We start from the raw sequence: 71,501 nt of genomic DNA on the forward strand, positions 1-71,501 counted from the left end.
TGATCAAAACTGGAATGGAGGCAAAACACCCACAAAAACGGAAACATGTTATCTGCCACCAACAGGACAGACCCACCCCGCCCCAACTCGGTATGCTATGAGGCGGCTGTATGTACAAAAATAATAAAATAAAGAATGAATGAAACTCTGTACAGCTGATACAGAATGGTCCAGAATGTGTAGTAAGGAGCACAACCAGAAGTGGGCGTGGCTGCGTCTCACCTAACGCCCCACAAGGCGCCCTTCAGAAAAACTGGGTGTAGCCTGGTAGGAAGAGAGATTTTAAGATGTTGATCCTCAGCCTGCGACAAACCTTGAGTCAACATTTTGTGGTGTTAACACTAATCCGTTGGGAAGTTATGTGACCTTTTGTGATATGCTGCGCTCGCTACTTAGGCACTTCCTCCTTGTCCCGCTAAATTTGGTGGAAATCCAGGCATCTGTTTGGAGTCCCATCCTGTGAGAAGCCTGGGGTCACGTTAGGCGTTTATGACAATGTAAGCTCAGGTCTTAACATTGTAACCGTTTCTACTGTACACCTCTGAACTAAGTTATAAGTTAATTTAATGGTCAAACATTATTTCTGACTAAGTACTTTCACTGCCAGAAAGGTGACAGACTGATTAAGGTGTTTGTCAGGCTGACATACTGCTGACGTGTTCCAGATTGAGGGCATATATACAAACAGCGCATGTGTCCCAGTTTTGAAAACTAACTCTAACGCAAATAGCATCTTGTGACACAAAGACACCAGACCATATGACACACCAGCGTATAATAACACATAAACACACACTCACACCCAAACTTTTTTCACAACCCGGGGCAATATTCTGCAGAAATCTGTAGGCATGCACACATACATACACACACACAAACACTTAGGTATACACACACACACTTATCATAATGTGATATGGCTGATAAGTTGACCTTGAGTCCATGTTAAAGAAAAGTTGACCAAATTCTGCCTGTTGGTTCTTTGAAAAGCCCTGTTAAGGTCAGGGTTTGAATAAAGCCATGGTAAAGGTTAGCAACAGGCCTTTATTTGTGAGAGGTAGGGGTCAGGGAATGAATGTAAGTCAACTAATTGTTATCAGAAGCATAATAACACACACATGTGCTCACATGCGTGCAAACAGCATATGTGCATATCATACTTTCTTTTTTTGCAACCTTATTATTTGTGCCCTGCTGCTGCCTAATCATCCGCCAAAGCAGCAGCTGGAGCAGTAGCTGTACAGCATTAAGTCTGTTTGTGTGTGTGTGTGTGTGTGTGTGTGTGTGTGTGTGTGTGTGTGTGTGTGCACCATCACACTTGCGGTAGTTAAAAGGAGATTTTCCGTGTTGAGAACAAAGCACCTCAGTGGCTGAGAGAACGGCTGCAAACACTGTTGACGCATTAAGTGCTCAGTGGGACTGTTTGTGTGTGTGTGTGTGTGTGTGTGTGTGTGTGTGTGTGTGTGTGTTAAACACTCCTGGGGGAATTGCAGCCTAATGAAAGGCAGACAGACTGAGGTCCCAGGCAGACTGTGAGGTAGCGTGACAACTTGCTAATGGCTTTTTGTTGCTCATAATGCTGATTTCTTTACTTCATCCTGGACAAACATGAACAAATGCATGACACGGACAAAAAAATAAGAAGCAGCTCCTGTTTTGTAAACCCCGCTATGAAAATGTATGCGGTAAAATGTACAATCCTCAGTCTGCGATCAGATAGCTGAAAGCACTTTAGAGGGGTTGGATGGTCGGATGGTTAGCAACGATGCATGTGACACCAGCGGTGCCAAGTTTAAACCTCACATCAGCGAAATTGCTTTTCCACATCCAAAAGCGTTCCAAGAACAAAGTTGATGTTCAAACAACCAAATGCTGCGAGCATGACAGAATTCATCATCCTAACACTGACAAATTGTGAGCATGGAATTATAAAGTTCAGCCCGGGCAGAGAGCAGGTCTCAGATACTGAGCATCAAAGATTTGACATCCAAGCCGCCCAAACTGTTAGGCAGAGAAATCCAACTTTGTACATCCTCATGGAGCTCTGAATACAAAATATCAAAGTCCCCAGACGATTGGAAATCAGATTTTTTTTAAAGATGGCCCAAACATGATAATTCTGCATTTGGTTCTGTGTTGTTGACTGTTTACAACAGGGCGACCACAGTTTAATGGGAAACTAAATGAATATGATATTTCAAGGTAAAAAAATTCATTATCAAGTCACATAAAACTAGATGGCTCGATGGATGAGCCTGATGAAGGGATGAGTGAATCATCTTCATGTTTATTTTGAGTGTGCGATCACTTTTTCCACAGTTTTGTGATTTATTTATTTATTTATTCTTTAGCTTCAGTGCTACATGACATTCAGTAAATGAGACACAACAAATTAAATACATTTTGGTATTGTATTTTTTTTTATTATTATTTTAGAGAGCCAAGAAAGACACCATTATGTAAAATCTTACAGTATCAAGCAGAGACTTTAACACGAATTTAAAAATAATAAAAATAATAATAACATCCTGGATGAGATGATTTTTTTACAAGTGGGAACTGCTTGTGTTTTACTATTACTAAAGCTTCCACCAAATAATGTGCTTTTTGTAAGATATCATTGGACATGAATGCTTGTGTGTGTATGTGTGTGTGTATATGTGTGTGTGTGTGTGTGTGTGTGTGTGGGTGTGGGTGGGCCCATTAGCCCACAACCTCTCATAGCTTATGGGTTGGTGGTTTAGGAAAAAATTTCTCCAACCACAGCCACACACACACACACACACACACACACACACACACACACGCACACACGCACACACAAACACACACACGCACACACAAACACACTCATGTCAGGGTGTTTGGTTTATATGAGCAGTGTTTGTTATGATGTGTGTCGCATGATCAGGGTGTTTTGTGTGTGTGCATCTGTGCGTCTGTACATGTGGTTTCACAGGCGTGGCTATGTGTGTTGTGGTCAGTCAGTGTGTGTGTGTGTGTGTGTGTGTGTGTGTAGCGCTGTATAAGCCCGTCTTTATTGAGGTTTTATGATGAAACATGAAGACTGACTCTAATTCAAACCATATGACGGCACGTGTGTTTGATCTCCTCAAGCTTTCTGACTAACAGAGGGGCTCACGGTGTGTGTGGTCACACGTTCACGTTCCACATGTGATGGTCACACACATACACACACACACACACACACACACACACACACACATATACACACTAAACACCTATTCACCCTTGGATACTTATCTGCAGCTGACCCTGCATTTTGACTTTTCTGGATCTAATACAGTTTGTGCTGAAATGTATAGAGGAGGTGTGTGTGTGTGTGTGTGTGTGTGTGTGTGTGTGTGTGTGTACTTAAACCACTTTAGACCAATTTTTTGTTCACCAACTAGGACTACCTGCTGAAAACAAGCCAGATGAACTAGTGTCAGTCTTCCAAACAGAATGATATACAGCATTTTCTCCAACAGTCCGCCTGGTGGTCTGTCTCATTACAGCTAAAACACTATCGTCAAGTCAGAGTCCAACTCAAATTATAGTGATTCATTGGTAATTTATCAAAGTTTCACTGAAGTTAGGGCTAGGGCCACCTAATTATTGCTCCCTAGGCGTGTTGAAAATTAGCAGTTGACCCACTTGCACTGATCAGAGCTGAAGCCGATCGTCTCCCGGCCCTGATTCCGGGTTCAGAACAGGAATGAAATCCTGGGTTAACCCATTAGAGTCCCACCATGGCAGTGGGATTTCAGTTAAGAGTGAAAGGAGTAATAGATTTACATCTTGAGGATTGAGGATTTTGATGACATGACCCTTATATATGTAAATTAAAAAATATGTATCGGCACATATTTGCAGTGTGAACATGTGAAAAAGGAATTTAACTGTCACATATGGTGGCAGGTGAAAACATGGGGGAAAAAATGTTCACACTTTTTTGTAAGGGACTTATCATCAGAAACCCTCCACTTCTGGGACATATAGAGGTAAGTGCAAGGGTCAATAAAGAGTTAAAATCCTAAACAATGTGCAGTATTGACCATCTGAAGTGGGTCACCTAAAATTACTATAAAATAAAACTTTGTGTGTCACTGAATGTACCAGCTATCTTGATCCTTTAATTTAAAACCCAAACATCATCCTTGTGTGTCCTTGCACTTTTAATCTAAATAAAGACTGTGCATTTCAAGATGAGTGTGTGTGTATGTTTAACATGCATGTACATCCATCCATCCACACCTGGGGAAGGGGCCGAAACACAAGACTGGAGAACACAGAGGATTGGCTGAGGGAAACAGGGATAATGAGTTTAGCACAGGGCAGGTGTGGGCAAACGAGGCTGACACAGAGAGGGCACAGGAAACAAGGACACCAAAAACACAAGGAAACACTGGGAGAAACAGAAAGCACAGTCCAAACAAAGTCCAAAAACACAAAAGTCCATGGTAAAACAGCAGATCTGCCCCGAGGTGTCCTCCCAGTTGATCGTACCCAAAGCACCTCCCCAGGGAGGCGCCCAGGAGGTGACCCAACTAGATGTCCAAACCACCTCAGCTGGCCCCTTTCAATGCTCAGGAGCAGCGGCTCTATTCCAAGCTCCTCGTGGATGTTTGAGCTCCTCACCCTTTCTCTAAAGATTGATTTATTCACCATTTTGCGCTCACAAACCTACAGCATGAACAGCACAGCACGGTATCTGCAAATGGCACACCATCCATGGCTCTTGGTTGAAACAGCTTGATCAAACGGAGTGCGTCATGTACCTTCCATTTATGTCTCAAGGAAGTGACGTACGGGAAAATCACCGCCCCATCCTCGGTGGTCACGTCAACCAAGCATCATCTGCTTATCCAACACAGCCTCCACAGTGCCATGCCATGTTGTTACAAAAATTACAAGGTGCACGGCACGGCTACGGAGCCCTAGTTTGACCACCATTCAATGGCATTCAAGCCATAATTGTGTCATTCTGCCATCTGTGCCATGGACACCATAGTGCGCATACATTAGCCTTGAGGGTGTGTCCAGCCACCCTGCAGAGCAAACTTATTTCAGCCACTTTTATCCACAATCTCATTCTTCCAGTCCCTACCCAGAGCTCATGACCTTAGGTGAAGGCTGGAACAGAGATTGAACAGTAAATTGTGAGCTTGGCTTCTGGCTCAGCCCTCTTTCTTCACCACAACGGTCCAGTTCAACAACCACATGCCTGCTGCCGCCGCCCCGATCCACCTGTTCATCTCCCGCTCCATTTTGCCCTCACTGTGAACAAGACCTTGAGAGACTTGAATTTTTACTCTTGAGGCTGTAACTTGCTCCCAATTTGGAGGGGGCAAAATACTTTTTTTCCAGCAGAGAGCGATGGCCTTGGACTTGGAGGTGCTAAACGTCATCCTGACCACACTACACACGCAGCTTGACGAGGCCAAGTGAACCACATCATCACATCTTATACGCATGTGTACCTTGTAAATAGTTGCCTGCTCATCCTGCTCTCTCTATAGTTCTTCTTATCTGTGTGTGTGTGTGTGTGTGTGTGTGTGTGTGTGTGTGTTTATCTGTACGTGTGCGTCACACTAGGTGTTTCCTAACTAAGTTAAGAAAACAAGTACACCCATTCCTAATGCTGGCTCGTCCTCACACTCCTATAATTCAAACTCCCCTCCCTTTGAGAGCTTCATCCCTCTCTGTTTCTTTCTTCGTTTTCATGTATTCTTCTGCACGGTGGGTTTTCTTTTACTCATTTTTCTTCTTTCCATCATTCACACCCTTTCCTTCCTGTTCTTCATCTCTCTTCCTTCCTCTTCTCTCTTTCCTCTCGTCCTTCCCTTCCTGCCACTTTGTTGTCCTTTCCCTCTTGTCTTCTCCCTCTTCCTCCTTTGCCTCTCTGTCTCTCTCGATTTCCACCTCGCCTCTTGAGGTATCTTTTCCTCCTGTCTCTCTGCTCCTCCTCCTCCTCCTCGTCTTCCTCCCTCTCTTTTGTTTTCTCTCTGCTTCTCGCCAGTGTTTCTCCTGTGCTGATAGTCCCGTCTCAAGGGAGACCACACAGAAGAACAGAATAAAGCTGTAAACCCCTGATGGCTCCGTCTCTGTTTCCTATCACTGCCTTACAAGATTCATACATACACGCACGCACACCCACGCACGGACAGCACACCAACAAACAATGTCTCAAAGGCACACGCGGCACGGTACTGTGTGTGTGTGTGTGTGTGTGTGTGTGAGCGAGAGAGAGAGAATGCATTTGTCTATTTGTATTTATTGTGCACTGACTCTAAGCAACACAGTAATGATGCTTGTCATGTTCCATTGGGAGCAATAAACATTCAGTCTTACACACACACACACACACAAACATCTTCAGAGAAAATCATTCACATTTACACACAGTCAAATGGTGCATATATACACATATGGAAATAAACACTTTACAAGACAAAAGGGATGCATGGGAGAGGGACAAACACAAACACACACACACACACACACACACACACACACACGCATACACATTCATATGCAAACATACAAACAGTCCCGGGAGATCAGACGTGTGTGTTTCCTCCAGCTCTGACAAACTGTTACAGTCCTGAAATTAGTTTGACGGTGTTTCAAACCACATGCAGGCAAACCAGATCAGAGAAGACTTCGCTCCAAGAGTTGGATTTCTACTCCTGGAGTGGACACCGTCTCTTGTGACCTTTAATAAACCCCTAACAAAATGCTAAAAAGTTTCAAATGAAGCAAAATTCTATCATATCTCATATTAATGGAGTTTCAGCAAACATGGCAGTGGATGGGATTAACACATTATGTGTTGATGGACATGAAAGAAAGAGCAATGTAAAATTAGAGCCATTATTACTGCTTTTCCCAGTATATTCCCATCCTCTGGTTTGCCCAGTTGTATGTGATATTCTATAGTCACTTGCTATCAAAAAAATTTTGCATAATGTATTTTCCAATCAAGCACTTGCAGTAATTTGTGTTTGAGTTTGAGTTTATTAAGATCCCCATTAGCTTTTGCAAAGCATCAGCTATTCTTCTTGGGGTCTTTTCGTTTTCATAAGTGACAATACAAACCAACTGTAAAACACACATACTTAACACATAGAAAACAAGAACACATACACAAGACACATACTTAATACATACACATACACACCAAACATAAAAGTTACCCGCTCTTACATTGAATCAGCACAAAATAAAACAAAATATTTACTGTGTATCAAGTCACACAAAGATGCCAGGACCCAATTTACAAATCTACACTACTGATCAAAATTATAATCTAAATAATAATCTCTTCGTTTCACTTTAAAACTAACCATGTTTCTTTGTAGTGTGACATAACTAGGAAGGGCATTTCACTCCTTCATAGCTCTGCATAATACCGTACGTTGAGAGGGTGTCCTGGGTAAAATAAAATAACCTCCAGCAGCATGTCGAGTTGAGTAATTATGTATCTCTGAACTAAAAGATAATTTCCTGTAAAAGATATGTGGCATTTTTGTTGTTACAATGTTTCGAAGAAATACCATCAACAAATATGACATTCTATTCTTAACATCCAGCCAGCTGAGACTGGCATGCATTTGATAAAATACATTTGTACGTTTGGATAGAAACACAGCAACATTATTTTTTCTTTATTTTGTCTTTAATGTGGCTCCAGATGGAACTATTCTGTTCTTTTATTCGGGGCAGGGCTGTCGCTCTCAGAATTAGGTGGTTTCACCTGCAATTGAACCATCTTTACAAGTCCCATTTCCAGATATCTGAGTTGCCATAGTTAATTAGCTTACCTATTAGTTTTACTATTTGGGGCATAAAAACTTTAACGCTCGACATCTCAAAACTACCCTGAACACAGATGGAGGATTGTAATTCCAAGCTATGTGTGTTCATGCATGCAGTGTGTGTGTGTGTGTGTGTGTGCGTGTGTGTGTGTGTGTGTGTGTCTAGCCCTGGGCTGATTAGGGGAGGCATGTGGTGGCCATTTAGAAGAATTAGATCTGTCAGAGACATCAAGCACGACTAATTATTCTGTTAGCACACTTAGCACACTACTCTGCAGGGATAGAGAGAGCGAGGGGGGCGATAGAGAGAGAGAGAGAGAGAGAGAGAGAGAACTGCAGAGGGAAAGATGGAGGGAGAGGACAACTAGACAAACAAAAGATAAAGAGGTGAGAGATGGAAGGCAGATTTAAACATGGACAAAGATGAAGCAAGCCTGGCAAAAAGAGAAGAGAGAAGGGAAATCAGAATTAATATTAATGTCCAGAGAGAGTATACATTGTGTGTGAAGGATGGATTGAAAACAACGGAGAGAAGGAGCAGATATGGAGGTATGTTAGTGAGCAGCCCTCTTAGGAATGTGCAGCACACACAGCCACAGTTACAAGAGACAAATAGAGAGAAAGAAAAGGTGGGAAACAGAACAGAGAGGGGGAAGAAAAGAAGACAAGAGGGAGAGAGAGATGCATACATGGAGGGATGCGGGAGAGAGAGAGAGAGAGAAATGGGGGGTGGGGGGGGGTGACCTACCTCATGCCTTCACGGATGACTGCATTTGTATCCAAACATCCCAACATGCACTGCTCTGCCACTCCAGGCGAAATCACCCTGCAGCACCCAATCAGCCGTGGCCTTTTACCACCTCGCCGTGGGGCTGAGTGTGTCAGCGAGTGTATTTGTGTTTGTGTATCTGCAAGTGTGTGTGTGTATGTGTGTGTCTGTACGCATGTGAGTACAAGCGTGAATGTGCACACACTCTTTGCACATCTGTTTGTGTGTGTGTGTGTGTGTGTGTCTGTGTGTGTTTATGCATACAGACCTCCTCACTGCGCTGCCTCTCTGATTTATCCTCAAACAGACAGCTCACCCATCTCCTCTCGCTCTCTCTCCCTTTTCTCCATCCACCCCTCCACTCCTCTCTCTATCACCGGCTCCCTCTCTCCACCAATCCATTCATCTTCCACTTCCACCATCTTCAGCGTCTAACTCTCTCTCTCTCTCTCTCCCTCCCTCGTCCCCTAAATACACCTCTCAATTCATTTCACTCCTCTCTCCCTCCCTCATTCCCTATTTACTTCCCACAGGGCAGACAATTTCTTGCATCCTACTGAAGTGGAAAGATTTCAGATTTAATACACGGTCTCTCATGTGATGTGCTCTGGCTTCAGAGGGAGAGGTGAGGGAGGAAATGAGAGAGGAGGAGGGAAGGAAAAGAGGGAGAGAGGGGAGAAGAGGAAGGTGTGAAGATGAAGTTGGAAAGTTTTGGTGAGGGAAAGAGAGGGGAAAGTGGGAATAAAGAGGAGGATGGATGGATGGATGGATGGATGGATGGACAAGGGAGCAGTGAGAATAGATTGATGGAGGGCAGGAATGAGGTACAGCATGGAAGAGGAGAAAAACGTGGGAGAGGGGATGAAGGGGAAAATATTAGGAAAGAAAAGGTGGAAAGAATTGGGAATGTTGAGCAAATAGAAAAGGTGAAAGAGGTGAGGGAGAAGAGGAGGAGGGGGAGGGCAGGTGGAGCAATGAAGAGACTGTACAGTAGGAAACAATGGATAAGAAACATGCATAACAATACACAGCATTAAAAATTTATCATTTGGAAAGAGACAATAAACAATAAGAGCGATGTAAAAAATTCAAACAAAAATGTGGCACAGGCCCAGCTGACCTGATAGTGAGGGGATGGTGATTCCAAAGTGAGTAATCTTGGCGCAGGGTATTGGGTTATAAGTTCAGAAATATCAGAGGGAGCCATGCCATGGAGGGCTTTCAGTATGATCAGGAGGATCTTTGTTGGAATTTTGAAGCGCACAAGGAAACCTGTGTAAGTTGGCCAGAATCGGGGTAATATGCTCTCTTTGTTGAGTGTTTGTCAAAAGCCTGGCTGCTGCGTTCTGCACCATCTGAAGGCGAGCAACAGCAGACTCACTTAAACAAGAAAATATTGCGTTACAGTAATCCAGGCAGGAAGAGATAAAAGCATGGATGATTTGCTCTACGATGTACTTGGGCAAAACTGAACTGATTTGGGCAATATTTCTGAGTTGTAAGGAACAAGACTGAACCGATCTCTTAATGTGATGGTCAAAATTCTGATTTTGTCAAACACAACACCAAGATGTCTAGCAGGGGCTGTCAGTTCATCCTGTTTTCCCAGCAGAGCAAAAGAGAGTGACAGAGACAGAGAGAGAGAGAGAGAGAGAGAGAGAGAGAGAGAGTCACATCACATCATGTATGCTCCGCTCTTGTCTGTTTATATTTATGTTTGTGAGTGTGTCGATTGATGTGTAATGCTCACTCACACGTTCTCATGTCACTTGAGCACTTAGACACACACACACATACACACACGGCAGTCATATGTCCTGCCTCTGTGGTACGGTTGTCATGGTGACGTATGATAGTCTGGTCAACCTTAGCATCACCAGTGTGAGGAGCGTGAATAAAATCAGTTACAGTGTCTTGCTTTTTGTGGGTGTGTGTTGTCTTGTGTGTGACTTTCCAGGCATGCAAAAGGTACGCACTGATTGGTTAAGTTAGCTGCTCAACACGAAAGTTGCATGACGACTGATAACGCTGTAAACCACTTGGAAAGTCATGACGTTTTCTGGAAACAGCTGATTTTCACTTGTTAGTCTCTGTCCCCCATGTGAGATGGAATATAAAATCCACATTTAAAGCATAAATCCTTTTTTTCCATGTGATATTCAGATGATGCTTCAGCCCGGATGGCAATGGCTATGGTTTCTGCAACATTTGCAACAACAACAACAGCAACAAAAAACATCAGCCGGTCTATGTCTAATGGCGAAAGGATAGCAGTCACAAGGGCAGCAGCCACATTTCACAGCTCATGATCAATTCATGTTTAATCACCTTCAACAGCAACTTTGATGTTCAGATTTTGCCCAGAATATGAAACATGTCATGGTTATCTCTGTGACTCCCATTCATTTATGATTACAGAGCACTAAACTGGGTTAAATTTAATATTTGTAACTATTACCAGGAAGTCACAATATTCATTCCAGTTTTATATGGTTGTAAACCTGCCGTTGTGTCAAGGGATTATATAAATACCGCGTGAAAATGAAACACATGTAAAAGTTTGGAGTACTATAATCTTTCCAAACACCATTCAACATTTCCGACAGTTTCAGCTTGTAGGATTGCTGCAAAGTTGGTCGAATGTGCCTTTAATTACATGTCCTGCTGGAAGTGGAAGTGTCTGTCTGGAAGTGGAAGTGTCTGTAATGTCTGTATGTATTTGTTGTTGTGTAATGTTTTTATGTAAATAATTTTAGCACCCTGCCCAGGGACCACAGATGAAAATTAGCAATATAGCTAACTCTGGTACATGATCTGTTCTGTACATTGCCCCTGTCAAATAAGGCAATAAACTAAACTAAACTAAACTTAACTGTCTCAGGAAAGTGTGGCAACACCAAAAAGTTATATTTTTTCCCAAATAAATTCACTTTGGATCACAGCATTTTTATATCATCTTTTATATTACCCTGAGTCATGAAACGTCCTTGATATTTAAAGGACACTTACAAATCAGTCGAAACACAAAGCTACTACATGAGATTTTCAGAAAATAATTATTGGTAATCGACTGACGATTTTTTTCCAGCTCATATCCGATTTGCATGACAGGGGTCATCTGACTTCCAGTCCATGTTATTAAAAGAACACAAGTAATTTGCTAATGATAGCACATTAATTTAAAGTTTCTATTTTGGTTGCATATGAAAACCTGAGCACACCAAAACTTAAATAGTGAACTCTAAATTAAGGAAACATTTCAGTGAAGCTCTCCCTGCACTGCCACTCACAGGCGTGCAGCAGAGAGCACAGTTTTTAGGCTGGTGAGTACTGCCCCCTGCTGGTCAGGATGGAAACTCTCAAACTAGCGCTTTCATGCATTAGTTATTAAATCACAATAATTGGTTGTGATGTTTTGTTTGACTTGTGAGGAATTCTGCACCCTCCCACCCCCCAACAATATCTTTTATTTTCAAGGAGTTACTGAAATGAGGGAACAATAAATAAATAAATAAATAAATAAAAACTGTTACACATCTTTATAATTAATAATACACTTATTAGAATAACTTTGCTGCTCTACAGTACTTTCATGGTTAGGGTTTAAGGGTAAAATTCAGTATACATAGGCAGACCTAATCAGGTATCATGTACAGTTATACCTACTTAGGTGTACAGTTAGGTATACAGTGTAATCACACAGTAAAACACTGGAAGAAGGGTATTTACACTGAAATTAAATGCTAATACACTGGAATAAAACCATAGTTAAGTTCAGAGTAACCTTAAAAAAAAAAAAAAAAAAAAAAAAAAAAAAGTATCCTTGAATCTTTAAATTGCCCTTCCAAATATTTTAACCATTTTTCTTTGCTAATAAGGTTTAGTTGGGAATTTTTTTTCTTTCTGGCTAGGGCAGGCTGGGTAAGTCAGCTTGTCTTGTAATGTCTTGTGCTTTGTGATTTTTTTAATTGCATACTATTGCAGAAACAACCCATGAACTAAAAACTGAGAAAAGAGAATATAGGGATTATGAGTGGCAAATGAACTCATGGCTTTGGTGGAAGTGCAAAAAATAAGGAAGATCTCTTTTTTATCAGTTTTTGATCGCTGCAGGTTTTTGTGCCCTGTGAAAAGCATATTCTGTATCTTGATAAAACAATATACAGAATATCCCTATAATTCCTTCACAGGACTATTATTCATTCATTTCCAAAACTACTTTTAGTAGTAGTAGTAAGTTAGAACCAAACGAAATACAACTGCCCCACTCCGAAATTAAATTAATCTCTCCATGTTCAGATTAACATATTGATTCATACTTCAAATTGCCAAACTGTTGTTGATCGGCTGCTGTGTCCTCATGACAAACATCGCTCCATCTTTGTTTACATATGACCACAGCCTTGAAAACAACAATGACGTGCTCCTGTAGGAAAGCCCTAGTGGGCCTGTTGAGTAATGTGACACTGCTGTCCTACTTTGCGCATGCACACCGCGCCATTGAAGGAAATAGTGCGGTGTGTATGTGTGTATGTGTGTGTGAGAGTGTGAACTGGGTCGGGAGGGAGCAGAAACCCTGACACGAAATCTGTGATTTGAGTCTCAGGCGAAGTCCGGTCACACCTGCGCTCCTGTTTCGAGGATGTAAGGAAACATTTGCTGGACATTAATTTTTTCCATCTTGTTTTTCTGAGCGATTGTGCAACTGTACGCGGATAATCCAGGAGGCGTACATGATCTGCACAGCCCCGACATCGGCCCCGTCGGCACGGTAACTTGGGGAGAGACATGGTGCTCCTGCTAGCTAAGCACTAGCTAACTCAGAGGGTAGCTTGACTGCTAGGTAGTTAAATTTAGTTCTCAGTTTTTAACGATACAACAGTCATCACTGTGACTGTTTTGGGCGCATAAATACGCTTATTCCAGCCGCTTACCGTGCAAATTACCAAACAAATCACTGTGTTTGTCGTTGCCTGAAACTGTCAATAACAAATCCACCAGCTAATGTAACGTTAGCTTGCTGCGTTAGCGGTTAGCTGGCAAGATTAGTGTCAAGGTAACGGAATTGAAGTGATTTCCGGTTAAATTTTTCCAAAATAAAGGCGTTTTTGTCGTGCATCTGTGACAGCTTCTGAGTGTATACAGCAGTGACAGGAATTAACTAGGGATGTCAGCTGATGTAGTTGAAAAATATTCATATTCTACTGTACATTGTCATATAACATGTTGCTGCAACTCAAGCTTTTCAAGTGACAACAAACATGTCGCTGATCACAAGTAGTCAAATATAACAGTTACTTCAGTAAACTTAAGTAATACATCTATAACAATATTCCTAGTATTTGTGCATATGAGTTCAAACTTACAATGTAAATTATTTACACAGGTTATGATAGGATAGATTTATGAAGTGGGAAACATCCTTCCAGGTTGTTTGATGCAAGTTTTTTTTTTTTTTAATGATATTGTTAGAGTTGGCAGCCTAATACACAGAATGCATTTTAAAATGTGTGCCGTGGACCTTCCCTTTTGTCTGTAACTTTTAAAAATATACTGTTGTCATTCTGACATCAGGATATCCTTCAATCCAAATATACCAACGCTTGTTGACATCTCTCAAAGTTGTTAGATATGCTTTTTCTGTAATATCTAATAAATTTGTTAAAGTTAACACCATGTACTATTATAAAAAGTAACCTTTTCTAAGGCATACCTTTGTTGAGTTGTATTCTTCTACTTTGTACTACTTACACATGGCTTTGTCCAAATTTCTAGACAGTACATTTTAAGCTTTTATTTTGAAGGCAACGCTTACCTACTTCCGACTTTGTGTCCATCTCTGTTAGCTTTACGCAGTTTCCTCAAGCTTATATGAGCCACACTGGCGCCGCTAACATGTTAGCGGACCGAACAGCTAAAAGTTTATACCTCGAGTAAACAGTTCTGTGTGTTCCAAAACTTATTTGTTGTTTTTAAAAAATGGCTGCTTCACTATTTAGGTAACGTTAGTTGGCGTGCCAGCGTTATGCAGCCAGTATCTCGACAGCGTGATAAATTTAGGTTCATGCTTTCCGCCAGCCACCCAGGTTCAAAGTAAACAGACACGTTGAGAGTGTTTGTCGGTCTTCACTGCTGAGGTGTGGCGCTGGGACTGGGATATTAGTAATATTAGTAATAAAGTGTGTCTGATTCTGATGTAGCTGGGCAGTTCTCTAACGTCGCCTGTCATCCTCTCTCTCAGACCCTGTTGTCTCTGCTCCTGAAGCTGACGGGTTTGTGAGCACCTGTGAACAGGACTGTCTGCTGACTATTCCCACGTGGACCCAGTCATCCCGGTGACCCATGTGATGTGAAGACACCCCATCTGCTTATGCTCTCTGATGTCGTGTCTCACGGTATAAAGTGTACACCTGTGCCTGGGTCAAGAGACCTCCTTCATCCTGTCTCTTAGAAACGCAGCCACGCTCTGAAGCCAGCATGTCCATCACCAACACGCCTACCAGCAATGACGCCTGCCTGAGCATCGTGCACAGCTTGATGTGCCACAGGCAGGGTGGTGAGAGCGAAACCTTTGCCAAGAGGGCCATCGAGAGCTTGGTGAAAAAGCTGAAGGAGAAGAAGGATGAGCTGGACTCGCTCATCACTGCTATCACCACCAACGGGGCCCATCCCAGCAAGTGTGTCACCATCCAGAGGACACTGGACGGGCGGCTGCAGGTAGGAGCATCAAGATATGTTTATTTTTTGTGTTTGCTTTTACAGCCCCAAAACTTTTACATTTTATACAGAGTACCCAAATGTGAATAGCTTTCCTGCAGTCCTGAGGTAGTAATTTCATAACATCTTTGTTCCCCTCTCCTTTTAAACTGAAGAGTTATTTAAAAGTAACATAAGGACATAGTAGATAATGAGTTGTGAAATCTTTGTTTAAGGCCTTAAAAATGCAGAAGGCTGCAGGCTTTTGTTTTAAAAGTCATGAGTAATAAGCAGTTAGAAGTTATGTTTTGGGAACTCTCTCTGCAGTGGACCGTATTTTTAAAAAGTATTTCAACACAGATGTTTTTACCCAGTTGTCACAAGGCTCATCTTACAAAGAAAAATGTGCAAACAGTTAAGCAAGCGGTGCTCTCTTTCTTCCAACAATACATAAGTTTAGCCTCAGCCAGAAAGACTGAGGACTGATTATTCTCCCAGTTGTTAAGGAAATCTTCCCCTTACTGATCTAAGTGGATATTGTAACTGATGTTGTTTTTCCGGGTCATTTGCCTGCTCTGTTCCCAGGTGGCCGGACGAAAAGGCTTCCCTCATGTAATCTATGCCAGGCTGTGGAGGTGGCCAGACCTGCACAAGAACGAACTGAAGCACGTCAAATACTGCCAGTTTGCCTTTGATCTCAAGTGTGATAGCGTGTGTGTCAATCCTTATCACTATGAGAGAGTCGTGTCTCCTGGTATCGGTGAGTAACAGAGAATTTTATCTGGCAATTACTGTTTTCAAAGCAATTTAAACGCCTAACACAACAGTGACAGGCCTTGTCTTTGTCTATTCTTAACCTTATTCATGATATCATGTTATCATTTAACATGATAACATGATATCATGAATCAATGATAAATCACTAATTTCTATAGATGACATGTAATTTACGTAGATTTATTCAGCCCACAGGCTATATCACCAGAATTGGATATAATTGGATATAAAGGGATGCCCATGATTGTTTGTTCACATAGGGCCTTTTAGCTGCATATATGTGGAGCCTGCGTGAGGTTCAGTCCATCATGTGTTTGAACCTCTAACTAGGGCGTTGCCAGTGCCTTGGGCGACCCATTTGTTTGATTTTTTTTTCTCTGTCCTTAGACTTATCAGGGCTGACTCTGACAAGTTCTGGACCCAGCGCAGCGCTGATGGTGAAGGATGAGTACGATTTCGATGGGCAGCCCAGTCTGCCTTCCATCGAGGGAGGGCATTCCATTCAGACCATCCAGCACCCGCCTTCCAGCAGCCGTTCGGCCCCGTCTGACTCCTTCGGCACCCCTACCCTGCTCCCACCCTCTGAAGCCTCCACCACTGCCTCAACATCGTCCTTCCCTGCCATCGCTGCTGGATCAGGGAGTAAGATGCAGTGTTAAAATAATTAACTGTGTGTGTGTGTTTGGCTGTCTCTCTCTAACTTCTGTGCATGTTGCTGTCTATGAGCCCATTTGCCCTTTTTCTTGTTTGCATTTATACTAAATGATGGCAAAAAATAATATATTAATATGTTATCTTTGTGTTTCTGGGTCTTTGTGTGTCTGTACGTATAGTGTATGTGTCTGTGTGATAAAAGTCTGTCCTGGCTTTGCTGACAGGAACAGGCTGTGAGATATGACTAGCTCATAGTATATAATATGGAAAATTTTGTATGTGCTCTCAGAAATTGTCACTTTTTGAACATCAGTTTAAACTTCTGAATTCAGAAAAAAATAATTAAAACAAAAAAAGCTAAATGTCAATTGGTTGGGAGTGGGACCATTTAACTAGACAGGTTCACTGATAAAACATTCTCACTTAAAGCAAGTACCTGGTAAAGTAGTGTCAAGTGTTGTTGTGAATGAGAGTTTGAGGACCACTTGTGTGAGGAGCTCTTGAGAGTTTTATTTTTTCCATCTGTAACCTCCACCTGACCTCTGTTCCCATTTTCTCCCCAGATGCCAGCTCCACCTGGTCGAGGAACAACAGCTTCACCCCCAACATGCCCCATCACACCAACGGCCACCTACAGCACCACCCACCAATGCCGCACCCGGGACACTACTGTAAGTACACTCACACACCTCGTGCTCACACAGTCATTACTGCTATAAGTACATACATACACATATTCAATCAAATTCCTCACTGTAATGTTAGACAAAGTGGGCACTTACATTTTTGGTTAATGTCATATCTCTTTGTTTCTTGCTCCATCAGGGCCAGTGCATAACGAGCTAGCATTTCAGCCTCCCATATCCAATCACCCAGGTGAGAACACACACAACCTGCAATTATGTAATCCATGGGCTACATTTTCTGGCAAGAGAAAAAGACAAATTTCTCCACAGTTTTGACCAGCAGTATATTTTTTTCTTCAAACATTTTTCTCCAAATTTATGGTAATTACTGTCCATGTTGCCTGCATGTGATGCTTTCAAAAGCTGCCCATATTTTATAGATTTCAAAGTGTACCACAAGGCTTAGTGTTGAGTTTGACAGCATTAATATCAATATTTAAAGAGCAAAACTGTTCCTGCTTTGTGCACAGTTTGTTTACGTCATACTCTCTTGCTGTGTCTGGATTATATTCCTTGTACAAGTTATTGCTAGTTTCTTAACACTAGGTTCTCCCGTCTGTCCCAGCTCCTGACTACTGGTGCTCCATTGCCTACTTTGAGATGGATGTTCAGGTTGGTGAGACATTCAAGGTGCCCTCCACCTGTCCAATTGTGACGGTGGACGGCTATGTTGACCCGTCAGGTGGAGACAGGTTCTGTCTGGGCCAGCTCAGCAACGTACACCGCACTGAGGCCATTGAAAGAGCAAGGTATGTGACTTAATTTAAAGACAGAAGATGTCAAAACTTAAGGGGGAAAGTTGATGGTTAAAAGGCTTTTTGGTGCAACATAACATTTCAGTGTAATTACGAACGCTATTAATTACAATTTATATTAGAATAGGAACAATAAACACATGCCTTTATATTAAGTAAGATAAGATAAGATAGTAAGAAGACAGCTTTATCATTAATAGTATTCGTGGGTATAAAATAATGCAAATCCAGGTAAATAGTAGCTGATAAAACTGTTCAGATATAGCCCTTACAGCACCTCTGTAATGGGCCTTGTTCTTGTTGTAATACTTTTCATCATTGATCATCGAGTTGACATGTCTGTTTAAGTTGGAATATGTTTCAAGATTTTAGACTTAAATGGATGTTTCAAATGGATGTCTCTTACCCTTAGTGTCATCTATTCATCCAAATAGTTTCTGTGTGACTTGGTGAGATACGGAGTTTTCTGTGATCCTCCCTGTCTCCTGCCGTCCCCATAGAATGGAGTAGCTGGAACTTGTATATATCTGCTCAGCGGGGAAGTTGATAAATACAGTTTGCTGATGTTTTTTGGCAGGAAATATTTCCAGGGAAACTCATTCTTTGTCATTCTATTTCATTCTCTCCTTTTTTCTTCCCCTCCTATGCCTGGCTATCTCGGTCTGCTTCCCTATTTCCTTTCCTCTTACTCTCCCCTCAGGCTTCACATCGGTAAAGGGGTCCAGCTGGAGTGTAAGGGTGAGGGAGACGTGTGGGTGCGATGCCTTAGCGACCATGCAGTGTTCGTTCAGAGTTACTATCTGGACAGAGAGGCAGGCCGTGCCCCTGGAGATGCGGTTCATAAAATCTACCCCAGCGCTTACATCAAGGTGAGGACATCAGAGAAGATTTCTCAAGGTTTCACTCCTCACCTCACCTCTCTAATATTCTCTCTGCAATGAGCTCACACTCCTTGTACTATAAAAAGAGGTTATCATCCAGCGTTGGCATTCATACATAATGCTTGAGAAACTAGAGTCCCAACCTCTCATCCTTAGCCATGTATTAAGATTTTCTGCTGCTACAGATTCTCATTGTTGTGAATTCTATACACTAATTATGAGTGTTTGTATTCCAGCACTCTTATTTTTGGAAGCTGTGGGATAAGGGTTGATTTTTAGATTGTTTCCAGTCCTTTTTCTATCACTTACATCATGATATGTGGACTTATTATTGTATGTAAAGTGATTAAACACTAGGCAGTCTTGGAAATGGGGATGTAAATGCTGCTAAATGTATACATTGTACAGACCTTGTGTTTTCTCTTGTCTCTTTCTCTTGCAGGTGTTTGACCTCCGTCAGTGCCACAGACAGATGCAGCAGCAGGCCGCCACAGCCCAGGCAGCAGCAGCTGCCCAGGCAGCCGCTGTGGCTGGGAATATACCTGGACCTGGCTCCGTTGGAGGGATAGCCCCGGCTATTAGTAAGACACAGATGCACACTCACTCACACACACACACACACAACACAGACAGATGTTATGACAGTGTGACATGGATCAGTGGGAGGGATCACTTTAACTGATGATGTGCAGGCAAATTCAGGACAAATTTTGCTGGCAATGAGTGTGACAGTAAAACGGATTCATCTGCATGGTTTTGTGGTAATCATCTTATGATCTGTTTGCCCACATAATTTGAGGTTATAATTCATATTTTAAATAATTAACTAATGTTTGACAGCACTGGTGTTAATTAAGTTACCATCTAAGATTGTTGCTATACATAATTTGCACAGAAATAGAAACAAAAAAATGAAATCAGAGATTATGTAAGTTAAAGTTCAGTTGGGCCCCCATTACAATGTCATGAACTGGCCTTGGCATTGTTTTAAATACAGGGAAAGTTACCTGACCTTGTTACTTTTTTTTAAGCTGAATCTTTGATGGCTTGGCTGGTTATTCCATGAGACCATTGCTCTAAAAAATGGCTGCAAAATCTTCTCAAAATGTTTGCATTAGGGGTTTAACAATATATCTTTTCATAGTACTTCACAAGGCAAAAACGCAGTATTGTACATGGTGATATGTCACAATACACATTGTGGAGAGCTGCACTCAGTATTTAAAAAGTATTTTTTTTTTTTAAATCATTGTATTTGGAGTGTAGGGCATCCAGTGCACAGCCAAAAAGTGGAGAAAAATAAAGTAAATCTATAAAAAAATTAAGCCTGGTTGGTTATGTAATTAAGATATCACTTTATTTATTTGTTAATTTTATTTTATTTTAAATGTGGTAAAACTGCCACAACACATTTTGGTTACAATTTTATACCTCTGTTAAAGTGTTCAATTGTCTACAACAGTGGTCAAAAGATACATTTGTTTAAAATGTCATGAAGTCAAGAAGAAAACACATTGCATTGATTACTTCTCATAAATTAAAAAATAAATAAATAATTTTTTTTCATATTTTTCTCAATACACATTTGTTCTAAATACTGTAAGATGAATCCTGGACCCTGTATTGAATTGTCAGCTGTGTGAATTGTTACACCCTGAATGCTTGCATGTTGTTACTTTGACTTGCACTTTTATGTTTATTAGAGACATCTAGTTGGTATGAGTCACTAGGTTATCAGTTCTATAGATCCGAGATTCATGAAAGATTCATTTTATGAAACATCACATGAGCTTTCACATCAAGCTAGGAAAGCAGGTGAGGGAAATGCCACATTTGGTGTCAGGTGTCCACAACAAAAGCAGTGGCATACTTATCTGATTGCAGCTTCTCGTCCTCCTGGATTAAAAATGAAAAACAGTACACTGCTTCTTCTTCTCTTTCAACACTTTCTTCACTGCCACTCTCCTCCCAGGTCTGTCAGCTGCGGCTGGTATCGGGGTAGACGACCTTCGAAGGCTGTGTATTCTCAGGATGAGCTTCGTTAAAGGCTGGGGTCCCGACTACCCCCGTCAGAGCATCAAGGAAACTCCCTGCTGGATCGAGATCCACCTGCACAGAGCTCTGCAGTTACTGGACGAGGTTCTGCACACTATGCCTATAGCTGACCCACAGCCGTTGGATTGAGACCTGTGTAGGTCGGCCACGCCCCTGCATCGTACCCTGACACACAATGGAATGGCGATGGAACGTCTTCCCGACCTGAACCGTTTTGGGTGGGTTGGAAAGGCCGCGGCAACATCATTTGTGGCATTGAAGTTGTCTCCAGTGACAAATTCTTCCAGATGGCGTATGAGGCTTCTTCATGCACTGTTGGCTCCACCCTTGCTTATTAAATAGGGATAACACTAACATAGACCAAAGCCATATATCCAAGATATATTTAGATTAATTTTTGATAAATGGCTTTGACGTGTGATGACTGGAACAGAGAGTTGCTAAACTTAGACAAAGATATCACCAAGAGTTAGTTACTGGACAAAGCTTCATGCCATGATGATGGCTAACCTGTTACCTGCAGATTTCAACAATGAAACTGGATCAGACACAGACTACTCAGCACAGCTGACTACTGACAGATGTTATATCTACAGAACTAAACCAGGATATTACAGCGCTGCACAGTGGGGGATACCTATATCTGGTCCTCGGGTTCCCCTACTGCTGTTTTTTGTTTTTTTTAATTCTGCCAGGTAGTTTTCTTTGAGCTGACCAATCAGGGACTGATTTTCACCTTGGATGCCAGGTGAATGCTGTTAGCTCCCTGGCAGAATAGAAAACCAGCAGTAATCTGGACCCTGAGGACCAGATGTGAGGAACACAATTGTACAAGGTACCTGTCGCTGAACCTCGTTGTCGAGATGATGTTGAGGACAGCTGAGCTGGACTGGCTCAAAATAAGATGCATGCAGCTACAGCCATCCCCTTGTACAAGAATGTCACAGAGAATGAAACAACTCACAGCATGCCTCAAGATCATGAACTAGATCAAGGTGAAGTCTAACCCAGGTTATGGACTACTCTAGGTCAGGTGTTGTCAAACTACAGGTTTAGACCCAAAAACAGTTACAGTTGTAAGTCTATTCCTGGAGCATGCACCCACAACAAACAACAGTTGTTGTTAGGCACAATACCAGAGCAAAGGTGGAGCCTCTGGTCGAGGTTTTTGGATCAGACAATGAACCCTACACCCCCGTTTTTGGACTGGGGTCCTACTGATACAGGATTTTTGGATGCAATAACTAACAGTTTATGGAGCAAAATTCTTCATTAGTGATTTATTTGCTTTTATTGCTTTTTGTGATTCTATAATTTTTGCATCATTCATTCAGTTTAGCCTTTTAAAAACAAGTGATAGCGGATAATCTGATGGCTGTTTTAGTGACACCTGTAATTCACTGGTCACATATAGCAGTGGTCACATCCCATCATTTACAGGGGTAGTTCCTGCTTTGTAAAAATGACCTCTCTTATGCTGCCACCAAGAATGAATCTCTTCCTACTTTCCTCTTTTTCTTTGACACTGTTTGGGGAGGGGAACTCCACTGGGAGGCCCGGGTTCAACATGACTGGAGTGAGAAAGCACAGGAGAAGAAATCCGTTAATTTAAGCAGACAGTTTTTGGTTTTGGCACACCAAATTACTGTCTGCTTGGAAACATAAGAAGGCCAGTTTGGTCATGAGAACCAGTAAATTTGCAGGCGTGCAGGAATTTGCTGAAGTTCCATTCATTTATAGGAACCATGTGAAACTGAATTTTAAGAAAACTATTTTTTAGTTAATTTTTAAGACATAAAAAAAATCTCAAAGCATATCAGTCTGTTTCTCCACGCCAGTCGAGTCATGGTAATTAAATGTATCATGACTTGGTACCCACACACGTGCTACTTAATCCATTTTTACACTCTTGTGTATAGTTTACTGACAGAAACAGAAGGGGAGAATTTTAAGTTTCCCAGCAATAGTGATATATTTTCTTGTTTTCATTTTTGTTGCTTTCAATAATTAATTTGTATTTTCTTTTAGCACTTTATTTTTTCTTGTTTTAATTCTATAGCCCTTATTTGAGGTTGTGTGGTCCTGCAATATGAATAAGGGATTGAATAGGTTGAATTATATTTTATGTAGAATTGCCAGCAGAGGCAGCGCTCTGATACATTTGTATTGAAAACACACATAACACTAAGACACCTTTTTAAAATTTGATTTTGCCCTTTCACTCTTTAGGTATTTACACACATCTTGAGGGTATCTTTTGGCTGTTTTGAGTTGCAAGCTTTGTTTTTTTTTTTTTTTTCATCTCCATGTAAATAACTTTCTTTTTGAAATGCATGTCAGTGTTTGCATGAATGGTGAGTAGTAATGAAAAATGGACCCCCACACACACACCCCATCACCCCACATAAAGTCTTGAAATTCCCCTATAGTGCATGGGGAGACTAAAACACCCAGCAGCCAGCCAATGGAATGCTTCCCTGACCAAGTAAACAAATAGACAACAGCATATGATATCACTAACTTGTAAAGTATTGATTTGACCATAAACCCTAAATCACCCCGATCCTCCCTGCATGTGACACATTTTATAATGTTTTTTAGCCACTTGTAGATTACACAAATTGATTTCTGTTAGACCACTAATGTTTAGACTCAAAAGAATCTAACCACATTTGTTCATTTTGACACTGAATACGTTCATTCTATGGGTCTTTAAACACATCCCTTACATTTAAGATAAGGAGGACAAGGAAAACTGTTGGAAAATAGATGTAAATTTGTCTTTACTGTATTATCCCTTTAACAGGAGTGTTAATGGTTGTATGATGTATTTTTGGCACAGCACTGACTGCGTTTTACAGCTGAAATATTGGTGGAAGGACATGTTGGCTATGTTACAATTTTCTGTTGGAATTTGGGCCTTTTTTTTTTTTTTACCGAGTTGCTTTGTTGTCCCAGGCTTTTGTTCTGCATTTTTGTCCCATCCATAATTAACAGTTTAACTTCTTCTGGACAGCATTATCAAAAAGCTGTTAGTACTGCATGAGAACAGGACTGAACATTATGATTCATTGCCTCACAGAACCAGTATAATTATGCCTTTGATTGAATGGCAAGAAACCGGACATTTTATGATCACAAGATGTTTCTGAGAGAGAACTGTTGCTGAATAGGATCTGGAGAGATAACCTGTTATCTTTTACTTTGCTCTAAGTTGGACAGAGACATTTTTATATCACTTGCAGTTACTATAGGAGCCTATAGACCTTCAGCCCAAAAGGCCTGAAGGTGACTACTATGACAAATTTCAGATATAAATTTTACCTGTATTTCTTATGTGAGATTCTATTATTAAACATGACCTGATGTTCTGTAACTTGTGTCCTGTTCATTCTCTTAGCCAAAATGCTTACACAGAGAAAGTGGTGGAACATATGAGAACTGTGATGTGTCGTATTTAAATTGACAAGAACATCTCAATCAAACCAAGTTCAGATTAAAACAACCTCAAGATGTAGCCGTCATTCATTCACATTTACTTTGTGATCCTAACAGAAGCAGTCTTCAGCCAAACACTTCCTGCAATGCATTATGTGGTCAAGATTTTAAAAATCTTGGCTTTTAAAAAAGGTCATGTTGGGTTTCAAGATGGAAGATAGTGAATAAACAATAGTGACATCCTGAAGCTACTTGCAGATTTTGGTCTCAAGTACTGAAATTGACTCAAGTGTCCTGAAACTCTGAGAGGGCAGGATGTAAAATGCAGAAGTGAGACAAGATGTCAGACTTCATGTACATCAATAAACTTTCAAAATGAAAATGGGAATGCATGGATGGCTAGACAGACAGATATACCGTATTTCACCAATTAATCGCCCGGGCGTTTAATATGCAAAATCGACTTGGACCCCGGGCGTTTAAAAGAACCAGGCGGCTATTCGCTGCAGGCCTTTATTTATTTTTGCACCAGGTCATTATCGTGATGACAGCTACTGTCCAACATATTTTCAGTCAGTCGATTTAATATTACGGTACACCCTTTTGTTCTAACGTTAGCTAGCGCTCTTATTTTGACAGAAAACAGAAGTGCCGCACAGTTATTGTGTGGCTAACTGTTTACTTCTGCAAAAATAAGGTGAATAGCCTTATTTTAGGTTACCTCATTATGATGCAAATAATCGCCCCGGCGGTTATTCGGGTGGGTGTTTAATACGCAAAATGCGTGCAGACCCCAGGCGTTTATAAGAACCCGGCGGCTATTTGCGGCCGGGCGATTAATTGGTGAAATACGGTAGTTTTTTTTGTTTGTTTGTTTGTTTGTTTTTTTACACATAAGAGTGCATTCTTTGGATTTTTTTTCAGCCATGCTTTTTTCTTTTTTTTCCATTTTGACCAACATATTAATCACAACAAACAGTCTGAGATGGCTTTAAATGAAACCGTCTTTATTAAGTAACTTTAATATCAGAAAAATAAAACTCTTAAATTCTCTTTACAGCAAATATATAATATCAGTGCTTTGGCCGCAATAACTTAAAAGGCCGTTATCATAAAATATAGTCTGCTTTTTAAACTCCTGACTCAATTTGAAGAATTTATATGCCATAAGACTCCCCCTACATATACATAACAAAAGTGTAGTAAAATTAGCAAATACTTTAAACTGTTGATACAGCTTAACAATATATGTATGTATTTATATAGATATCTAAGATACATTTTACAGTATACCATTCTTAATTTGGTGGCGTACAGACATGACAGGCAGCTTAGATCCTTGGCCTTTTACAGTTGCAGTGTGACGTTTTACATTGGCGATACATTATGAAGACATGCTCGTGATGCACATTCCATTTCCACTAGGTTAAACGGCAGCTATCAATACTAGATCATCAATACTGTAAACTAATAACTAGACTATAAGCAAATAGCACTGAGACCCTCCTGCAACACTTTCTGGGTTTCCAACTCTTCGCACACTTACTCAACTAGAGAAAAGTCTTTAAAAAAAAAAAAAAAAATTCAAAAAAATTCTTATTGTAAACATTTTAATATATTGATATATTTATATATATGAAATGTAACAAAATAAAAAATAAGTTCTGTATATTTATCAGTCATTAACAGTAATAATATAATACATACACAAAAATGTCAATAGATTCATGTCAAGAAAACTGAGGGCCGACAGCGTATTGCATTCCCTCAGAGAGAGAAAAAGAGAGCACAAGAGATCAACCCTTCAGAGAGCTGTGACTTTAAAATAAACGGACGGATAGAAGGCCCAAGGGAAGGAAGAGGGGGTAACTAATCAAGTCCAACTCAATCAAATATTTTACAAGCGTTTGATCGAGCTTGGCTGTTCGGAGAAGCAGGTGGGGTTGTTGGGTTTTTTTTTTTTTTTTTTTTTTTTTTTTTGCACTTTTGGGACTCGTTTGGTTCCATCTCCTCAGAAAAGCTCAATCATTCATGAAAGAATCAGAAAATTAAGAACAAGATCTAAGCTATCAAGCTACTCCCAAATACTATTTTGACCCCAGTTACAGCTGGAATGCTATAGGGACTGTGGTCCAATGTCCAAACTACTCTGCCACACAGTAAAGCAATAGTATTGACCTTATGTAGTGTACACACAGTCCACGACGATCTCATTTAAACTGCTTCCCCTTGAAAACATGCATGAATTCGTTCACTCAAAACAAAAGTCGAGCAACATTGGTGTTTAAAGCTAGGGTTTGAGATGATTTCCACCAAAATGTACCTTTCCTTTACTTCCAAAGCAGAGGAACGAACAAAAGCACACTTTGAAGGGGGAAAACAAAACTCAGAACGTATCTGAATGTTGTTAGTCAATAGTGTGATAAGAGAAGTTTGTGCTTAGTAGGGCACAGGATAATAGAAAGTAAGTGGATGACATATGAGAAGGCAACTCCGACTATGAGTATAGCGATGTAACTGTGTACCAATGAGAGAGGAGCTCATCTCATCAGTGTACCAGGGCAGGCTATGAGGGCTAACCTGGGCAGAACTGTAGTGGGATGTGGAGGGGAAAAAAATATATAAGGGATGTGTCTGTCCATAAGTCCAAGATCACCTGTCTCTGGCCTGAAGCTTGTGAGTTGTTTGAGCGCTGTAATTAATAACCCTTGAGGAGTACCTGATTGATCTACTGCTCAAAGTAAATAAAACCAAATGCTTCCTCCGGTACATATTTGAATCCACTTTTGCATAGGCCTGATGGCAGACAAGAAATGGGAAGTATATAGACAGAGAGAGCAACAAGCAGCCAACAATTTTTCGCCCACTGAATGCAGGGACACAAAACGGCTGCAACAAGATGGCCGCAGGTGGGAGCAGCGACATTCACGTGAAAGCAAAGGATGCTATTGATATGGCTGAAATGTCGACAGCCCAGCTGCATAGTATAGGGAAATGCTCCAAATTACAGCCTTGGTTCCACAGAATATCAGCTCTCGTAGTTCCTCACTGAGATTTCAGTGTCAATTAACCATTATTATGATATCCAACTGATTAAGTTCATTTTGTCTTCTATTGCGATATACAAGGGTTTTCTTCTATTCAGACAAATGAAGAGAATGAGCTGTTCATACCGCTTGACAGTTTCGACTGTGGCTCCAGTCTTCCTCAGAAGCGTCATCCGACGTATTGCTGATGTGTCATTTATCAGCTGATCGGCCCGACAGACCTGTCAGAGTCTGTCGGCCGACAGACTCTGACAAGAAAATTTAAAATCAGCCATCACAGATCACTGCAGGAGAAACAGCCACATCATGGACCGGGACAATGGAAAAATCATCACATCGGAAACCAACAAATTCAAACGTTGGATAAAAGAGGCTATAGAAATCAGGAAGCGGGCAAACGGCACCATCAACCGGGACGAGGGGGCATACACCCTCTCGCACACCTGGGATTCCGTGCTCCAAAGACCACCTAAGGAGAGGGGGGCGTGGCCGATCAGCTGATAAATGACATGTCAGCAATACGTCAGATGACGCTTCTGAGGAAGACGAGCCACAGTGGAAACTGTCAAGCAGGTATGAACAGCTCATTCTCTTCATTTGTCTGAATAGAAGAAAACCCTTGTACATTATTATGATATACCTATTACTTCAGTGACTTCAATTCAGGGAAAGCAGAATGTTGCTAAAGTTGATGAGTTGTGCACACCTTGATGACTGATCATAAAATCAGGGCATGATTTCCCAAGCAGGTATGTGATCAGGATAAATGCCAAAAAAAAAAAAGCTAAAATGAAAACAAGAAAGGGCAAAAAAAAAAATAATCAGAAAAGAGAAAAAATAAAATTAAGTGGAGTGTTAGGTAATGAAAACACAAAAAAATGCATCCCTGCGAGTGTGTAACAAAGGATAATAGGTGGTAAGCATTTTTAAAAGCCTCTCAAAGAAAGGGGGGGAAATCATATATATGTGATAAACTTTGGTCCATTATAAGGCAATGGACAAAGAAATTTTTTAGTGCCAAAACGCATTTCAGAAATTGAACTTCAGTATGTTAAGTCTTCACTTCAGTCTTTTGTCAGTGTGAGTTCTTTCGAGCATAGATCTGGATTTGGAGATAGTGTTGTCAGTTAATTACAGGCTTTCAAGAAAGGCCACAGGTTTGTCTTAAGACATGGCAACAACAATGTGTGTCCACTGAACCAGTTGTTTGTTTTGATTACTCAGAATGGAATTAGGCACAAGTTCACTGTAAACAGAGTTCTTTAAAGTAGCGATGGAAAGCGACATGGTGGTAGTGACGTGGTGTAATATCCTGGTACAAATATGAGGAGTTAGCCACTTGTTGGTTCTGGTCTAGGAAGTAAAGAGAAGGAGGGGGTCACTGAGGCAATGGGATGTTGCCTTTGGAGTGTGGCAATTTTGCAGTAGCAGGTTTAACCCACTTCATTTTTAAAAAGCCGCCGTGGGTGTGTTTGCATGCTCATCAATCTCTTACCACTGGAAATACTCAAGAAAAATCCGGCAAGTGTAAACATATCCCATTTACAATATCACAGATACCATTCTGGGCTGATTATGGCAAACACAAATAGGATTTGAGCTATAGAGGCAGTAGCCAAGGTAATGAAGCATGTGTGCACTGTCTCCAGTTCACGGTAGCTAGTTCAGATGCAATGCAAATCATGAGAATACTGGTAATGTATATGTAATGCATGTATTCATGTATACCTGTGGTCAGGATATGTAAACATGCTCAGTGACTCCTTCCTCTTTTTCTCCTTCACGGTTCCTGCCGTTAAGCACTATGAATGAGAGGCAATGGGACAGGGCTAGAATTTCAGTAATATAAACAATTTTAGCAGCAAAATTAAAAACAACAAAAAAAGTAAAACTTTGAGATGTCAAGGGAAAAAAAAAACATTGACCCAAAAGCCAGATGAACTTGTCAAAAGGAATTCAAAGTATATACTTAAAGAAAAAAAAAATAATAATAAAAAAAATATAGGTAGGCAGAAACCGATCACTAAATGTTTCAAGGAGAAAAAATAAAAATCTAAAAATCATGAGCAGAGAAAGGAATCCCACCCCACCCGATGCTACATAGAGGGGTTCTGACCCTCCACTGATGAATAATCAATCTAGGAAGAAGACTTCACAAAAGCAGGCACATGTATGGGCTAAACACCCTAACCCATGCCATAAATACAAATCTTTCCTTACTTAGACTATTCTCCCTTTCCTCTGTCAATCATACACCAGCTTGGAAAAAACTGTGTTGGGTGAGGATGCACCTAGATGCTGATTACAGGGTCAGATTTGTAATTTCCCCATCTGGGTTATAAGTTAGAGTAGGAAGCAGTGAGGATGCTGAACCCTCGTCAGCCATCAAGGGCAACTTCACTACAGGTGAACGGGTTAAAATCAGATGTTACGGAGCTGTATGGCCTGCGTGACCGGAGAGAGGCACACAGGGCATACGGCGTCTGGACCCTGGCATATCTGGGTGGCACACTCGAGACAGAAGAGGTTATGCCCACAGGGAACCAAGGCAGCGATCACCTGCCTATCCATACAGTGGATACAGATCTCCTGTCCTCTCCCTGCAGATACCAGCCCAGGCCGGTAGGAGAGGGAGGACTCGGGAGGGGAGGAAGAGGAGGCAGAAGTGGTGCTTTCGCTGGAAGAAGAGAAGGCAGGGCCGTAGGCGGGGAACCTGTGGGAATCAAGGGCTCCGGCCGAACCAAAGGGCCCTCGGTGAACGCGTTGGGCCTTGGGGTGCTCTAGGGCTTCGGTCCCAGGGAAGGTTGGGGAAAGGCGGGGAGTTCCTGGCTGACTGGTCTGCAGAGATGGTGACAGCATGGGTTCATTTTCTTGATTAAATTTGTAAACCACAACTTTCCACTACTATGAAAATAATCCTTGTATCTAAAGAGTGTGTGTTTTCAAGATTAAAAAAAAATATTGTTTTCAGAATTATGTAATGAATTTTCAATGCATTTTGCAGATGAATCAAGGATTGCATAATTATGTCACAGACTTAATCATTTCAACTGTTTAACTGCATAATGATCATCACTTTTATACTCATCACATAATGCAAACCATAAAGAAAAAGGACAACAGCTGGAGCAGACACTTGGCAGACAGTGGCATCAATATACTGAGTCTAATGCTTGCATCAATGCGATGTTAAAATCCCAAATCACTCAAACACAAATATGTACAGACACACACACCTGAGTTTGACGGGCATCAAAGGCCTGGATGCCTTGGTGGTCCACGAAAGGGCTCCAGATGTGGGGCTGTGGCAGAGTGTGTGAGCCTGGGGCAGTGGAGATGGTGAGGGGGTCAAATCCTGAGGATGGACCTCCACCTCCCAGGCCAACCAGCTCTTCAGACCCAACAGGAAGAAGGCTCTCTCCAAACCAGAAACTTGTACCTCCACCATTACTGTTGTTGTTGTTGTTAGCATTGGCATTAAATGGACAGGTTGGGCTGAAATCAGCCATCCGGTTACCATTCCCGCTACCATAGAATGAATCAGCTGAGCTGGAGCCGCTGCCGAGGGAGCTGGAGCTATCGTTACGGTAGGTGGAAGACATCCTGACACCATTGTTAATATTGCTGTTGATTCGCTGAGTACCGTTGATGCTCATTGGCGGCATGCCACCACTGGGCGATGATGCATTCGTCTGAAGCCACGCCGCCTCTCCCAAACCCACTGGTGCTGTGGAACCCTCGAAGCTGACGTCTGTCCCGTTAAAGTGGAAGTCATTGTCATCTGCACCGGGAACCTCCATGCCACCGCAGGTGCCAGTGCGGAGCGCGATGTGAGCCTCAATCTCCTCCCTCGCTCTATCCACGTTCTCTGGCATCCCAGTGACTTCAAACACTGGCTCCTTGTCGCGGCTCGGCGTCACAATGTAGGTGTGTGTCTGCTGCTGGATGCGTTTGATGGTCGCCCCTGCAAAAGATGACCAAATGCCTTGTTTAAACTTCTCTTACTGTAGCTGAGATTGTACTTACGTTGAAAAGACTTGTCTAGATCCATGGCTTTATTGTAAGGGCAAGATTAAACTTAGACTGACATACGACATGCACAACTACAACTGAGTAATCTGATATATGTGAATAGACAAGTGAGATAACGAACAAAAACAGAGGAAAGAACACAGGAGCAGAGCAAAGAGTTATCAGGAGTCAGGAGGACATATCCTGGAGAACAAAATGAGGAAATAATGTGATATATGTATGTGCAATCATATCAGCAGCCTAATATATTTACAGTACCCAGAGTGTATTTTCTGATTATACAATATGATTAGATTAGAACATTTGAAATGATAAGGGCACAAAACCTCACACAGGCCCTGGGTGCCCGGTAGATGCAGCTGGGTAAGGTGTATACCAAGCAAGTATGGCATGATGGATTTTAGTCTGGCCTAGGACCCTGGTCCTCTCTGTGTCTCTCTCTCTGTGTGTCTGTCTCTCTCTCTCTCTCTGTCTCTCTGTCTCTCTCAGAAACACACACACACTTTATTGTCCACTGTTCTCTGGTGTTTGTCTCACTTTTTATTTGTGTCAGTTTCCTTATAATGTTTTACAAATATTTAACATGGGTCACATATTGGTCATGTTAATTGATTACTGGACCAGTTTGTCACTGAACTAGTCTGTGTATCTAATGCAGTGTATCTCAACCGTGTGCCACTATGGCTCAGAGAATGTACATTATGAAAAAAATACATTAAAAACTACAGCGAGCGATTTCATTGATTAGCTCTCCTATCTGTGGCTGCAGGTGCTCATCAGTGAAGGAGGCTGCTGCACGCTCTTGCGCACCAAAGCCACACAGTTTGCCACCACTGCAACGTATACGTAAATTCATAAATCAGCACCAGAGCTTTCCAACTGTAATGTCACCAGAACAAAGGGTTCTGACTTCCTGTGCGTCATGTGCCAAAACGTGCATGAACGTGTTCTCACGTGTATAAAATAAGCGTATATGCAACATTGTTGACACAATCATAAACGTGTATACCAGCTAGATTTCTTTTTACTCCCTGTGTGTATGTTTGTGAGTCAGGATCATTGTAAATTAACAGGTTAATTACCACAAGTTACAGTTACAGCATACTACTACACCCCATTTCTCCATTTAAGCAGAGCTCGTTCTGCAGAGAAGTGTAGCAGGGAATTCAAATCTGGAGGAAAAATATAGCAAGAGGGCCTGAGGGTGCAAAGAAGGAAAACTTCACTAATGCTGAAAAACTAACAATAGTTTCATATGCAGGAGACAGAGTTTTCTATACAGCTCTGAGGGTTGGGTACAAAATTCTACCAAAATGATTCAAATTGAAAACCCCCCTTTAAGAAAAATTCAGTTAAAACGGTTTCGAGTGATGACATGAGTCAACTAATTGATGAGTCAATCGACACAAGATGAACTGATGACAATTTCAATAACCGATTTATTGGCTTAGTAATTTCTTGATAACCATCATTAAACAATTACGACTGCATTGAGACGCTGAGATGTACCTACTTTTCTCCGTTCCTGTCATTATGAGATCAACACTTGCTTGGCTGCTGGCCAGATTGGGGAGCCTGATGAGCAGCCAAGCAATTTTAAGACAAAACTTTTGACTACGATCACTTCTGGTGTGCATTTGTCAGCATTTTTGAAACATTATGTACTAAATGATTATCGGTTAATTGAAAAAAATATTTGTCAGACTAATCAATGGCAGTTGATGGTTTCACGTGTTACACAAGTAAGTGCGAAGCATTAATTAATTACTGTGTTGGACTTAAATAGGTTGTACTAATTATTATAGTATCATGTTCAAGGTTTAAAATTTACATGTGACTTTCTATGGGAGAGAGGCTGTTCCTACTGCAACACCTAACTTACAGATGATGTAAATTCTCAAAACATTTTTGCTTATCCTTTTATAGTCTTTTTTGAAAGAAATACCTTTTATATAGATTCAGATCCGTTCTATAAATAAAAATTCTACATGAAGAAACCTAATTTAAGAAATGCTGTTTCCAATTATCACGTCAAACAGTTTTAGTCTGTACTCAGAGTATGATTTTAGTCACAACCCTGTAATTGTGACCAGGAAGTGAGACTGCATCCCTGTCCATCATGACCACTATTTATGTCCCTGAACTAGATGTGAAAGCCACACACCGAAAAATAAGGTATCAGGGGCTAAATACAACTCACTTGTATGGTAACAGCAAGATGTTTATTTAATTTACTTAATGTGTTAAAAAATAGTATAACTTGAAAGTACTCTTTGTAATTAATGACTATTTAACATGTTTATTTCACATTTTCCACCAAGTTTCATTGGTGGCATTTCAGAAAAGAAGAATATCAGAAAATTCTGAAATGTAATATAAAATTTGACAGTAATTATAGTAGCTATGTCTGGTTTACTTGAGCTGTAATGTACAGAATATACAGTATGTTAGGTTTGGTAAAAAAAAAAAAAAAAGAAGAGTTTGATCTCTTTTCTAACTCCCAATTCTGACCATGTCAGTAGAAACGCATGCCAAAGCAAGATTAAAAAAAAAAAAAAACAACAACACTGAACACTGCCCACTGTCATCATTAAAACACACAACCTATTGTTAACATTCATGTTGCCATTTCCCCTGTTATCCTTCTTCTACCATTACTTGTAAAAACTCTTCACAGCAGACTTCCCTTTATCGGGCAAGCACATTTATCAGATGATGAATTAATTAAGAGGACCCACCTTTGGGACCCACGACCAGCCCCACAACACGATATGGCACCCGCACCTGTAGGGTTGGAATGACATATGGTCACTCTGTGCAATTACGTGATGATACCACACACACACACACACACAATCACACACAATCACACACACACACACACACACACACACACACACACACACACACACACACACACACACACACACACACACAGGAACATAAAAAAGAAAACACCGAGTTTGTTTTACACTACACAAAATGTTGAGCTCTAGTGGTGACATTCCAAAACTCAGTTATAAATGACTGTACTTAATGCAAGTCACTGGACAAAAATGCCAGTTTAATTGCTTTAATGTATCTTAATGACTCTCTGACCTGGATGGTTGTCTGGCCTGGCAGAGCAGGGGCCCCTGGAAGTCCAGGGCCTGCTACAGCAGACAGAGGGCCCGCCTTGTTTCGAGAGGCCCTGATGAGGGAGAAGTGCTCGGCTGCAGACAGTATCTCTCTCTTGGCCATGGCCACGTCTTCCTTACGTCCAGTTACGACAAAGACAGGCTGCTCACCCCTTACTGGTGTCTTAATGTAGGTGTTGGTCTTGGCTCGGAGTGCCTTGATCTTACAGCCTGAGAGGGGCAGGTACAAGTGATAAACAGAGGATTGAGGTTAGGGGTCATATTCTGTTAATTTAAAAAATAAAAATAATGAAATCACATAGAAATAAGGTTAACCTCTTATGTTCAATATCCTTTTCCTCTCATTTCAGGAATAATAAATCTTATTTACAATTTAGGTTTTTTTAGTGAGTAATGCAATTTAAAAGCTTTTAATAGATATCTTATAGATTATGAGATTTCTTTTAGCTGTGGTTGAGAGTCCAACATCATTACCAGAGCCATTTCCTGTTGTTGTCAACACTGCAGTCAGTGTGCACCCTCCCCCCACCGGTCCCAAACCCGACATAATAACACTCTCCCAAGCCTACCATTACGTTATGCAAAGTTTGGGAAAAGACCAGATTAAAAGTGTTGAATTTCTAAGAAAAGCCATCCATATTTAGTTAATGCATAAGTAGTCGACCATGGTTATAGCACAGATCTAACTATAACCTGTGGCTGATGTGGCAAAGCAATGGTGACCGACGTACTACTCATGTTCTCCACCGAGACAAAGCAAAATCGTAGTAGCACAGCAAAGCACGGCTGGCTGCTGCTTCACTATCAGCCAAGCAAAGACTAAATATGCATAATATCACCAAAGCGTGACGGCCTGACATAGGGAAGGATCTGTCGGTCGATCAAACTCTTGATATGAGCTAAAGTTTTAGTGTGCTGCGGCTGGGTGGTGACCCAGAAAACTAACTTAAGGCTAACTATTAATGCAGCTGGTGGTAGCACAAATTTAGCTACGGTTTTTGGATGGCAGTTGAAGCAAACCGGATTGTCCAAATCACAATGAATTTATTTTGAAAAAAAAATGTGGTATCAATTGTTGGTAGCACGTGTTCATTGTGTATCCGTGAAGTGCGGGTGGCAACAATACTGGTAGCCTTTATCATGTAAAATACTGAATAATTCAAGTCCTCCTGTGTTGTCAATTTGTGCATTTGCACTCTCGTCTTCCGTTCTATTCTACATGACGGGGTTTTAATTAATTTTACACTTTATACGGGTAGTGGTTTTTCTTGTTTACAACGGAGCCATTGCCAACTTCGCTTCTGCCACGAACCAATTTCCCCATGGCGATCATTAAAGTTTCATCCACACGGCCGTCAGATTATCAACTTCCAGACAGCAACACTCACCCTGTCTGCCCACGATCTCGGCGACGTGCTCGGAGCTCGGCACCGCCACACACTCGGTGGTGTTGACGCTCTTTCGCCGCATCATCAGCGACGGCTCGGCCTCGTAGCTCGGTTCCCCGTACACCCCAGACGGTAAAATCAACATCCCGCTGTTAGCCGGTTGTAGGCCGCCAGCATCGTCCCGGTCGTCGCCGTTGTATAACAAGATGGTTTCGGCCGGTGGCGGCGGCTCCATCCCAGACGGCATCCCGGAGCCGCCTGGCCCCGACTGGACGTGGTGGTGGCGGGCCTGTGTTAGCAACGTGCTGCTAACGTTAACGGACCCGCTGTTTGAGTCGCCGACTACAACTTCTGTCTCATCGTCGGGCGCTGCCGATATGTTTACTTCTTCCTCCGATGGGGGCCGATGCAGCGACAGAGGCTTCAAGTCTAGAACCGTACCGAGAAGACTGAAATGAGAGGCTGGAGGGAGTTGGTGTTGGTGGTGGTTGTGGTGGGAGAGGCTCTCGCCGGCTTGTTCGCTGCTCTGGCTTTGGGTGCCGCTCTCTTCGAGGCCTATGCCGGCGAAAGCGTGCACTAGCGGCGGTGGGACCTCCGACTCTCCCTCGTCGGCCTCCAGCAAAGACGTGCTACTGGGCATGGTGCAAAAACTTTATATAATGTTGCAGCTGATTGGAAATCGATAGGGATGGTGAATCTTCACGTCTTGGTTTATAAAAAGCGACCAGCGCCTATAGAAATGTGGAGCTTTTGTTTTGTCCTGCCACCTCCTCATGTAGCCCTCCCTCCTTCGTTTGATTACAGCGCTAGTCTCGCGGTGTTATGTGATTTTCACGCGAGATTGTGTTTTGGGGTCAGACGTGTATTCACAACAGTCACGGAGACGCACGCACAGCGCAGGTGTTTCAGGACAACGTGGTTTCTACTGCTGCAGCAGGATTTTGTTGGGAGTAAATTTGTCGGAGTAGATTGGAGCCGTGACGCAAATTTTGGACCAGAAAAAAAGTTTGGTCCTTACCACAAAAACATCCTTCTAACAAATAAGGCTCAAGAAGTATAAAGTTGATCCATACATCCTGTCCAGTGAAACATTTCTTACAAAAGTTAAGGAGTGGCATAGATGTGAATTGCTGATTCTGCGAATTACTTCCTGAAACTTGCTGCCACTCATTTTGGTTTTGTAAATTTACATATGTGCTGTGGAAATATATTAATATTATATATATTATAATTAACACCATTTTCCCAGATCTTACTCTTTTCTATAGAAATATTTTTGGTTGCTATGTTTTGGCTGGTGCTGGTGTTTTCAAGCGTTTAAGTGTTTCGGATTTTACTCTCATTAAGCCACTGACCTACATTTTGAAGTGATTTTAACCGATGGAGTATGAAGATATTTTGTTTTGTGTCAAGTACTCTAACACTGATATAATACATATTAAACATATATTAACATATTAAACTACAGTATTCAGTTTTGCTGAGGAATCCCTAGAGGCTCCTGAGGGACCCCTGGAACTGGAAAATCACTTGGCTAAAATGGCATCGTCCAAGGGTGAAATTAGAGAAGCATTTAGAGGGGACCCTGATGAAAAGGGGGTCCTTTGCAAACATGACGCCAGCATTTTATGTAAGACCCTTCCTTTGAAATCTGGTCTGCAAGCAGCTGTTCTGGCACACTCCACAGTAGTGGGCTTTGACATGAGAGAGACTAAATTGACAGTGATAGTTCATGTTGTAGGAAGACCCGCTCCAGCTCTGACTCTGATTGAACCCTGAACCTGACCCCTAACCTCAAGTGAGGGTACCAGTTACTAGCCCATAAGAGGCAGGTCTAGTATGTCAGTTTAGACCTTGTAGCTCTCTGTTTTGGCATACAGGTGATTACTAAGATATTGTGAGGTGATTTTATTATACTCAAGGAAGAAAATATGCTATTTGCCTGTATTTTTGTGATTCTAGGATTCAGTTCAGAGCTTTAGCACCTATAGTCACTGACACCATTAAACGTTTGTCACATCCAGAAGGCATCTTGGTGTGCATAAACACACCATATGGGTGAAGTAATTCAATCCATGGGTGGGTTAAATTACTTCACCAACAAACACTTCTCTTGGAGACTCCTTTGTGCTGCAGTGGGTTGGGTTTTGGCTAGTACGTTACATTCAAAATGGCTCTGTTTCTGCCTTGTGCCAACAAAGACAATATCAGGTCCCTTTAAAACACCTCAGTATAATATTAGAGGTAAAGTCTGTTGATGAGCAACGGCTGCCATTGGAAGAGCCAAACTGTATTACACAAAGCAAGATTAAAATCTTAGCCAGACAAGAGTCAAAATTTTGCTTTTTCCAAGTAATGGCAATTTAAATCAAATCAGAACTTGGATATTAAATTTCAGAATAAGACTTATCCATCCATGTTGATGATAGCTAATAAATTCTAACATTTTCAGAGGATATCTTGTCACAGTTTATCAGGCTAACTTGCTGATCCTGCTTTGTGGACTTGCCCTCCTCACCCATGCGCTGCTGGCACTGACTACAGACAAATAGTTGATATTCAGGAGAAGGGAAGATGAGTTTCAAAATTATTGGTATGCGGCCCATGTGAATCTCGCGAACACTTCCTGTGCTTATCTGGACCAATTGTTGACGGCAGGGGGCGGGCTCCCAAAAGTGTCAGCCAATGGCATCACACGTTGATGCTACGCTGCGTGTGTTTCTTGCATCCGGGTGAGCTGGTTGAGGTGAGTAGCTAATGCTCAGTAAACCAAAAATTTTCTGTCGGATATTGTTAATATTCGCGTTTACATTTACATATACACCACAGTGACCACAAATGTAGTCATAATACGAATGTGTAGCACAATATACGTAAACATTTCCAATCCCAAGTGGCTTGCTTCTCATAAACCGGTATTAACGGCTAGTTAGCTTGCTAGCTAGCTTTAAGCTATTTGTCGCTGTGGTAATGTCCGGGTTTGTTCTGTCACCATTTTTGTCATTTTCTCATCTCCGGTGCTGATCACCAATTTAAGTCTCCACATCTTCTCGGCAGGTCCACACAGGTGTTACAGTGAACCTGCTGGCTTTCGATGTTCACAATGTACGGATCCATTCGGGTGCTGCTGCAGGTGCTGTGGGCCCAGCTGCTCTGTGGGTGGGTCCTGGGCTCCGAACTCACTTTCGAGCTGCCAGACAACGCCAAGCAGTGTTTCTACGAGGACATCATCATCGGCACCAAGTGTACACTGGAGTTTCAGGTGCGTGTGTCACCACCCAGGGCTTTGTGGAGGTCTGCTGTGAGGCCCAAGCTCAGGCAACACTGGCGTTAATGGGAAGGGGGAGTTGTTAGTATTTGAATACTGGTTGATGCTGCTCTGGTGGAATTGTGCAAAATGTTAAAAATGTTTTTGAGTCATGAAACAGTTTGTTAGCTTTGTCACCACAAGACCATACGTCACCTCCGTGCCTCAGCAACATGATCTGGAGATGGGAGTGGAAAGGAAAGGTGGGGTCTGTACAGGCTTAGATAGCTGTAGCTGCTGGCAGGTGTTATAAAATGTCCACTTGCTGGCCCAGAAAGAATGACCCTCAATGCCCCGTTGAGTTGTTGTTGATGTTTTTATAGTACACTTTTTTTTTTTTTTTTTGAGTGCTTTTATTTGCACTAGATGCTTGTACCACAGGCAGAATTTAAATTAATCAAAACCAAACAGTAGAGGTTAGACACAGACTGGTTTGTTTATTTGTTCAAAGCTGTAACTGTTGGTAAGTGCAATGAAAAGTGTTACTGAGCAGAGTCCTTGTGCCTTTGGTTTCCCCAGGTGGTTACTGGTGGTCATTATGATGTGGACTGTCGTTTGGAGGACCCAGACGGAACGGTTCTCTACAAGGAGATGAAGAAACAATACGACAGCTTCACCTTCACCGCAGCCAAGAATGGCACCTACAAGTTCTGCTTCAGTAACGAGTTCTCTACTTTCACACACAAGACTGTCTATTTTGACTTCCAGGTTGGCGAGGATCCACCACTCTTCCCTAATGAGAACAGAGTTACAGCCCTCACCCAGGTCAGTGCTGTGTTATGTGTGCACATGTATGCACACACAAGTACACGAGTACACGAATGCCTCTTCAATCTACAAGTTTGAACGTAATTGTGAATAAAAACACACAACTCACACATTGAGAAGGGCTTGGCCACTCATTTGCTCTTTGTCATCTTTTAGTTTCTTGAATATTAACTATGATAGACAGTCTTTTATGCAGTGACCAGAGTGGCTGGTTAATTCAGTGGTTCGCCACCTTCATTGCCAGTATTTTATCAGCTTCATTTGTTATTATTAATTTTTGGGTTGACTATTGCTATTTCCTATAATGTTTCATTTCTATTATGTTTAGCCCCTCTTGATGTCTGTCTGTCAGCAGGATATCTCCATAACCATAGAAACCAATTGATTGGATTTTCATGGTGATCAGGATCAGAAATTTTTGTGATGTGACCATGATGCTGATGTTTTAGCCATTACAATGAACCTAAGATAGAGATAGAGACTTATGATTGGTCAGTTATTTATAGCTGTATTCATTAAGACTGAAATGCAGACCATTTACAATATGGACATAAAGAGTCAGTCGAGTTGACTTGCCACTAAAGTACATCCTCATTCAGTGTAAATGTATCATGGTTTATTCTGCATTGTTTGCATTCCAGTCTTAGTTTATGTCGCTTACAGCAGGCTCAACAAAGTACCAGCCACAGCCTAAATTCCCTTTTTGGTCTCAGCTCTCTTTTCCTCTCCATTCCCAGATGGAATCAGCCTGTGTGTCCATCCATGAGGCTCTGAAGTCGGTCATCGACTACCAGACTCACTTCCGCCTCCGCGAGGCCCAGGGACGCAGCCGGGCAGAGGACCTCAACACCCGTGTTGCGTTCTGGTCCATTGGAGAGGCCTTCATCCTTCTGGTGGTCAGCATCAGCCAGGTGGTGCTGCTCAGAAGCTTCTTCTCTGACAAGAAGACCACCACAACACGTGTCGGATCGTAACACTCTCTGAACCCTGGGATCACTCATCACTTCCTTCATCAAGACCTGGGCTTGTGTGCATGAAGCAGGTTAGAATAGAAGTATTGATCTGAGACTGGATCATATCACATTGTCAGTTCGTACAGTCTGACAAGTCATCCTCAGTCAGCACTTCTATTCTGCAAAGCTTTATGCAAATGCACCCTGGCTAAAATGGTGAAATATTTTTCAGTTATTTTGGAGGGGTAAAGAAACATAACAAACAAAAAAAGAAGTGCTTGATTAAGTGTTGCTTGTATGTATTCTGGAGACAGTTCAAAGTGGCTGGTCATATAATTTAAGCAAACCTCAAGTACTTCAACTATTTGAAATAATTTCTAAATGTGTTCTCTTCTACATGTTCTCGTTTTTCTAAATGTGTTTGCTTTTTTGCCCAGGTTAGCCTCCATCATCACATATTCTCTGTCCCAGATCCATTATCCTTTTTTAGCCCAAAGTGTGTGCTGTAATAGCCAAGTGAGTGGCAGTTGCATCTAAATATAGTGAAAGCATAAGAGACCTAAGGATTTTTTTTTTCCTTATCTACATAGCCTTGAGTCACTATAAACAGAACAGGCTAGGTAAAGGAAGTTTCCCACAAAGGTTGTATTTGATCAGGAAAAATATCACATATTTTTCCATCCTTTGAGACAGTCCAGCCCCCCTTTTTATTAGTTGAGTCATTTACAACAAGTTGTCTTAAGGGAATCTGCGATACATAGAGTATAGCATATTCCCAGCCAACTTTAACCTCTTATTGGCTTGAAACAGTCATACACAAGTTTGCATTTGGGTTTAAAGGTAAACATCAGTAATTTAGAACCAGTAGCTCTCCCTCAAGTGACAACAGACACAAATCCTTCAATAAAAAAAAGCCAAGGCAGTGTTTCATTTAATATTTTTAGATTTCATTTGCCGAATTATTATATGCTTTAATGAGTTTATGCTACAACTTTACTTTTAAACACGCCCGGGTGAATTATCTCCTTCAGTTTGTGTCGTTATACAGACTGACTCCTCTGTATTACAGCTGTGAGAATGCAAGAGTGTAAATGTCAAGATTAACAAGTCTGCTCTCATCTGCAGATGACAAACATTTTGAAAAATGTTTGCGCATTTAAACATTTGTAAAATGCCAGTGTAACAGTTTGTAGTGCATCAGCTTTTTATTTTTCACAGGATCCCTTACTAGGTTATCTCTAATTCTGCCTCTGCTTTTTAAAGTGTAAACTTATTTATCATGTGGGCTCATATTGTTCCTTTGGTTTTTACAGCAGTAATGTAAATTCATGTTGCTTTGCAAAATGCTGCCCAAATGTAAGAACATAATTGTAGGTTGAGTTGCAGTTGTAATATGAAAGGTTATACTCTCACATGCCATCTCATTTGAATGAAATCCTATTCAACAGAAACAACGGTCCTTGGGAGAGTTGAGAGGTAATGTGTTTGAAATCTGCTTTGGCTCTGACTTCTCCCTTTGTCATTGTCTGATTGGTTGATCACCAGATTCATGTTGTGATAAATGCTCTTTTCTCATTGTAAGATCTAAGTAGACATTAGGCCCTCAAGAGGTATTATGAAGTAGCAGGCTGACAAGACTGAAAATAAGAGATGGATTACCACGGTGTAGTTGTTTGAAGCTCTTGTCCAAGTGCTCTGAGATCTGTCTGGCAACAGCAATCAAGGTGAATTCAATCAAATCACTTAGGAGAGCTGATGATCACTCCCTCCATGTGAGTGTTTTGTCATAAATGTAACATACTCTATACCTACCTTTTTAAGAGACCAAAAACTCATTTTGTGTCTGTATGTGTTTGTAGTTTGACCTTTTTGTTCAACTCGGTAGGGTGGTAGGATCTTGACATGATTCAGGAGATGGTATGAAATTACAATTTATTAGTTCATTTGAGAATGATAATTGAGAGCTTTTATTTTGTTGCCAGTAATTGTGGTTTAGCTTTGTTCTCCTTGACTGTAAATTCATTTGCAAGTTGAAACTGTGCTTTTTGATTGCTCAGTCGTTTGTTTTTTTTTTTTTTGTTTGTTTTTTTCTGATGTAATTGGCCTTAGGAGATAAATACGAATGTGGTGTGTTTAAAAAGTAAAAACTTTGTATTTCCTTTTATATTAGGTATTTCTTTCTTCTTTGGTGCAGTGTTGTGTTTTTATTTCAGGTTTGTGCACTGTCCACTCCAGTCCATTCTGTCAACACTTTGTGTCAGATCTGAGGCACTCTGGGGAGTTGTTAACTTATTGGCATAGTTGAATAAACTTTCTGGTAAACGTCTGGCTTTGAATTTATTTAATGACCACAGTGATTAAATGGGTCTGAGAGCGTGTATGACGGGATTTCTGACTACAACCATCACCTTTTGTTCACGCTTACTGTTGTAGTTTATTTTTGAGTCTGTAGGAGGTGATATAATCAAAGTAATGCAGTCAGTGCTACTCTGTTATTTTTCCTCTTTTCTCCTCCCGGCAGATGGAAATATGGTAGTAATTCTACTGGTAGCCTCTCTATCCGACCATCTGGCTTGAAAATTAAAATTAAAAAAAAAAAAAAATGTCCAGGCTGTTAGAGGAGCAGAGTTTCCCTTCATTTTTTTTTTCTTTCACCTCATTGGTGACGTAGGAGTCTAGCACCTCTGTGATTGGATGGCTCACACGTCAATCACCGAGGAAGTGGAGAAAAAAAGACTGCATTGTTTTCGATTTGACAGAACTGAGTCGTGATCATCCGGTGAGGCAGTGGGTGGACAACCTGGCCAATTTACCTTCCCCTCCGCTGAGCTTATTGTCGAGCTAGCTTACCGACTGGCTACATGGGGGACACAAACTCGCCGTTTTGGGGATAACATGTTCTGTGAGTCTCGATGAGAGAGAAAAGGAAAAGGCGCACTGATATCGGGCACAGTCTTTGCCGTTGTCACTTAGCTTGCTCGACTGACCAACGGAGGAAACGTCGTTTTACAGCCAAGCTAAACTAGCAAGCTAAGCTAACAGCACCGCGTATCTAGCGGGGGTGGATTGTTATTTCTCGGCCCACGGGTGTACTCCTTTGAAAACGGATACATTGCCGGCACAGGGACATATTTATAACAATGTCAATCTCAGGAGTCATATTTAATGGAAGAGGACTTCTTGGTGGAAATTAAATATTGACGGAAGAGCAACGCTGGCATGACCAAAACACTCACTGAGTTGTAAAGTAGGCTAGCTGGCTGGCTAATCAAGGAAGTTGACTAGCCACCCTGCTAGCGTCCCAGTCCCACCACAAATCGATTGCAGGGGACCAAGGGTCGTCTGAGCCACCTCTGTTGTTGGGTCTTATTGATACCGGTAATGCTAAGCTTTACTATCGAGCAGACGTCGGGAAGGCAAAACATGGCTTGTTCTTGTAATTAAACGCTATCCGGGTTAGCTAGAGTGTCGTAGCTCGCTGTAAACAAAGGGTTCCGCTCTCCACCTGTTTAAAAATATCATCGAGGTAACTTCAGCTGACATTGTAAACTGTCTTTTTTTAACTTGACGGTGAAGGAGATTCCGTCAGAAATGGATCTTAAGACGGCGGTGTTCAACGCAGCCAGGGACGGTAAGCTCCGACTGCTTCAGAAACTGCTGGAGAACAAAGATGGACACGAGGTGACCAAGCTGATGGGAGAGAAAACAAATGGGGCAACCCCGCTCCTGATGGCTGCCCGGTACGGACACCTGGACCTGGTGGAGTATCTGCTGGAGTGCTGCAGCGCTCCCGTCGAGGTCGGGGGGTCAGTGAACTTTGACGGGGAGACCATTGAGGGAGCACCCCCACTTTGGGCCGCCTCTGCTGCCGGGCACCTCAAGGTGGTTCAGTCCCTTCTGGGCCACGGAGCCTCTGTCAACAACACGACTCTCACCAACTCAACCCCCCTCAGAGCGGCTTGCTTTGACGGTCACCTGGACATTGTGAAATACCTGGTAGAGCACAACGCTGACCTGGAGGTGGCCAACAGACACGGACACACTTGTCTTATGATCTCTTGTTACAAAGGGCACAAGGAAATAGCGCAGTATCTGCTGGAGAAAGGTGCAGATGTCAACAGGAAAAGTGTGAAAGGTGAGTTGTTAGCGAGCACGAGTCCAGGGCACACTCAGACACAGACACATTCACCCCAGTCAGTGAGATACAGAAGACTTTTTCATTCACATTCCTTTAAGATAAGATGAACTGTGATTGATTCTCCAGATCAGTACACTTGATCACCTCAGCTGGTTTCAAAATTTATTTTCTACAAAAATTAGTGAATGATGTCATTATAGCAAGGCATTATAGTCCTAAAACAAGACAAGCCAAACGTGCATGTTTCCATTCAGCATGACTCAACAGAATAAAATGTATTTCTCGTTTCACATTTGAGGCAAACACTGGTATGTGGGTGTGTCCAGGAGCTCATACTCATTAGTTGGTATGTGCATACAACTTTCGAGCAAGGTGATCAACAGTCAACCGGTCACTCTCTTAGGCCTTTGTGTTGTGTGTTGTCTAGGTTTTTACACACTTTACACATGTAAAAATGCACATACACACAAAAATAAAGACACACATAAACAGAAGTAAAAAGACCTTTGCCTTTGGTACAGGGTGGATAGGTGCTTTTTGGATGCAGGCAAACTGAGTTACTCCAACACCACATTTCCTGGAAAATGTTTTCAATGTCATATTAAACATGTTGGAACTGAATCGCAAAAGTTAAGATGTAATCTCTCCTAGCTTTATCCAGAAGTTTATTGTGTCAGCTATAAGAGAAACCTAAATCTTGTCAAAATTGTGCTTGCCAGTGCCAGCCTACACCGAGTTTCTATACTCTGAAGTATTTCTCCAGCACAAAACAAGGTTCATTGTTAGTACATAGATAAATATTTTTACATTGGTAAGTATTTTTATTAAGTGTGTGTCTTGGGTTTGTTTTTGTCCTGTCAAAGGCAAAAAGTGATCATAGTTGAAGAATAGGCTATTATTTTCCCCGGGAACAGCTGAAGGGACAGACAGGAATATATTGGATATGAATTGGCAAATTACCAAAAAAAAAAAAAAAATAGACATGTCTTGTTTGATGGAAGAAGGCATGCGAGTTAGGAAAATAGTGTTCAGAACACCAAAGCCACAGCACACTGACCTGCCTTAAAGCTTAGGTGCCACTTATTATGGGAGTATGAAATTTCCTTCAGTGTAACTTTTTTCTCACCTGTCAGTGAGGTTGCCCTCACATAGACTCAGAAGGTAGCCTAAATCTGTTTTGTGGCCCATAATGAGTCTCCAGACTAATCCCTACTTTTGAAAAGGTTGTCTGAGGTTCTGGATTAACTTGTTTTGTTAGTGGAAGTGAACTTGCACTTACGCCGAGCTTAACCCATTTCTCACACTACATAAATCTACCAATGTTCAGCATTTCCCCCCAGAAAAGATGTTAAGCCTCATGCTAGCTGGGTTTGAAGGATGGATGAAAGAGGCCCAGTGGCTCATTTGTGGCAGTAATGCCCAAATTAAATCATATATGTAATATACTGCAATTAGAGGTGTAACAACATATTGTGTCACGATATAGTGTGGCAATGTGCATCGTGTGAAATTACATTATTGCATTGTCAGATGTCGCAATCCACGTTGTGGTGAGCTGTGCTCATCTAATGAAAATATTACAAAAAAAATGTAAAATCGAAATGGTGCTAACAGGTGCAAGTTCTGATCGGTATATGGGGAGAGTAAAGTATCCATCTTGAATGTAACATGTGCACAGTTTAATAAACAACATATCATTAGCTGTCCCAAGGCAGCGAGCAGGATGTGACAGGAAAACCTTCTTCTCCCAGCGGCTATGTCTGCGCAGCAGTGGCCAGAGGAGGCACAATATTTTCCAATATTATAAAGTCTGCCACAATACAATTTCAATGCGATTAAATTCAGGGGCCTGAGATCAATATCAGACAATACCATATTCTCATTAACACATTTAGTTACTGTACATTATATCAACTCACAAAACCACTAAAATATGATTTGGCAGGTTTATTGCTGAACTCTGTCAGACACTTAAATGAAGAACTTAGAATGACAGCTGTGATAGTCACTGCTCTTTTAGAGTTGTGTTTCAGTTTTTGTGGAAAAAAAGCCAGTCAAAGCCGGTAGGGAGGAGGCGGCATCTGGCATGCTAACTGTAGCTGTAGCGTGATGGTCAATGTTGTGTTTGCTTTTCAGATGCCCAGCTAGGTTGATCGTGTTTCGAGTATCTAATCTCATAACGACATATCTCATAACAGCGACCTCATTTTTATCTCGAAAGCTTGCCATTATTAGCACAGCTCTAGCTAGCAGCTATTGCCACAGTTCCAGGTGCGCTTAGGTGGAAACAGCGATGAGAATTTCAGAATAATCTGAAAGATGACGATGATGATTGGCAGTCGCACTTTGCATCAATACTATTGATGAATCGTTTTTCCCCTAGTCTGTGTGCAGAGCAAATTAGCTCAGGTTGCCTGTCAGGCCTGTAATACACAGGTGGAAAGCCTGGAGTTAGTTTATTTTAAATACCCCCAGCCAATATCTTTTCTCTGTCAGGGCAAAGGGAGGAGAAAATTACAGACATGTAGTTTTGTTTGAAAAACTCGGGGACACATCAGTTATGAGTTAGCCCTGGCTATCTGTTTGGCACTGTCTGTTTAAATTTACAGGGTGTCCACAAAGTCTCTTTACAATTTAAAAAATCTATTACAAAAGCAATTGATGAGATATGTTAATCAGATTTGTTCTATGTACTCAGTGGTTATCAAAGTTTTTAATCACATTGGACATCAACGACCTGAAGCAAACAATCACTGATGCCATTGCCACCATTGATGAGGCTATGCTACAGTGAACATGGCAAGAAATCGAGTACCGCCTTGATGTGCTTCGTGCTACTAATAGTGCCCATATAGAGATGTATTAAACGAAGCAAAAAAACTTCAATATCTACTCCTCATTTTGTAATAATTTCCACAGATTTGTCTACTCATTTTCTTTTGTAATAAATTTGTTAAATTGTAAAGAGACTTTATGGACACCCTGTAGGTTAGCCTCAGACAGTGTATTGTTAGAGAGGCTGACCAAAGCTGCACTACACAAAAAAACAATTAAAGGACAATACTAAATGGGCGGGCAGATAAGGATAGACTTAAAATTCAAAATAAGGGCTGAAAATATTTTCATGAGTTGAATAATCTGTTGATTTAATTTTTAAATCAGTGACTTAGTCTGTAAAATGCCAAAGATGACACATGGCCATAACAAGTTTCCAGAACCTAAAGTGATGTCTTACCAGCGGCCAGAAAAAAAACAAACAAACAAACAAAAAAAAACGAAAGCATTAATTTTATAATGATATGAAAAAATATTAGCAGGTTAATCTTTAGGTTTTATGAGGGTCTAACAGTAAATATTTAAAATAGATAACTTGATTTAAAAAAAAAAAAAAAAACGGTTCATTGATTATCAAAATTACAATCACATGCTTTTCAGTCGACTGATTGAGTAGGCCTAATTGTTATAGCACTCAAACTGATTAATTTACTTTAAGGAGCCAGTGAATTCAACCCCAAAATACTGCCCATATTTATCATCAGACAGAGAGAAGCAACTGCTCAAACTATTTTAAATGCTGGTAATTGACCCGGATTTCTTGGAAAAAAGACCTGTTTGAAAGAGAACATTGCCGGCTAATGCTGACCTATATGCCTTGGCTTAATAATGTAGCAGTTATCTGACAATTACATTGATGTAACAAAAGATATGTAAAATGCATTACAGTTCCATGAGGGCTCATAAGGATCAGTACAGGCACAATGCCTCCTCTGATTAAATGCTAGATGTTATCATCATGTGATGTATAAGTGAAAGGTTGAAAAATCAGCGTTTAGATCCATGGTGGCTCCATATTGGTATAAGTCGGTACATTCTTAACCTCTAGTTCTAGTGGACGGAAAAAAATTAAGTGTGTAACAAAAAAAAAAAAAAAAAAATACATACAATGTTAAAGGGCCTCTTTTTACAGGAATTTGTTTTCTCTCTTTATGTATGCTTACATATGTGATTGAAAAGTTGAGTGAAGACATTGCTAAAAATTGAATTGTGTTTGAGTGGCTAAGTCAGCATTGTCAAAAAACACATTTTCTTAAGGGCAGATAAAGACCAGTAAACTCATCACAACTGAGTGCAGTCCCGATGGGCTTCCCTCTTCAAAGAATGTCTGAAATTCCACCAGTCAGGTCAGTTTGAAGCATTTGAAATGACACGCCCCTGGAAAGTGTCCACTCAGCAGGTTCAAATCATTTGGTGTGCTTCATTTGAACATGCCCCCCTTCTTATGTAGCGGCCAGGGCAGAGCAAACAATTCAAAAGGTGTGTTAGACAGATTTATTTGACAGTTATAAAATATATGTAGTACCACTTCACATGAAGACAGTTATTACATACACCTACAACTGTCGATTAAATTACACAAAAAAGCCCAAAGGTTTATTTCCTCCTCAGGAAGAGGGGAGGGGTGTGGCAAGGCAAGATGCCAGGGCTGGCAAGACCATGCAAATACAATATACATCCAATCATGTAACAGAAGTATAACAATGTAACATAAACTGACAATTATGAATTAATTTGTGCAGGGTCCCTAGTCTGAAAGACTATTTGGAAACCAGTTTTTCATTACCTGAAGCAAATATAGTAGCTGAATAGATTTTTCAGGACCTGTTTATTATGAACAATTGGAAACATCTGTAATAAGCTGTTGGCTTTGTCACATATTCTCTAACTAGCAGTGAAAAAAAAAAAAAAAAAAAAACTATTATTGGCTTTTCATCAAAGCCAAACTTGTGTTTGTAATCCAATGACACTTTCACCATGACTTAGCTAAAATATGTGCAGATGACAAACAATTCCACTGTCCTTTGTTGGCTATCCTGTTTCTTTGTTTCACAGTGTCTGCCTCTTTTGCCATCAGGTTGGCAAAACCAGCATATTCCGGTTTGTGTGTCGGATTTAAATGGAGTGTACACCACACCCATACGGCACAGACCAGCACTGAGCTGGTTGAGTTTTGGAGTGCACCCAATCATTTAAATGAAAGGAGTTTGTGATGTCAGACAAACAGCATCCACTACTGTGACAGACCTTTGCACCACACCGCTATGTTTGAAAGCAAAAACCTAGCAGCAAGTGCTTTTAAACGTCAAACACTGCATAAACAAGTGGTTTTGTGATTTTACTTCTGTGTCGACCAGGTTACAGGACATAAACTGCACTGGAAGTGAATACTGGTTTGTTTGTTTTAGAGTTACAGAAGTCCCCATGACTTTTGAAATAGTACAGTGAGTAGATACCCACCAGCTCTTCGTTAGTACAGCACAGAAAGTGTGAAATGGCATCACCATAGTTTGTTTTGGCTAATTTAAATTCTTGATATTCCACCGTGTGCTCTCTTCTCTTTTTCAGCTATTTTTATAAAGAAAAGGATGCACTCTGCGGTCAGTACTCAGTAGAACATGTTTTCAGGCCCCTGCGCACCAGGAGGTGGAAGTAAAAACCATGTCAGCTTTATCAATAGGCTGCCATGCCTAAGTCGGGGGTTTTCAGTCGTTGCATAGCAACAACATTGAGGGCCACAGCTAGCTTTTCCCTGGACACCATAGACCTGTGAGCTAGAATTAAATGTTGGCAGTCCATATCATGTATATAAACCTACGTCTTTATGGCGGCTATCACTTCAGTGGAAAGAACCAGCCATAAATAGGTTGTCCAAACTGATGTATGCTGAAATAATATTAAATTGTAAGTGATTCTTATTATAGCAAAATGAAAGGCAGCCATTGCAGTGTAGGAGTATGCTTGCCTCTAAATTCCAGCTAAGAACCTGTGTAGAAACATGGCCCTTATTTTTGCTGTCATTGAGTATAAATAACATGAATAGCCTATTATAAGATCTCTCTCTGCTCTGTCCCCAGGCAACACGGCGCTCCATGACTGTGCGGAGTCGGGCAGTCTGGAGATAATGCAGATGCTGCTGATGTACGGCGCATCCATGGAGCGGGACGGCTACGGCATGACACCCCTGCTCTCTGCCAGTGTCACAGGCCACACTAACATCGTAGACTACATGACAACATCCCAGCAGGTCAGGGTTTCTCTCACCTACAAGCTAGTGTATCTGCAAGAAATGTGTACATCTCTAAATCATAACAGCAAAGGTTGACATTGCAGTTTTGGCCAAACAGTGTTTCTTTAGAGCTCAGCCATAATTAAATGCAACAGTAGGTTCTATACACTTTTTCTGTTACACATTTAGAATGCAGACACATTCAAAGAGGCTTATACGGACAAGCAGTGTCTTACTTGCACTGCAGGATTTGTCAGTCACTGCTCCTTTAGTCAGTTGGGAGAGCAACAGTGAACCTTAGTACTAAATGTGAAAAAACACTGGCTGGTATGACCAATGGGAAATTGGCCTGAAACTAACGTCTTTATAGTCAGTTGTTCTGGAGCAATGGTGGCTTTGTACTTGTACTAATGTTTTATTGTGGACAATGTTTTATTAGTCTTCTGTGGCTTTTTACACATAATGATAATAGGGCTGTTATCATTAGATTTATCAGATTTTTGGGAAAACAGTCACTGAGCATATTGTGCACACGAGGCAGCAAAATTTATTACGTGCTTTGTTTGTTTGTAAGTCATGTGGCTTTTTGAGGCTAATCTGTCTGGCAGCATGATTTAGGGCTAACTCAGTTATTTCAGACATGTGAAACTGTATTCTGCTGAAGGGAGGACATCAGGTCACTTGCACTGTAGATTGAAGACCTTTCTTTGTATTTACAGAAAGAATTCTGCATCTACAGAGAATCATTCAGCGCCCATCTGCATTTTTTACTTTTTCATTTTTTTCAAGAGGGGTTATGTTACAGATGCAAAGCTCCATATATAATTACAGTAAACTGACTTATTACACGCTAGTTGTAAGGTGGCAATTGGATAGAAGCTGGTATTATGTCTGTGGGGTTCACTATCACTGCCTTTGTGCTGTTCAGCAAGGCATTCTGCCCTATGACAGATCCAGAGGCACTTAAGGATGGTTGAGACTATAGACTGGTCTTTTGGATGAAATATGGAAGATATACTCCACTCAACGAAGTTCTCCTTTCTTCTGCAGACAAGCCACAGGGAACGCATTGATGCGCTGGAGCTTTTGGGAGCTACATTTGTGGACAAAAAGCGAGATTTGCTTGGAGCTTTGAAGTACTGGAAGAGGGCCATGGATCTCAGATACATGGACAGTAACAACATTGTCCATAAACCGGAACCGAAACAGCTGATCATGGCATATGACTACGCCAGAGAGGTGGGTATTAGCATGAGGTTGGATGAGGATGAGAATTACATGGTCAGGTTTTGAGGATGTGAACAAACTATTTTTCTGATGTCTTGAGTATTTATGCTTCTGCTTGTTTGACAGTTGATTCTGTCTTAATTTGAAAATGAAACTGGTAAGATGGACCCTGCAGAAAATTTTCTGTTCTCAGTGCCACAGTCTCCCAATCTTCTACACTGCTGTTAAAGAATAGTAAAAGAGAGAACTAGACAACTGGGAGCAGAATTGTTTCACAGAGGTGTTATTTAGATTAAGGGAATAAACGCGAGCTTTGTCAGTAGATGCTGCCAAAAATATTTAAGCAAATTAAGGTGTTTTCCATAACATCTGTTAAAAAGAATGATGCGGCGTAGCCTCAAATGGGCTGAAATGACGATGCAACTTTGCGATAGGCAACCACTTTGTTTACTTGCCACATAGCTTTGTGTAGTTTTGTAAAGATGTATTTTTGCATTTGCATTTTCAAATCTTTATAAATTGCTGCATTGCACTACTGGTTTTTGGCTAATATCACCGTTCCATTCTGTGTAAATGTGAGACAACTGGATTTCTTCGTCTGTCCATCTTACATGTTGACAATTACTGCCGTTGCCCATGACATTCAAATCTATCTGAGGTCAGAGGTCAAAGTGCAGCTAGTAATGGCATAAAGTCTTACAAACATGTCCTGTTTATATTAGACATACATGTTTGCATCCCTAAATTATGGCATTTCATTTTACCTCAATAAGATTGTCTACCTCAAGCAAGCATATAAAGTATTTGTCCTCTCTTTGGGGATTTTATTCACTTCTTTTGGGTTCCATTAAGCATTTTCATTCAACACTGCAAAATGTGCATAAAGGGTTTGTGGAAAACACAGCTAACATCAACACTGAACTTGTCATTAGTGCAGGACAATCATCTTCACCAATCAGGATTATGTGACTGGTTTTACACACGCAAAAACTTTTTGCATGTGTTAAAGGCTTTAGTTGGGCCCTTAGACAACATTAAACATGTTTTTGGTCATTTCTTACCCTCTTCCATCCATTTCAGGTAAACAATGTAGAAGAGCTAGATGGGCTTATTTCTGACCCGGATGAGATGCGCATGCAGGCTCTGCTCATCCGTGAGAGAATCCTTGGCCCTCAGCACCCAGACACATCCTACTACATTCGCTACCGTGGTGCTGTTTATGCTGACTCTGGGAACTTTGAGCGCTGCATCAACCTGTGGAAGTATGCACTGGACATGCAGCAGAGCAACTTGGACCCCCTCAGCCCCATGACAGCCTCCAGCCTCTTGTCCTTTGCTGAGCTCTTCTCCTTCATGCTTCAGGACAGGGCCAAGGGGCTGCTTGGCACCTCGGTGTCATTTGAGGACTTGATGGGGATCCTGACCAGGAGTGTTTTGGAGATTGAGCGGGCAGTCAAACAGAGCGGGCCGGTGCACCATGACCCCGCCCAGCTCAGCAAGGCCCTTTCGATCATCCTGCACCTCATCTGCCTCCTAGAGAAGGTGCCGTGTACTGCTGAGCAAGATCACTTCAAGAAGGAAACTATCTACAGGTGTGTATTTTGTTCATAAATTAATTGAGGAAAGTGTTTTATCAGTAACATTATCTTTGCATAGTGCGGTCATACCCTCTTATATTTGCTTGTATTTGTAAACTTACTAATAAGAGTGCTACAAAAACGGTAACATACTGACAGATTACTTTGTCAAAGAAAAGAGCTCTGAAGAGATCTTACCATCACTTGGGACTTGATGAACGAATGTGTGTAAAGATAGCTGCCCCTCTTCTTCACAGTGCTAAGCATCTAAGCATCTGTGAGGTGATATGCACCATGGCATGTAAATGTGTAGGGAGTAGGGATGTGACCATGATGCATTTGTGGTCCATTTTCAGCTCAGTGACATTTTTTTAAATGGAAACAGTTGACACTTCTTTCTCTTTCCCTGTCCCTGCAGGTTCCTCAAGCTCCAGCCATGTGGTAAGAACGGCTACAGTCCCCTCCACCTGGCTGTTGACCGAAACACCACCTGTGTGGGACGCTACCCTGTCTGCAAGTTCCCCTCCCTCACTGTCGCCTCCATCCTGCTGGAGTGTGGAGCAGATGTTAACAGCCGCGATGAAGATGACAACAGGTCTGTTTTCAACTGTAAATGTTTTTGACTCTTAATTAAATCTGAGACTTAAACTGTGTTTTTCCAGAAAACATGACACAGAATGAGGATGTTCTTATTTAAAGCATCAGCAAATAAAACCAAGTGTGATACTTATTATTCACATTAGTTTATTTGCACAAAATAACTTGTAACTTTTATCTTGTAGTTAAAAAAATACATAATGAAATTAAGAATTAAGTCAAAGATGTTTTCAAAACAACAAAAAGACGAACAAAAAAATTGGATTACATAATCTAAATGGCAAGAGACACGAGATAGCAGAAAACAGCAACAGCAGCAGGATCCATAAAATGGCAAGGGAAATGAAAATAGAGCGCAGAATCTCCTCTGTATTTATAATCTATTTCATTGTACAAGCAAATGAAGTAATTGTTGCTTCTGTTATGTAGTGTCATTATATAATGATTGTATTATGTATGTCAACTCCCCAGCCCTCTTCACGTAGCAGCTTCCAACGGTCACCCCGACATCATGAACCTGCTGATTTCGTGTGGGACCCACTTTGACAGCACCAATGCCTTCCAGCAGACCGCCTGCGACCTGCTGGACGAAAAAGAGCTGGCCAGGAACGTCATCCAGCCATACCACACTACGCTGCAGTGCCTCGCCGCCAGGGCTATTGTCAAGCACAGCCTTGATTACCGGGGAAACATTCCCGAGAAGCTGGAGGCCTTCGTCCTGCTCCACAGATAGTGACTTGGTGTTGCAGGTCGGAAAGTTGGAAGGAGGAGGGGTAGGGGAACAAACAATGCTTAGATCAAAAGGGGTGTGATGAGATGAGTGGACTGCACATGAGCTGTCTGGGTATGGGCCTGACCCAAAGGGTATTGTGGAGGAGGAGAGACACGATGTTGTGGGTCAGGTTTGATTATTCGATCAAATGACAGTTTGGAGAGCTTGAACTGATGATTTGTCCACACAGAAATGTTCTTACTCAGTTGGGGTGGTTCTGAAAAAAAAAATACTAATGGATTACATGGAGGAATAAGTGACTATTTTTCCTCCTCTATTCCTCCTTTCGTGGAGCCACCGCTCATGACTGGTGATGTTCCCAGTCCAGTCTGTGAGCTTTGGATGTATTAGGAGAGGATTGTAACATGGACATGCACATTAGTATCTCTGGATGAACTGAGCAAGGGGTTTACTTATTTTTGCTTTACACAAAATTGATTTTTTTGCATCTTCCACAATGCTATTTATTGAATTTAACCTTGAGAGATTTTTCTCCATGCTGGCCCAACCCTGCCTCAACTTCGCCTGCTTCTCTCTCAAAGCAAAGATTGAGGCATTTCTACACATGCTGGGACTTCAGGTTTTTTTTTTTTCCTTTTTTTTTTTTTTTTTTTTTTTTTTTTTTTTTTTGGTCTTGTTGTTTTGTCCCATCACTGTTGCCAACAGTCATGGACCCTTTCTCAAGTCATTGTTAGGTAATCTTTTTTGTACTTTTACAATATATTTAGTTATGTGACTGTCATGCAAATTTGGATATCTGCTGAGTGGTGTGGATTCTAGTACATAGACTCATTTGTCGTTTCTAGTGTAGTTGTATTACAAAGCTTTATGAGAAGGGTTTAATGTCTGCGAACACCGTAAGTGCTTTATTCTTCCTATGCACAGGCTAGGCTGTTGGAAAGAGAGACTGTTGTGTTCTGTGCCGGCACTTGTCTGTGCAATATCTTTCATCCTTTTTTGTTTGTTTGGTTACCTCATTGCTGCCGTTTTCTTGTGTATCCCCCACACTTCACACAAAGAGGGGGGGGTGCAAAATCATTGTACTGATTGTTGGAATGAGTGGATGTAAGTGATTGTACGCACGTGTGTGTTTGCGTGCTTGAGAAGAATGAGTGCTGCAGAGTGTGTTACTTTGTGTGCATGTGTGCGTGCGTGCATGTGAGTGTGTGTGTGTGTGTGTGTGTGTGTGTGTGTGTGTGTGGAGTGTTTGAGCATACAAAACTTGGCTGACAAGAGTTTGGTCAAGTGGCACTCATGCCGATACCATTAAGCATGACTGTGGGGTTAACATGGTTGCCACTAGAAACTGCAATGGCCAAAACTGTCTCTCTACAACTATTGGAGTGTACAAGCTTGTGCACACAAGTGACCTCTCATGCTCATACACAGCCGACCTTTAAATGCCATTGTTCTTTAATAATCTTGATCAAAAGAAAAGTCTGGGTAGGTTTCTAACACGGCCAACTGTGCTTGTGCGGGATTGAATAGATTTTTTTTTTTTTTTTTTAAACAGCAAGTTTCATCAACAACTGTCAGATGTGTAACAGCATATCAGCCAGCCGTGGCAGAATACCTTTTACGATAACTCTGACAAACCTAGACTAGAACCAGGATAGTTCAACCCATTTTGTACAACTATCGTCCAATTGTATCAGAATTGAGGAAATGGACATCGAGAGTGGGAGGACGCCTTGTCGTACAGAATAGTCAAGCTTTGTGAATTATCTTTGCACATTAGCTTTAGATGTGTGGTTTTAAAAAAAGGGCTTTTCATAATTCTTAGGATTTCATATTACAATGTATTTAACCTGACAGTTCAACACCAGACATAGAAAATGTATGGGGACACCCAGGGCAACTTGCTTTGAATCTGCACTTTACTACAACGGAGTTTAAGATTTGATATGACATCAATCAAATTCATGTCTTAAGAACCAGTTTGACAATAAACCCATGTTGCACTTGTCTCCTCGCCCAAGTGTCTTTATTTTATGTTTTCAATTGCATTGGGAGTTTTGGTGCATGAAATTTCACAAAAATTAAGATTGGTGAGCTGATGAGTGGATGCCTTTTGCTATACTTGGCCTGAGGTATGGTACAAGATTTCCCAAGGTACAGAAGCACCACACTCTGTCCTACAGAGTGCTTCTGCTTCTGATTTTATTTTTCTCTCTGACAGGTGGCATAACTAAAGTCCAGTCAAAATACAGCTCTCCTCAGAAACTGATCAATTAGAAAAAGGTGCTTTGCCGGGAAGTGGTTTCTGTCTTAATCACACCAAAATTGATGTGAAGTGGCTTGCAAACTTTTTTCTTCAAGGTACTTCAGCACACAAAAACAAGCTGTTACTCAAATATTTCTTTGAGTGGATACAAAGACTTCAATAAAGAGGGAAAATGAAGTGGAATAAAGAGATGAATGTTCATTATTTTAAAATTATGGCTGGCGATACCCGAGACCTTGAGGTTCAACTCTTTTTTTTCGGTGTTGCAAATTAATATCAGCTAGAGGCAAAAATGCCATTATCAGTAAGACAGAACCCACCAAACAGCTCATTTCCTTGCCTTATTCACAGAAAATTGAACTCGTATGAAATATGCTTTTTAATAAGCTTGAACCTGAACTGAGTTAAATTAGATAACTGTTAAGAGTTTCAGGCCAAGACAGTCTGTGCGTCCAGTTTACTGCGCAGTCAGACTCTTACTGGATACTTGAGCTGGGAGCAGGGTGTATGGATGACCCTCTGGACTGGAATGGAGCCAGAGAGGTCGCTTATGCTCATATCTACTTGGTCCCAAGAAATATCCCATATGATGATCCGCTTGTTGGTTACGTAAACCTGAAAAAGCACCAGTGACTTCCTACCTGTACTGCAGAGATCATGCAGTATTTTGCCTTGGTGGAGGTTGTATACTTATTCTGTCATGAGGAGGTGTAGCTGAAATGATTTCTGCAGGTTCGTGCTATAACTCTCATTACAAGCAACGAAAAGGACAGTCACCAGCTAGTCGTTAAGCAGAGAAAGAAACCTTTGTGTGGGTAAGGGGTCACCTGAGGCTCTCGCTACTGTAAAATCTGCTCAATACGGTACAGTAGCTGAACGTGACCTGTGTGCTCTTCTTGAAACGCAGATTTTACCTCGGGCAATACAAACTGTGGAATGAGATGAGCTGAAATAGTTTTTGTCAAAGCATGTGGAGAAAATGCAGTTTTCTGACACTGGTCTGGCTTTACCCTGCAGGTTTTTTGTTGGTTGTCCTGGCTGTTATTTCCATGTGAGGTGATAATCCAGTGTCTGATAACATGTTATTTAAGGTACCTTACATGTGAGAAAAAGTTAGAATAAAAAGAGGTGTGTGCCTCTCGATCATTAAATTATCAGAAATTGAAATTAGTCATCACTCAGTCATCAGTGCAGCAAAAGAAAATAAAACCAAAATATCTTGTTTGTTTTTTTGTTTTGTTTTTTTGAATAGTCTAGTTCTTTAGGTTGATTTTTACCCCTTCCCCTCCACAGTTGGGACCTCACCACCTTTCCCCCCTCCACACCAACAGCAGTCAGTCCCAGAATGTCTCACCTATCCTGCATGTTCTGTATCTGTGATGAGTCACTGCCAGCAATGCTTGCTGGAATATAGAGCAAGGTGGAGGGTGGGAATTTTCTTATGATTCACAGGCAGCCATGTGTGTGTGTGTGTGTGTTTGCTTTGTAGGAGGAATACAGGAGATTTAAGGACATATTTAGTATGATTTGCTGTTTAGGTGTGTGTGTGTGTGTGTGTGTGTGTGTGTGTGTGTGTGTGTATGTCTCTATGTAGCTGGTAGGACACGGCAGGTAAATTCCAGAAATGCATTATCTGCTTTGTACACAAGGAGTTTGTAAGCTTCGGGGAATGTTTTTTCAGCAACTTGACTGTCTTTCTGGCATCCACTGCCCAGCAGGAACAGCACTCATTTTAGATGGATGTGAGCCAAGAATTAAGCCGAAAAATGTCTTTTGATGTGCATGTGAATTGTTTTGATTAGGATTGATCTGAGGAGTGTCACTGAACTACGCTTGGTTTTACTGTATCATCACCACACCCCTGCAACACCTCCTACGTGTAATAAAGATATGACAAGCCGAAGTACACATTTTTTTTTTTTTTTACTTTTACAGTGTTTGTCACTTGGAGCCAGGGGATTTACTGTAATTTGAAAGTGAGAGGACAGCGACACATCACTGGGAAATACACCAAAGACTGTAAGGACAAACTCTCATCTCTCTCTCTCTCTCTCTTTCTTTCTCTCTCACCACTTCTCTCACTTGTGTTAAGCTCATCCAACCCAGATCTTCAGCAGCAGGAATGTCGACGGCAGTCATTGATGGTAATTGTGAAGTATACAGTGTAGGTGTTTCTGGGTCTCAGCGTCAAGAACAAGTTAAGGCTCGTCACGGGAAGGTGCAAAGCATGTGAATGTTCATGTGGCACTGCTTCAGTTTGAATGGGCAGAGGGGCTTACCTGAAGTAAGTAAAAGTGAGATTATGAGTAAAAAGAGGGGCAGAAAAAGACAAAAAAAAAAAAAAGAAAAAAGTAGATTCAGGTAGTGGACTGCAAAAACCTCCATGTTGGCAAGTTTTGATTCAAATTCAGTTTTAAATTCTTGTTTTTCTGTAAATGAGTAAAAAAAAAAAAAAAAAGAAAAAGTACCAGTGGGATGAGATAATCCCACTTGTTTTCAATACTGCTCAACTGGTTTACAGAATGCTTTGAATCACATGTCATTTTCTTGATCCTCGTGGGCTGATCTTCCTTATCCTGCCTTGTTTCAGAGTATTCATACTTGTTCATAGAAAGTGAATCTGCATTGAAAAGAAGTGGGATAATCTCATCTCACTCACAGGTTTCTCACTTCTATGAAGAAAAACAAGATTTTTAACCTGAAATATGAAACTAAATGACTTTGTAAGATAGAGATTTTTTTGCAATGTGAGAAAACAGAGGATAATCAGACATCTGTCATGAGTGACTGACTGTTTCAGATAGCTATACCAAAGCTAAGAAGTCGAAAGCAGAGTGCATGAAAGTAGCGCTGAGAGCGGTATGACAGATCAGTGAGCAAGCAGTCACAGGTAGGTGTTGTTTGTATTCGCTGTCTTAGCCACCAGGGCATTGTGGGGGAAAGGTGTGTTTGTGGGAGACAGTGCGCATGTGGGTGCAGGTAACAGCCACTTTTGGTTAAGAGATTGCTTTTCAGGCCTTTTATGAATTAATTTTTCCAGTGCAGCAGGATGGAGCAGTGAGTGGGCGGCTTGCCCAACAACCGGAGCACGCTGGTTCAAACCTCCACGTCGACCAGCATCCACCCTGCAGGAAGGAAAAAGAGATCAATGAAGTCTCACCTTCCTAATATTTATAGGATATAGCAGACATTAAACCATGCCAGGAAAAATAGGAGAGGTGCACAAACCGTTTGAACTGGATTGAAATCCATGATGACACGAGTAAAGTACAAGGTGTGTGTTGTAATCCAGCCGAAGAAAACGTATCTGACACAATGCTCACTCACTGTACACAAGACCTCACTACACTATGGCTAAATTCCCTGGCCTTTTGGCAGTGCTGTCAGCTCAGCCTACTTCTGTCCTGTCTATATTTAGGGCTGAATAATGCCCCGTTGGAAAGCTGTCCTACATTTAGCTCGCTCTTCTGTCTGTCTCTGAATCCCTGCAGGTGAACTTGCCTCCGTCACCAGACACCTTTCTCTGTGTCTTTGTCTCCATCTGTGTCCCCTTGCTGTCTCTCCTTTTTTAATGCTTTTATTTTTGTTAACTGCGTTTCTTTGTCTTTTTTCCTGTCTCTCACTTCATTTCTGCCTGTCTATGTCCCTGTCTTTCTCTCAGTCTCTAGCTCTGAGTCTGTCATGCTTTCTTTTTTTTCCAACACCTTCTCCCTCCTCTCTCTCTCTTTTTCTTTCTCTGTCTGACTCCTTTTTCTCTCTCCTTGTCCTTGCTCACCAAGGCAGGAGAAGAGACTGTTGTCCTTCCCTTGCTCCTTGTTATGTCTGGATTGAGAGAAGACTTTATTGGAGCAGGAATCATCAATAAATTTCCACACTCACTTTTACAGTGTGTCTTCTTTACAAGGACATCAGCGAGAACAAAACAGAACAATCAAATTTATAGAGGACAGAAAATGATGAAGTGAAGGACGTATGCCGGTGTATGTGACACAAGACCCAAATTAGGTACACTGAGTTTCACTGTGAACTGTCTTGTCATTGAGAGAATATGTTTACCAGCACTGAAAGGGTTAAAAACTTCATGGGTAATGTAGAAGTAAAGGTTGAGAGTGTGTCATCGCTACGGCAGATGACTCCGCTTTTGACTGGCATGTGTACTTCCACTTCAAGGAAACAATTTATAGTTTGTTTTCTTGAATGGATCGTGGTGTTAAAGTTTGTAATATTCTCGTCTTTGGCACATTTGGGTTCACCGTGGTCAGTCCAGGCCAATCAGAACTTGTAAACAAAAGTCAAAAGACTGACAAGCAGCTTGTTTATAGGACAGAGTTTTGGTAACCTGTCAGCCCGTGAGGTCAGAGATTTTACCAGCAGGGGAGGTCAAAACAAATCCGATTCCAGCCCCTGAAACTTGAGCTAAGCATCTTGGAGTTGCCTGTGCTCTTTGCCTTGATTTACCTTCTGTTGTTGTTCATACCAGGGCGGAACACAGGAAAGGAAAAAAAAACAAAAAAAACAGCTGAATATGAGCACAGGTTGAGGCAGGTCATTTTCTTAGGCTGAGCTTTCCAAGCACGAGTAACCACTAGCTATCAGATGTCAGCTTCCATCTCCTTATACCCACAAGCTTGTGTGGATTGGGGTTATTTCCTTGAGCTGGTTTGCATTACTTTCTCATTCCTAGCAAAACCACATCACAGCTCACTTGGAAGAGGCCCAAGAGTGTCTTCAGGCATCTTGGTGCAGATTTTGGTGCCATCTAATTTGTTTTGTTCTCACCTGCCCAAAAGACCTAAACCACAGGAGTAAATACTTTGAATAAACCACTCGACCTGTACATACTTGGTGTGAGAAGCCCTTAATTCACAGGTTAAACTATGTGTTGCACACCACTGCATCAAGGAATCTTACTAGCCCACAAGCCCAGTTCTGACAAATCTGTCAAAACTGTCCTTCTTAACCAGAATCCTTTGAAGGCTTGTTCCCAAAACCTCATGTTGCAGTCCTGACTGCACCCGCCCTTTCTCTTTGCCCGTGAAACTTGGTCAAAACTCTGCAGTGGTTCAGAGTTCTGACCAAGTGCAATGGTTCAATGGTTCACAAAGATTTTGGCTGTATGACCACCTGCTAAATGTAAAATAAGAAAGTGTTGATGAAGAGAGTGGTGTGGGGAAAACGTGACCGATTACATAAGAGCCTATGCAGCCCTGCCGCGAAAATAGATCTGCAGGGTATTAACATGGGAATAACTGGTCTGAATCTGACACTGGTCTGGGCTGGGCACCAGGGTCTCTCTCTCTCTCTCTCTCACACACACACACACACACGCACACCAACCATATACATATACCCTGCGGCAGAATCAGGGTCACATTTTGCACTTGCAAAATGCCACTGCAGAGTTAAACTTACCCATACACACACTGCTGAGTATGTATGTGCAGCTTTTGCTTGCATTTTAATGTAAAGATACCACAGCACACATCCATCTATATGTGTGTGTTTGTGTGTGAAAGAGTATGTCCCCTCCCTAGGCACATTGTCATCAAGACTTTCCACTCTGTCAGCTGTCAAAACAAGTGGCATATAAATAGAGAGAGAATTAGGTGGCATGGCAATCATAACACAAATACACAAATATACAAATTCAGCACGCACACACACACACACACACACACACACACACACACACACACATAGACATATACAAGCAAACCTATATGCAATCCCTATCTTGGCTGTGGGTGGAACTTTCACTCAAATTAATTAATGTGCCGTACTGATTGATGAGGATTAGTATTAATAAACTTGTAAACTACACTCACAGAAACACACACGCACACACACACACACATGGTCACACAAACACAGTCCTTGTCTCCCAGTAGTTCTATTTTAGTCTGTCCCTCCAATGAACTCCCAACAAGGATCCACAGTTATTCTCCCCAGTTTGCCAAAACTATCTTAACACCAACATCATCCCCTTTACGTTTCAGTGGGATATTCCACCCTGGCACACTGTCATTTTCCAGTCTGCTCACCTTCAGATGATTCCATGAACAGACAAAGTTAACGCTGAGATGCATTTTAATTACCGGTAATGAGGACCTTTTAGGACCTTTTTTACGGGATTATCATGATACAAATATATTGAGTGTCACAATGTAATACCACTGTAACCTCTTCACATCTGTAATATCTTCACATCTCTATTGCCCATTTTATTTTCTATGCTCCAGAAAAGCAGTTTTCAGACAGAGAGAGGCGCAACAGAAGTGTGTGAATGACACCACCAGAGCAGCTAATACCGGTGTCTGCTGGTGCATGAAAATACACCAGCGCGAGCATCCCAAAACTATGAGTGTTATTCCAAACTGAAGAATTGCTTTAAGTCAGTGACACCTGAGAGCGGCGGCAGTGACAGCACCCAGTTTTACACACGGTTTAACTAGGAATTTGGCACTTCCCCTTCTAAGACATGGAGGATATGTGACTTTCATATGTGTGTGTTTAACAGCACAGGGGAGGCCAGTACAATGCTGGAGCCAGCAGGACTTCACTCGCTGCCTTGCTCCAGGGCACTACAACTTGGACGGACTGGGGATTGCACTTGTGTCTTTCCCATCTCTGTGACAGCCAGACCACGCTGCCAATATCACCTCATGTTGGTGATCTTACTGCTAAGAGGCTTTTCAGACACCAGGCCCGGCTCATTTACAGCGTGTGAAGCTCACAATTTTTTACTAGGGTTCCGAGAAGCCATAAACTAATCTTTATGACCCATATCAGTGTCTCCGGCATAATCACATTCTGTTTGCCCTGAAACATGCGCTAATGTCCATGCATGGAAACCAGCGTTTTATGCATTCTATAAAAGTGACTTATGATGAGACCTGCGAGAGTGTCAAACTGAGGTTTCAGTGACCTTAACTAAGAGCCACATTTAAATGGGAATGCTACTCGTTTTACAAATTTACATAAGACATTCCTGTGGCCTGCACTTCAAAAGCAGATTGAACTGCATTCCTGGGGCCTGCAGTGCAATATGCTTTCATGAACTTGTGCAACATGGATCTAATCTGTGATGACATGAAAAAGTACAAACCTAAATCTGCTCTATAAAAAGTTTGTTTTTTTTTTTTTTGGTTTTTTGCACATTGGGTACTTAGATCTTTAGATCTCTAGTGTCATCTTTTATTCTTTATTTTTTATTTATTTAATCTTGTACTCTGTGGATACTGCTGAAAACTGTGAATTTCCTTCAGGATGAATAAAGTATCTATCTATCTATCTATCTATATGTAAGTTGTAAGCGGAATGATGCATATAAGATACAAGATGCATAATATGTGCCTTTATTCTGACTGTTGTCCTCTTTTCTGTCTTGTACACCTCATTCTGAATTAAGGTAGGACTCCATTTGGTTGTTTGGTTGGTACTGATTGTTGGCTATTCATTCTCTGCACATGTTTCATTTCCACATGTGTAACTTTACACACCTTTCCCTTGAAATCATGAGCTGCGAAAGAGAATTGCATTTCATATTATAAGCAGAGGTTCTACCTGTAGGTAAAGGTCGGTGACTGTTTGGCCTCAGCAGCCAAAACGACAGAAGACAAGAATACAATGAAACACAGGCTTATTTTTCATCTGAAAAAACATTTACACCCTCCTCTTATTAGAATGAAAATGTTCTCAGTCTTGACCTATAACCACCCCACCTAGCTCAGTCAGACGGCAATGGACAATTCGACTTGAGTTGTAGCATGATATTGCTTTAAACTAATTTTCCTTTCCACTGCACCAGTTGCTGCAGGACAAGAAAATAAAATCAAGCAAAGCCACCCAAGTGGTGCACACAAACACAAAAAAAGAAAGAGGCAAATAAAAGCTTTTTTCATCAAAGAGTCACCTGATGCTCGTGTTTGCTCCCAGCAATATTACCGCTGCCTCTACGCTCAACAAATGTTTGCTCCACTGCTGGCTCTGCGGTGCTGCTGCTCCAACTGTTGCTCAGAGCCAACGGCAAGCAAACAAAACAACAGTAATGATGTTGAAGATGAGGAGAGTGATGACATGAAAAGCATCAAATCATGGTCAGTGATGTCGTGAGTTTTGCTCTTTCCTCAGTCACAAGAGATCAGCCACAGGGTTTTTGTCAGTGCACAACACTTGCCATACAAATGCCATGCTTACTCTGCAGAGCCGTATAGCTTATGGGTAATATACAAAAAGGACGGAGTGAAAAAGGCGAGGACTGGGATTTAATCATCTGAAACCCATTCTCTTTATTTCTTTCAAAAATATATAGAAATTTAAAAATTAGTTGTTGGGCCAAAAAAATTCTTTCATATTTCTTACCTTTTTTTCTTTTTTTCTTTTTTCTTTTTTTTGTTGTTGTTGTTGTTATTATTATTATTGTTGTTGTTGTTGTTGTTGTTGTTGTTGTCATTTTAGACAAGGGTCTTGACTTTCCAATAAAGAAGAGCATCTTCATAGGCCAAAGTATTGATTTTTTAAAATATTTTCAAAATAAATTATGGCAATTTTGTTGAATAAAACCTGTTAGTAAAAGTCTGCCCTTAGGCTCCTGAGTGTCAGAGGGCTCCCTAATGATGAAAGGTGAATAAGGGGGATACCCCAACTTTCAAACTGCATCTTCCACCAGTGCTCAGATGATGCTCTCTGCATGTGCCCACGTTTGCTGCTAATGCCCAACCATCTGCCACAGAGCTTTAATGATTCATCCATCAGGGCTGCCTACGTTCATTTGAGAATCATGTTTTCCACAAGGTACCTCCCTTCCTATCTAATCACCGTGTCTTTACCCTGTCGTTTGCTGTGGCTCTCCTGTGCTGAGTCAGAGAGCGTGTGGGTGGAAAGTGTTTCAGATAAAAGCACAGTCACCGCCAGAAACGCAGCCTCGCCTGAAATGTGTCAGTGCACAATGTTGCTTTTTTGTCAAAGCTCATTCAAACTTGACAGTTTATGAAACAGTCCTTGTAAAGAGCACATTCTCCTATTCTATTCTATTCTATTCTATTCTATTCTATTCTAACCCTCTCTCTGCTGGCATATAGCAGCAGCTGACATTTTGCACGAGGAGCATGTTAGCTCTGGTCCAGAGTGGCAGGGACAGACGGGCAGATCCAGTGGCCGCAGGACAGACTAGATGCTCCAGCCTGGTGTCTGGTGTCCATTACTCCAGATCACACTGATATAGCTGATACCTCAAACTCTACCATCATGTCTCCCTCTCTACCCCTTTGCTCTTCTCTCATCTTACTTCTCCTTCTCACACTTTATTTTTCTGTCTTCTTCTTTCTTCCTTTTATTTCTTTCCTTATGCTTATGCAGAAACACACACACATGAACCTCTGAGAGAAAAGGAGAGACACTTAGGGAAGGGTTAGGGGAGTGTTATATAACACTGACAAACCTGCCTTGCATTTCACAGTCGTCTCATAGGTTCAACAAGTAGCTTTTAATGCCGTCGGGCTTGCACTCATCGCAAATTGCAGCTACTTTGAAAGTGATTTTGGAAAAAGAAAGAAAGAAAAGAAAATAGTTTATATGTTAATGTTGCTTTCAACAGTAAATTGCATGCTGCTGATATTGAAATGCCTCAGAAATCAAATTATTCTGTGGCTGGTATACTAGAATCATGAAATGATACCTTCTCATGAACGATATGATTCCTCATAATTGTCATTTCAAAGAGGGAAGGGGACTCAGATTTACTTTTATCAAAATGGTAAAAAAAAAAAAAAAAAAAAAAAAAAAAAAGCATTAGTCATTTTTTGAGTGTAAAACTTGGATGTTTGGGTATATAACAGATGGAAGGGACTTTTTTTAGACTTCTAGTCTTGAAACAGCAGTATAAAAATATGGAAAAATGAAAGTACAAATCCTTTTGGCCCAAGAAAGTTCCTTTCAGTTGGAACGTTTCACCGCAACAATTTAATATGACTTTCCCTGGAGATAATAATATTCTTTAATTCCTAATTTTCTTTCTCAGCTTCACTCAAGGTGTCTGATGTGCCGACACTTCAGAAATACTTTAAAGTGCATGTTCCTTTGCAAATACCAAAGAGGAAAAAACTGCTGTTACTGGGGTATAAAAGTGATGGTGATGGTGTTTCTGAATTTAAAAAAAAAAAAAAAAATACAATGAAATATATTGACATTAGTATTCTTTCTTCAATATTAGTCTCTTTTCCTGACACATCTACAAATTGACTTCAGCACGACACCTTCAAGAGGTGAAGTTCTGTTTTTTAAGAGTCACTTGTTTACTTAACATCCCTGACTCCAGCTTTATTCCTCCCACTAACACCCCGGACTCAGAGTGACAGCAGCTCTGGACGCTCTTAAACACACAGCAACACATATACACACACATGCACACACATATACGTACACATACACACACTTGCATGGACACAGGCGCAACCCGTAAACCTTGAGTGGTATGTGTGCAATCAGCTCTTCTCTCAGCCCCCACAGGTTGTCTGTGTAACTCTATCACTTCTCTCTCTCTCTTGCTCTCTCGCTCTTTCTCTCACACGCACACATACACACACATACACACTGGTGCAAGGTTGACTGAGGGCACTGGCAGAGATGTATGACTGGTGCAAATTGGGCTTCTTGTTTGTGTTTGTTTTTTAGATACAAACCTCCCTGTGAGGACCCAGAGGCTCCACGTGAGGTTTTTTTTTTTCCATGCTTCCAACTAGTTATTGCCTAATCAACTGTTTCATTACATAACAAGAAAATCCCTACTTAGTAGCCAGCTCACACCTGTTGTTTATAATTCAATAGCTGATAGGACATTTGTCTGTGATTTACTAATCCAGCTTGACTGAGGGAAGATGATTTATGTGCAGCAGTGATATTTTGAGGTGACAAATACTTTGACATGACTGTGCTTCGCCATCTGATCACATCCAGTGTTTTGTGGGGACAGAGACAGTGCTGCAGTATTACAGCATTAGTTTACCGGTAGGGATGAAATGCCCCCAGAATACATTTCGTCAAAGCTTCTTCAGATCAGATTTGCATCAAATTTAGAAGATCGGATTGGAAAAGTTATGTCAGAGATTTTATCGTGGCATTCCGATCAAGAATTGAATTTATTGAGACCTGCAACTGTATGTGTCTTTGATAACTCGCAATTATCTGTGAGGAATTAGGTTTGCGTTCCACTCTTGAATGCGCAAACAAAACCACAGAGGCTCCTTCTTCTGAAGAACAGCGAGTGAGTCAGCAGCTGATGTTGATATCAGCTGATGACAGGCCAGACACTTTCCTCTCCACAGTAAAAAAAGATTTACTGTGGAGCAAACCAGAAACTTGGCACTTGTGCTGCATCCTGAAAGTATTCAATGCATCTTCAGTTCGTGAAGTATTTTCATAGCACTGCAATTTGTTGCACGTGACGCTGAAAAATGCAGCCAGTCTGTGGCGTTTAGATCCCATGACAGCCCATGACGTTCTGCATTGAGGGAAGTCTCCTTTTAGTCAGAGCTGCTGCACGCACACACACATGCACACACACACACACACACACACACACACACACACACACACATCTCTGACAGGAAGGGTGACCCACTTGCTGTCTATTATAGCCATGTGACCCCTTGGGCATTGTCTTTATTCTTGTCTTTTTCTTTTTCAATTAGATATTGGCCATATTAGATATTACTTTTCTGTATTGTTTGGGATTCAGTTTTATTTTGTTTTTTCTTGGATTTTGGAAAATGACTTTTAAAATTAGATTTTCTTTTAAAGGCAGAGTGAAATAGCCGCCTTTCCTTAGCAACAGCTTTAAAGTTTATCGATGTTATACATTACACATCTCCTACTCATCCACCTACATGTAATACAGATTTCATATTAGTTTCTTCTTATTACTGTAATGTAATGCAAAATGTTGTAGATCCGTTTCAGACATAAAAATCGCTGGATTTTATCATTCAGTATCTACTTGATTTGCTCTGTGGAGGCCTTTTTGTCAGTAAATAACTAGTCACTCACTCAGAAATACCATTGTTGGATTCGGTGTATGTCCCCAAGACAATTTGGGTGGAAAAAAGTGGCACTGCAGCAATAATAGAAATGTTCGCCTCATCTTTTGATAATTTCATTGGCATTTTGTTTTCAGCTACAAGCATCAAAAATACTGGTTTCAGCATAAAGACTTTTACGAAGCATGTCAGACAGGAAGTGTGTCATTTGTTTCTCAGGAATTTTGTGCTTTCAATCATTTTATCACCCATTCAAAATTAAATTAAACTCTTCAGTTTTACAGCAATAGTTTCAACTATGGCTGAATGATATGGTAAAAAAAAAAAAAAAAAAAAAATCATATCACCATTAATTTTAGAAATAATGCAAATGCAATATAATTCACAATTTTAGTAGGAATGATCATTTTTGCATTATAATTTTCATTTTCATTGATGTTCAAAGCTGTTACAATGATGATGGTGTTATTTTTGCTGAGGTCTGTACTAAACATGTTTTCTTAAATCTAGAGAAGACAGTTTGAAGGCTGGGGTGTGTCTATAGCATCATAATATTTTATTTGCAACAATGTTTTCTCACCTATTTTATTGAAGCTCCTGCGATGGATGTTGGATGTTACATTTGGCCATATTGTGATTTCAATAGTATTTCGATTAACTGCTCAGTCCCAGTTTCAACTCCCTTGAAAGTTTATTTCAAGATGGAGCAGTGTGTGTTAATATCTTGCCACCTCATATAAAGGGGTAAAGCAAGGACACATAACTTAAGTGATGTGGTTCTCTCTCACCAGGTCAGATGAGGGGAAAAGTTGAAGACCTGCATTACTGGAGAGAGTAGGTTGGTTCAGGCCTTGTGTTACTTGGGACTACATGAGGAAGGCATTCTGGCTACGTGCATTAGCTTATTGGCCGATGATACAGGAGGAACTACAGTCCAGGAGGAGCTGCTGGCTCAGCGAGCGATGACAGTTTTATAAGGTTTCTATGATAAGGAGTGCTTAGGCAAAGTAATTCATTTGAAAAGGACCTCTCCTCCTAAAATGTGTCGCCTCAGCTTCACTGATCAAATCACTTGACCATACAAACTTGATTATGACTTGAGAGGTGATCTCCTCTCAACTCAGCTCTTTTTAAAAACACAACACTTAGGGTGGTAAACTTGTTAAACATACAGGAAATTAGGCTTTACTATGTTTTATGTCATTTTGTAAAGCAATAAAAAGGCATTTTAGATGCTATAGAATTAAGTTTCAGGAAGCATAAATTAAACAACCAAAGACATAAAAACATAGACCTCGCAATGCAGTGATGTGGTCAAACATAAATGTTGTGTTTCCAAAATGTCTTTAAGTTTTCAGGGACTGGACAGAGCTTTTTTTTTCTGATACTGGCACTGAAGCATTTTTGAGATTCTCCAGTAGGCTTTGATTGGATTTCATGGGCCCTGTGGTCATGAACATTATTTAACATTTAAATTAAACCTAAAAAGAAACACATACAACCTACAAATTTTCATTAAAACATTGAAGTGTTTTTTGTTACAAGGTTTCCAAGGGGTAGGTTAAGGTAACAGGAAGAAATGAGGCCAATAAGCAGGGAGCTGTTTCATGAGTTGTTGGGATACATAAGGTCACTTGTGTTGCACACAGGTCAAAATGTATGTTGTCTGTGAAATTTATGGGATCAAGGAGCTGATATGGTGTGAGT

At 41.1% G+C, this 71,501-nt stretch overlaps 4 protein-coding genes across 6 annotated transcripts; 3 read left to right on the top strand and 1 right to left on the bottom strand.

The window, feature by feature from the left end:
• The first annotated feature begins 13,106 nt into the window (after positions 1-13,106).
• Positions 13,107-24,469, top strand: LOC115365163 (mothers against decapentaplegic homolog 4). Of its 3 annotated transcripts, none has more exons than XM_030059998.1 (10): positions 13,107-13,360; positions 14,831-15,306; positions 15,871-16,045; positions 16,450-16,704; positions 17,280-17,387; positions 17,542-17,592; positions 17,968-18,151; positions 18,858-19,026; positions 19,481-19,619; positions 21,011-24,469. In XM_030059998.1, exons 2-10 carry the CDS (start codon positions 15,067-15,069, stop codon positions 21,220-21,222), a joined length of 1,533 nt encoding a protein of 510 aa, XP_029915858.1. In that variant the 5' UTR covers positions 13,107-13,360; positions 14,831-15,066; the 3' UTR covers positions 21,223-24,469. The 3 variants fall into 3 exon arrangements, with proteins under 3 accessions (XP_029915858.1, XP_029915859.1, XP_029915860.1); XM_030059999.1 differs by having other exon boundaries at positions 13,107-13,233; XM_030060000.1 differs by lacking the exon at positions 13,107-13,360 and adding an exon at positions 14,545-14,726.
• A 1,048-nt stretch (positions 24,470-25,517) lies between these two features.
• LOC115365732 (RNA-binding protein MEX3B-like) lies at positions 25,518-44,377 on the bottom strand. Its single transcript, XM_030060866.1, has 6 exons — positions 44,366-44,377; positions 36,136-36,916; positions 34,710-34,957; positions 34,349-34,394; positions 30,815-31,542; positions 25,518-30,416 (listed from the first exon to the last, which is right to left on the bottom strand). Exons 2-6 carry the CDS (start codon positions 36,773-36,775, stop codon positions 30,000-30,002), a joined length of 2,079 nt encoding a protein of 692 aa, XP_029916726.1. The 5' UTR covers positions 36,776-36,916; positions 44,366-44,377; the 3' UTR covers positions 25,518-29,999.
• On the top strand, positions 38,808-43,489 carry tmed7 (transmembrane p24 trafficking protein 7). The gene is made up of 4 exons (XM_030060868.1): positions 38,808-38,881; positions 39,193-39,397; positions 39,962-40,207; positions 40,948-43,489. Exons 2-4 carry the CDS (start codon positions 39,230-39,232, stop codon positions 41,182-41,184), a joined length of 651 nt encoding a protein of 216 aa, XP_029916728.1. The 5' UTR covers positions 38,808-38,881; positions 39,193-39,229; the 3' UTR covers positions 41,185-43,489.
• Positions 43,933-57,504, top strand: fem1c (fem-1 homolog c). The gene is made up of 6 exons (XM_030060867.1): positions 43,933-45,298; positions 51,214-51,383; positions 52,416-52,604; positions 53,673-54,184; positions 54,588-54,764; positions 55,238-57,504. Exons 1-6 carry the CDS (start codon positions 44,755-44,757, stop codon positions 55,497-55,499), a joined length of 1,854 nt encoding a protein of 617 aa, XP_029916727.1. The 5' UTR covers positions 43,933-44,754; the 3' UTR covers positions 55,500-57,504.
• Positions 57,505-71,501: the final 13,997 nt, after the last annotated feature.

The sequence above is a fragment of the Myripristis murdjan genome, chromosome 9, assembly GCF_902150065.1.
Source record: "Myripristis murdjan chromosome 9, fMyrMur1.1, whole genome shotgun sequence".
Taxonomy (NCBI): Eukaryota; Metazoa; Chordata; class Actinopteri; order Holocentriformes; family Holocentridae; genus Myripristis; species Myripristis murdjan.

What these genes read in the sequence shown, in the direction of transcription:
- LOC115365163 (XM_030059998.1), top strand. Translation starts at nt 15,067, where the DNA reads ATGTCCATCACCAACACGCCTACCAGCAATGACGCCTGCCTGAGCATC. An exon ending in CATCGCTGCTGGATCAGGGA is followed by an intron (nt 16,705 to 17,279) that starts GTAAGATGCAGT and finishes TTTTCTCCCCAG; the next exon opens with ATGCCAGCTCCACCTGGTCG. An exon ending in GCCGCACCCGGGACACTACT is followed by an intron (nt 17,388 to 17,541) that starts GTAAGTACACTC and finishes TTGCTCCATCAG; the next exon opens with GGCCAGTGCATAACGAGCTA.
- tmed7 (XM_030060868.1), top strand. Translation starts at nt 39,230, where the DNA reads ATGTTCACAATGTACGGATCCATTCGGGTGCTGCTGCAGGTGCTGTGG. An exon ending in AGTGTACACTGGAGTTTCAG is followed by an intron (nt 39,398 to 39,961) that starts GTGCGTGTGTCA and finishes TGGTTTCCCCAG; the next exon opens with GTGGTTACTGGTGGTCATTA. An exon ending in GAGTTACAGCCCTCACCCAG is followed by an intron (nt 40,208 to 40,947) that starts GTCAGTGCTGTG and finishes CTCCATTCCCAG; the next exon opens with ATGGAATCAGCCTGTGTGTC.
- LOC115365732 (XM_030060866.1), bottom strand. Translation starts at nt 36,775, where the DNA reads ATGCCCAGTAGCACGTCTTTGCTGGAGGCCGACGAGGGAGAGTCGGAG. An exon ending in CGAGATCGTGGGCAGACAGG is followed by an intron (nt 34,958 to 36,135) that starts GTGAGTGTTGCT and finishes TGCCCCTCTCAG; the next exon opens with GCTGTAAGATCAAGGCACTC. An exon ending in TTGATGCCCGTCAAACTCAG is followed by an intron (nt 30,417 to 30,814) that starts GTGTGTGTGTCT and finishes CCATCTCTGCAG; the next exon opens with ACCAGTCAGCCAGGAACTCC.
- fem1c (XM_030060867.1), top strand. Translation starts at nt 44,755, where the DNA reads ATGGATCTTAAGACGGCGGTGTTCAACGCAGCCAGGGACGGTAAGCTC. An exon ending in CAACAGGAAAAGTGTGAAAG is followed by an intron (nt 45,299 to 51,213) that starts GTGAGTTGTTAG and finishes CTCTGTCCCCAG; the next exon opens with GCAACACGGCGCTCCATGAC. An exon ending in AAGAAGGAAACTATCTACAG is followed by an intron (nt 54,185 to 54,587) that starts GTGTGTATTTTG and finishes CTGTCCCTGCAG; the next exon opens with GTTCCTCAAGCTCCAGCCAT.